Raw genomic sequence first — 60,948 nt, 5'->3', positions numbered from 1 at the left:
AGGCTTAGTTCACTCCTAAGACTTCCTCTAGAGTATTCTGATCAACCTGATCACTCTAGTTACAAACTGCTCAGCCAACTGCTAAGACTTCCTAGAGTATACTGATCACACGATCACTCTAGTTCCTTACAACTTAATGTAATTCTAAGAGTATTACAAATGCTTCTTAAAAGCGATAATCACAACTGTGATATTTCTCTTACAGTTTAAGCTTAATCTCACTAAGATATTACAACAGCAATGTAGTGAGCTTTGATGAAGATGAAGATTCTGAGTTGTGATTTGAACAGAGTTTCAGCAAGTTGATTTGAATTGTATTGGTGCGAAATCGTTAACCTTGCTTCTCATCAGAACTTCATATTTATAGGCGTTGAGAAGATGACCGTTGAGTGCATTTAATGCTTTGCGTGTTCCGTACAGCATTGCATTTAATGTTATACGCTTTTGTCAACTACCTCGAGCCTTGTTCACGCTGTGTCTACTGACGTTGCCTTTAGTAGCTTTAACGTTCCTTTTGTCAGTCAGCGTAGTCTGCCACGTGTACTTCCTTCTGATCTGATGTTTGTGAATACGACGTTTGAATATCATCAGAGTCAAACAGCTTGGTGCATAGCATCTTCTGATCTTCTGACCTTGAAGTGCTTCTGAGCGTGATACCATCTTCTGATCTTCAGTGCTTCTGATCTCATGTTCTTCTGATGCTTCCATAGACCCATGTTCTGATTCTGCTTCGACCATCTTCTGATGTCTTGCCAGACCATGTTCTGATGTTGCATGCTGAACCATTTGAGACACATCTTCTGAGCGCTGAATTATGCGTACTCTTTATATATTTCCTGAAAGGGAAATTGCATTGGATTAGAGTACCATATTATCTTAAGCAAAATTCATATTATTGTTATCATCAAAACTAAGATAATTGATAAGAACAAATCTTGTTCTAACAACAAGAACATCAAAACCCACCACACAAATATGGGGAAACAAGAGGCAATCACACTCAATCGGGAATTTGTCATCCCCACCACTCACCATCACTTCACTCTCAAAGAGATGAAAGGTACAATGTCAAAGCGTACGCTCTCTAGCAAAAGAGGAACCCATTCCCAAGGCATATCCTCGATAGTATTGATCCCAATATCTCTCAATAAACCTCCTAAATTTGACAACTAGGATGACACATAAGATCCATATGAGCATATATTTTTTTTGGAAATCTTGGTATCCGGCCTTGCGACCGACTAATCCAAGAGGGACCAATCCCACCGTCCACTAGCGGGGGCCCCATTTAAAGCCAGAACAAAGTTCTGTATGGACTGGCCCAATTGATATCACCTAGCAGGATTCGAACTCAGGACCTTGAGAGGAGCACACTCTCAAGACCCAAGCCTCCACCACTCCATATGAGCATATTAAGAGCATAAACACAAAACTTGATTGTTATCACACGTGACGTTGTGAAATACAAACTATTCATGTTAATCTTCAAATAAGACACAATGATGTGGTTCAAGACCTTTCCCAATGAGAGAAAAAAACATGAAAGGAATTATGTGATTATTTTTCCACTCAAACTAGTACTCAAAAGCGACAACATGCTATAATAGTCGTGCTCACTAGATCCAACAAATGAATAAGGACAAGAGTAAATTGATCGATTGCCAAAGTAATAATTGAAGTGGGGGGAAAGAACGTCAGATTAAAAAGGAATTGAGGTTGTGTTGTATGTTTCACGAGAAACTATGGCTAGAAGGATCTGAAAGCTTAAACGATTGCTTAAATAATGCTTAACCCTACATCAATTACGAAGAAGAACTTCTGGCCGAATAGGTAGAGAAAGTCTAGGGAACAGGGACCCCATAAATTGTCAGGTACCAAAGAGAGAACAACCTCAGTCAGGACAATGGACCTCAAATCAGGTTCTCATCCTACACCCCCCGAACCTTTCAAGGGAAAAACGACTTATAGGAAGTCAAAATAAGAAGCCCCTATCCGACAAAGGAGACATTCAAGACCAACAAAATGAGATTTTGCCATTACTATAAGAGTCATGGCCACAAGACTGGTGAACATGTCCATTTGAAGGACATGATCGAAAAGTTAATAAAAAAAGGTATACTCACCTGATACATTTGGTCAGACGGTAGAAAAAATTATTAGGAGAGAAAGAACATAAGAGGAAATATGAATGACCAAAGAAGAAATGGAGTTGCATAAGAAAACCATAGAGGAAGTGAGCGAAATCAAATGGAAGAAGGATAGGAGTGGAAACTACCCTTTCTTAAGAGACATAACAATAAAATACCCCGTAGAAGAATTTCCGTCAACCGCATGTGATGGGAATGTAAGACTCCATATGCCATAAATTTATTGGGAGAACCACATACCACCGTTTAATCCAAGATAGAAGGGCTAGAAAGAGACATAGTAGAAGGGGATCTTGTGGTTGGAACTCCTCATGTAGTCGGCATATGAATGGCTTCTGCAAGTGAAAGGATTGCCATATACGTCTTTTTCATTTTAAGCATCATCCCGTGACATTTCAACTTATCTACAGAAAAAATATCAAGTGTATCAGAGAAACAATCACAAGGAAATTATTAAAAAAAATAAAAATTCTCCTACATTACTCACCAAAGGTTACACATTTGGTTGGACATGTGACTACGTACACGAGAGGGGGTGGAGTGAATTGTGTGGTTTAGGAAAAATATGGTTTTGAAAAACTATTGGAATTAAAATCAAAGTTTAAAATCATTTTGAAAATTATTTTAATATTAAGGAGAGGAAAAATAAATTAGTAGAATATAAAGTGAGGAAAGTAAAAATCAAGAAAAAAGATAGTACATTGAGAGTTATAGAGGTTCATTCAAACAAAGAAAAATACCCATTCCTCTCCCCAATAATTGATCTTGAGAGTATCCAATAAATTTGAGAGCTTTTAGAAGGTTATACTCGCGAGCCCTCTTATACATGAAAAAATGAAGTTTACGGCTAACTTCCAACCAAACAATAAATTTAGGATTGGAGTTCTAAATCCTCATTCCAAATGGTGGATTGGGGTTGTTAGTCCTTCTTCCACAAACGAAGAATCTTGGAGCTGTTAGCCTTCAAGATTATTAAATAACGAATTTACCACAGGCTAATCTTGAACCTTGTTGATCTTTTAATACCGGGCTTTGCTCACAAACCTTAAACCTTGATTTTATACCTGGTGTCATACCCAAAATTTACCCGTCTTATTTTTCTTACAGTCGAGATAATTCAAAACAATTTCTTTAAATTTATTTCATTATACTAACATTAGCCTTTTTAAATAGCTTGTTTAAAATATTTGTTTAGTTTAAAATAAGTTTATCTTTACTAATCTAAGTTCATTTATATAATTGTTTTAAATTATTTGTTTTTTTTTTAGAAAAAAATATGTCACTTTCATATACTTTTTAATTCTATTTAAATTCGAATTAATAATATAGCATAGTTTATAAAGAGACATTTATAAGGGGTTTAAGTATAAGGTTATGAGTCCAAGTCCCATTTCACTACTTTTAGTATTTATTTTCTTTTTTTTTGAGTTTTTTTCAAAAAAAAAAAAAAAATCATTTGTTGATTATTTTATTATTATTTTTGTTTTTTATTTTAGGTGTATTTTAAATATTAAAATTTTTACTTTTTGCATTTTCATCATAAAAAAAATAATAATTTAAAAATTATTATTATAATATAAAAAAATTTAAAAGAAAAAGAAATTAGTTTTCTTATTTATTACCTTTTATTTAATTATTATTTATGTTTTTTATTTATTTGATATTTAAGTTTAGTAATAATTAGTTTGATAATATTTTTACTTCTTATTTTTATAATTATTATTTATACTTTTACTTAAAATAGATTTACGTTATTTTTATTGTTCCTTTTCATACTATTTTTAGATTCATATTATCATCATATACTATTATTATTATTATGCTATATTTTTTATTATTATTATTTTGTCCATTATAATTATGTTTAGTCATTAGGAATATCAAGAGTTTTTATTGTCATTAAATCAAAATGAAAGAGAGACAAATGGTAACGACCAATTGACACGTGAAAAGGATCAAGAAACATCCAAACATGCCAAAATCAAAACCTGCATCTTCAACTTCTTCAAATTCAATCATTCTAAAAATGCAACAAATCTCAATTAGCATTAACAAGGAGTACCTAAATGGCAAGTTCATTAAAAAAATCCCAAAATCATTCCAAATTAGAACAATGAGCAGTAAATTCTTCACCATAAATTATCGCTATAAAAAGAAGAAGAACGGTAACATCCAAGGAGCCCAATTCACAAACCCACGTATAAAATAAACATGCCAATTCTATTCCACAAAAAAATCACTCGTACACCTTTTCATACACACTCACAAAATTCCAGATCCCTATCACATGTGTTGACCGAAACACAGTCTCCAAACATCAATACGCTGCGAAATTCACAGCAATCTAACCAAGCTTCTAAACATCATCAACTTACCTAGAAACTCTTAACTAGGTTTTATCCCATATTTACCTTTATCCGTAGAATAGAATAAATATAGGTGGCGACTCTGTAGTTTAAGTTTAAAAGCTTAAAATTTAAAGCCGGTCGTAACACCTGGCTAATCAATAAATTATGAGGTTTTAATATTGGGCTAATCTCGAACCTAATCAAGCTTTTAATATCAGACTAAGCTTTAACCTAAATTTGGGTTTACCACGGGCTAACCAAAAAATTGTGAGATTTTAATACCGGACTAATCACGAACTTAATAAAGCTTTTAATATCGGGCCAAACTTTAACCTAAACTTGATTTTACAATGAGATAACCAAGAACCTATGAAAGCTTTTATCATGAGTTGAGCTTTCGAACCTAAACATGGGTTTGATCATACAATCCCCAAACCAAAGCTTTTTATGGATTTAGCTTCTAACCCAAACAAATAATCCCTAATAGAATAATATGTTCAACCAATGTATAAACAAAAGTTCTTTGGTGAACTTACAAATCTACCCTTCCAAAATTACATCCTCTCACTTGCAAAAAGGACTTTCTCTAAAAGCACTTTGGCTAAAATCTTAGTGAGAGAAATAAAAAGTTAGAAAGAGAATGAGAAATATGAAATGAAACTCGACTCTGAAATGGAACTCTATTTATATGCTAGAGGTTAGCTTAAAAAAGAATTTTGTTTTTAATGCATTTTAAGACTTTCTAATATATTAGAACATATTGCTAATCGATTAAATACTCCAAAATAATTGATGATTATTAAGCTCAAAAAGAGAATAAAATATATTTAGCCGTTGCACATCATTAAAATATTTTCCTAACCGCTTATGGCTCAATTTTGAACTGAGTCAATCGATTAGGTTAAAATATCAATCGATCGATAAATACAAAATGTTGTCCAAAGTTATTATAACAACTCTTAACAAATTTGGTATGACTTCAAAGCATTTTTAAAATGATTTCTTGAGGACAAACAGTTGAAAAAGTGTTTTTTTTTGTGTGATTTAGCCATGTACTTTTATGAGAATGTCATTACGCTTTAAAAAGTATTAACTTAAACTAATCAATGCATGACTTTCCTGTACTTCAAGACTTTGTCATATGGTTTCTTTCTTGTATACACTTGCTTGAGTTCACTTGAGAAAAAGCTTGAGTTTATATTCCATTTGATTGCCATCATCAGATAATTAAGTCCATCAAACCCTAATTCTTAGGTTTGCATCTTTACCCCGTTTAACTATTTATACTTCACTTGTTAGAGGATATTAGTTGTCATCATCAAAAGTTGTTGTCCTTATTAAAAACATATCACATGTAAAACAAGGTTCCACACATCTCTCATCTCTAGTCGCGACTTCCAAGAGTAAATGTAATTGTATATATTACTTCTTTTATTTCTTAAACGCTTCCCTATGTGGCATGACGCCATTTACAAAACACAAAATTTCCTATAAGGCTACTAATATCCTCTTCATATAGATCTCCTCTAGAGGTATGTCACCCAAAAGGTACACATGGGACCTAGCCTCATCCAGGAAATGACTTTGGAACCAAAATTTTGGATACATATCCAAACATTTGTATGGCTCCTCAAAATTGAACTTCACACATACCCACACGAGCCACCTCACTAAGGGAAGTAACTAGGTAGTACCGATATGTGAAATTCTTCACATTATCGAAGTAGACCTTAAACATCTTCTTTCCATGCCTAAGGGAAAACAAGCACTGACCTTGTGCTGAATCAGCTGAATGAGATGAGGAATTAAGAAGGTGAGAAAATAATGTCAAGGTCACCGTACTTCTATTATACTTACACCAACACTGGAAGACTTCGTGATAAACGTAGCTTACCAGATGCAATTATGATGAGGAAATTCCCATATTATTCATACGTCCACCTCAAAGTCATTGAAAGGAATGCAAAAGCCTATCAAAGAAAAAAATATTCATGAAAAGGTATGACACATCCTCAGACTTGCTACCCACCCTCTTGTCCCCTTCAAGGGGAAACACTCCCCATCCAAGGGGAACCCACCATGGTGAAAGCATGATCCAAACTATCCTTACTAGCAGACGAGTACAACATTTAACGTTTTTTTATTCATCCACACCATTGAATTGTCTTCCATTACATTTTGTGTTCTTGGGCGAGAGTTGTCCATCTTATAACTAGTGCCAACATACTGAATAAAAAAAGACCATAAGTATAAGAACAAGATTAGGATCTCAACCACCTCATTACTTCATTATATGTGGGGTCATAACTTAAAGCGTTGTGATGGACTCTGATATAAGGCTAGGCCTTGCGTTCATGCTTAAAATCATATATTATAATGGAATTCATAGAGGACAAAACATAAAAGTGAATCCACTAGTAACCTCCACAGAGGTGAGGCTACTAGCTACCCTTTCACTCTCGACCATAACTTATTCCTTGAAATCCTCCATCACCATTTTCCCAAGAAACCTCAGTGAAGGCAAAATAAATACAAAAAAGAAGGATACTTTGGGTCATTACCTTAAATGACATGAACTTGATGGTTCATGCAACATAAGGATTGCTATAAAAAATGGTACAAAAACATCAAAATAATGGTCGATTGAAAATTGTTAACAAAACGATAAGTACCTACATAAAATAGGGGAGGGATTTTTTAGTCATACAAATAATGAAAATAAGGATAGATACCATATAGCTCCTTATTTATTAATCAAACAACCACACGATCTACAACAATAGGCATTAGCAAGTGCGACCGTGTTACCAACGGCCGTGATTTCACATTGAACTATTCAAAGCACTCGAGTACTGATGAGACTATGTCATCGTATAATTTTTATAAGCATTTTGCATATGTTTATGATATTTTTTATAGTTTATGTTTAAGTTTTATCAAGAAGTAGGAAGAAAATAAATAAGGTAAGAAATAGAGCAGAAAGATGAAAAAGTCGAGAAATTGTGAAGAAAAGACCATTTTTCAACATAATTTACAACATGATATTTGTCAAGTAGTTTGATCATATCTAAGGTTTCGTAACTCCGATTGAGACGACACTTTTGTTCTTGGTTGAGTGAAAGAGCAAAAAAATGAATATGCAGTAAAATTAATTGGACACGTAATATATACGGTCCCCCTTTCCAACTAAGGCTACACTAATCCCCCCGCACCATGTGAGAGATTTTAATATGTTAGAACCGTTACAGCCAATCCACACGACTCTCTTAACTTTGTAACATAATCACCAATGCACCCCACATTTTGATACTACAAATACAAAGAGAAAGAACGCTACTTTCTCTCTAACAATCTCGTTACCAATAACTTGGTACAGAAGTTACAGGAAACTGATATAATTGTTACAACAAATTTGAATTTGTAAAGTGAATACAATAGAATTTTAATTATACAACAAAAGTACAACACAATTATTATTCCCTTTCAAACATGACAAATCAAGTATCCGCTAAAAAATGCTCATGAACTTAATATGACGAATATGAAAATTATGCAGCAAGCTCTTTGAAAATTGTGCAGTAAAAGTGAGTAGAAACATTCAAAAAAATATTTGAACGAGGTGATTTGAAGTAATAAAAATTATTCATTTTATAGTAACAAGAAACCTCTTGTAAATCATGGTAATTATTTAGAAAATAACTTGAATGATTTATGCATTGGTTTGGAACAAATACATTGAAAGTGTGCCATGAAACAATATAAAGAATGTTAACAAAATTTCAATGGTTTACTAGTGTCAATCTATTGATAAAACCATTCAATCGACTGCACCTTAAAAACTTTGCCTATTTTAATCAATTGAAGGGACCATTCAATCAATTTCACTTTAAATTTGTTGCTTATTCAATCGATTGAAGAGAACATTCAATAAATTGAAGCTTGAAAAACTTCAATGGTAATCAATTGACTGACATGCCCATTCAATCCATTAAAGCTCCCATTCAATCCATCTAAGCTTAAAAACATCTTTGAATTTTTCTATGGTAAAATTCAATTTTGAATACCTTATGCTTATTTTAGAAAATGACGTGAGATGAAGAGAATCTTGAGCATTTAGTCTAAGGATTAAAGAATAACATATTTATACCTAAAAACAAGTGATCTTGATCTTTATCTCAATTAAATTATCCATTAAAATTTTAAGATTTAGTAAACTTGTATTGAACATAAACATCTTGATCTTCTCTCGATCTTCTTAGTACTCATTTGTCTTTATCAAAACATCTAACTATATGGAAGCTTAAGCTTGTCTTCACAATCTCCCTCTTTTGATGATGAAAAATTCGTATAAGATGTTTGTGAAAAAATGGACAACTCCCCCTAATATGATTAAATCCCCCTTAATTCAAGAGGCCTTGAGTTCGACAAATTTACGTACCTTTATATAATAGGGAAACCATAAACACTAACATGTATATGCATCTTCTCCCCCATTTGACATGATCAAAAATAGTGAAAGGCGGGTGAGAGTATCAAGTTTAAATTGATTTTTAAGACATACTTATGAATAAAGAAATCAAGCATAACAAAACTTCATAAAATTTTACAACCAAGCAGGTAACACAATATACTTAAATAAAAAACTAACAAACAAAGTACTGGAAAAAATAACATGATTAAGAGAAAATACAAACAAAACAAATTTCAATTTTAGTCTTTGTTCATATCATCATATCTCTCTCTTATACGGAAAGCTTCAAATTCATTCATCCTTGTAAAACCTTGATCCATTCTTGCATAACCATCATTCACCCGAGCAAATCCTGCATCCATTCTTACAAAACCTTAACCCATAAAATTAATAACATCTTAGTATGAAGGACCATTAGCTACAAGTTGCTGAGATTGTAGAAGAGGATGAAAGCAAAGGTTCCTCTGGATTATTCGACAACATGTGCTATCTTCTCGCACAAATGATCATACTTCACACCCACCTTGCCGTTGCGAATAAATTTGGAGATCATATATTCACCAGTTTGCATTTGAACAAATTTCTCATTTGACACATTGACATTAAATTTCTAAAAAATGTTGGTTAAGAACCAAGCATATTGAAGTGCAACTGAACCCTCACTTTTATTTTCCATGTGATGTACAATGTAAAAAGGTATATAAAAAAGCTTATTCCTCAATCAGTTATCCATTCAAAATTAGTCTTTTTCCTCAACAGTATGTAAAAAGGCAGGACGTGTTGTGTAGATTTTAAAATGAATATGTTAAAGGCATCCAACATACCTTTCAACTTCTGAACTTCCTTTTTCGACATCGGCAAGCTCATTTGCATTACGACCTCACAGTTATCAGAGTTTGCCTCGATTCCTCGTCATGTCAAATAGAAGCCTAGGAATTTCCCAGCCCTTACCCCCGAAAGTGCGCTTCTCTGGATTGAGTCACTTATCATATTGCCAAATCTTCTTGAATATCTGTTGAAGGTGTTGACTATGAAGCTTCCCCCGATTAGATTTTATGATCACATCGTCCATATATACTTCTAGTGCCCACCTTATTTCTTCTTATAAGATGCTGTTCATTATTCTCTAATAGGTCTACCCAACATTCTTTAGCTCGAAGGGCGTGATATTTTACTGATAATTGGTCTGCTCGGTCACGAAGGCTGCCTCTACCCGGTCGGGTCTGAACATAGGTATTTAATCATACCCAAAGTAAACGTCCATAAATAAAAGCAATTGATATCTGAATGAGTATTCTACGAGCTTGGAAAAGTTTGAGAGCATAAGCATAAAAGAATCCTTCAGACACGCTTTGTTAAGATCAATGTAGTCGACACACATCCTCCACTTTCCCGAGGGCTTATTTACTAAAATGACGTTGGACAAACACTATATATACTTGGTTTTAAAAATGAACTTGGCGTCTAATAGGCCGTTAACTGTACTAGTGGTGGCTTCATCCTTTTTTAGGGGATTGCCTTCTCCGACACTGAGAGATGTAGCGAGTGTTGACGTCCACATTTAACCGATGGCACGCTACACTAAGATCAATGTCAAACATCTCATGTAGGGTTATAGAAAAAAAAACAATGTTATCCTATAAGCATTCAACCATGGCCGTTCTTACTTCCAAAGGAAATCCAACGTCTATTTTTACTATCCTGGCAGGATTTTCCCCGAGCTGGACGAACTCAAAATCATCATATGCCATCGGCCAAACCTCATATTCGCGTGCGCCTAGGTCCAATGCACAAGGAACCAATGGATCTCCTTCCATTTCTACTTTTGAGGCAATGACCGATGTCAAAAGTCCTTCTGGATGATTTTCTTGATCTATTTCAACTCATCCACGTTGGTGATAAGTTACCTTCAGGTGGATTGGGGATGCCACTGCATATAGTCTCGCTAGGAAGGATCTCCCTAGGATACCTGTGAAGGCGCTCCCACACGATATTATCAAAAAGTTAAGGATTACCTCTCTTTCATACACTTCTTCTCTATTAGTCATTGTCAAATATCTAGCTCTTTGAGGACAAGTTATAGAATCATTGAATGCTAGCAGATCTTATTCGCCATACAAACTCATTTCCACGTGTTTGATACCTAACATATCCATTGTATATGTGTAAAGGTCGTTGCAAGAGCTTTTGTCATCTAAAAGGAATCCGGTTAGGTTGCGATCAACGACCGTGACCACGAGATTCAGAGGCTGATCGAAGTTTGGAATTACATTAATTTTCTCGCAATCCAGAAATCCTAATTCAAATCGATATTTACTTTGTCGAATGCCAACGTTAGCTACGAGTATAAAACAATCTGACAAAAGACATGTGCTAGGTAGCACAATATCATGGAATTTGTCAATAAGTGATATATGATGACCATTTGATTCTGGAGACGTGTTGAAGATCTTGAACATGACTACCAAAATTATTGTATATTTTTTCCGTTGCTGTTATAGATTTGTTTTTAGATCAATATTAATTTAAAGATGCAAATTAGTGACAATCAGAAGTCGATTCCCACATACGACGATACTGTTCTGTCTAGGAACTAGAAATGGGTGCAATTGGAAAATTGATGATCATGAAAGGTGGTGCTGATCTCTCTCACGGGGATGCGTGGTGGACCTGCATGGTTAACACTCCAACGTCCAAGTCAGTTCAAAATTCAAGATAAATGTAATGAAAAACAAAGATCATAGAATATACCTTGTTCTTTGGGTGTGAATTGATTTTATACCTTATGTCCAATAAAATAGATTTGAGATAACTTGAGTCTTAACCATTTAAACTTTTGACCGGGCTAAAAGAGGTCCAAATCATCCATTTTACTCTTAAAAATGATATATTTAATTTAATAGCAAATTATGTCTATAATAACTGTCCATGATATATTTATTTAATAGCAAATTAAGTCTAGAGTAATTTGTCCATGAAAAATTCACATAATTGACTTGTACATGCAGAAATGGACTTGCACTAGCATATCACAATTTTATATATACATATTGTTAGTAAGTTTAGTCAAAGAAACTTTATAATAAAAAAAATGGTAACAACAGCTTTTATATAGATTTACAAATTTTGGTATGATATTTCTGTTACTTTTTATATTTTGAACCTTCCCACCCTCACAGTGATAGATTAATTTGAACATAAGCAAGCATTATCATTACTGAGGGACACCCACAGATCGTGAAAGCGCCTCTTTACTTTCTTCTTCATTGGGATTGGGGTTCGCTCTCTTTTACCGACAGATCCTCTGCCAAATACTCCGCCGCTGTTGGATTCATACCACCACCGTCAGAGGAGGACGGAACTCAAACCTCGCCGCCATTGTTACCGTCACGCTTCGCTGCTCTAAATCTTGTAATACTTAACAACGCCACACACTTTGCTGTGTACTGCACGAAATCTGCAACAAGAGTTGGGAAAAGTGAATACGTTTCTTGCTTATATAGGCTGAACTCTGAAGCTTTAGCTTTACCGTAAATAAAACTTTTACAGGTTAGGTTTCTCTTTGTTTTTTTTGTTTTCTTTTCATTTTCAGTTTCGCTCTTGTTTATTCATTTTAATCCCAACTATACAGTTGGAAATTTGTCAGGATCAACTCACATTGGTTGGATCTGGGAATTTTAGATCTGTGGAATCAAATGTCACAAACGAGCTTGTTTATCTGTCGCAACTGGAATTTGAATTTCTAGGGTTTTTGGTTTCTGTACTGCTTACTACGGATGACTACCAAACGCGCCTACAAACTCCGTATCCTTTATTTCCTACATTTTGTTGTTCTAGTTTACGCTCTTCGATTTTTATCTCAATTATTGCTGGCCTTGACGTGTTATGTTTAGAGGAGTTTGTAGCACATGCTTCTGCTGTTAATTGCCTCAAGATTGGAAGAAAAACATCTAGGGTTCTTGTTACTGGAGGGGAAGACCACAAGGTTAATCTTTGGGCTATTGGTAAACCGAATGCTATCCTGGTTCGTTTTCTTCTCCTTGGCTTTTTAAAGTTAAGTTGCATTCAAAATTGTTTGTTTTAGGTATTTTTCTTATAGAATGCGTGGTAAATGGTAACCGGTGGTTGAAACTATGTTGCTAGTACTGGATTTAAGGAGCCACCAACTTCAAAACTGAGATTGGAGGGTATAGAATGGCCATTATATGATTGTTTTGGATATACTACACAGTTAGTGTACTAATGAAGGCATAATTTCTGCAAAATGAAACACGTTACTCGAAATTCATGAAATATTCTCGGTTAAAATAAAAAGTCACAAGTTAAAAGCAAAACATACATGTATATACCATCAAAATTCAAGGAAACAAGCAAGTTAAACCTCTAAGGCTTAAAGGAACTAAACATCATAGCTCGAATAAAAATTCTCATCAATAACACTCAATCAAACATTCCTCCTGTACATCGACCACATGATTCACATGACACATGTAACCTTCTTCCTATCCTTGTACTTACTGAACCACTGGTTGCTGGTGGATGATAAGGGGTAGGAGTTGTCATGGCTGTTGGAAATGAAGAGGATGGGATGTTGGTGGTTGGAGACAGCGATGGCTCACAAAGGCGGGGCTGGGACCTCAACTGCTAAGGGGGTAAAGTGAAAGAGAAGGCAAAGAGTAAGTGAAGAAAAGTGAGGGAAAAATGCATATCTTGCCCACACTGAAGAGAAGAGGGATAACAGGTTTTCTCATCGTACTAGAAAACCCGAAAATGACCATGTAAACTAGTAGGGATTCAATTTATGAGAGTTGTTTTCAAACACTAACAGTATCAAACTCCTTAGCAGTGGCACCATCTCAAAACACAATTTTAGTTTGGCATTCTTTTTAGAATAAATAGGTATCTAGGAATAGGATTCGCATTATACCTAGGAATGTTATTCTTGGGAGTGGATTTACAAAACTTGAAAGTTGAAACAAATGCCAGAGTGTCCTCTTGGGATTTACAAACGATTAGTTTCTTACATATATGCATTTAGGTTTGTTTCTTGTGATAATAAGGGATGGTACTATAGTCATCTTCTTACATACTTTTGTTGGTTTAGTGGCTAGAGAGAATATATTTTTATGTATTTATTTTCAGTAGAGTGTTTCACCTTTTGCAGAGTCTCTCAGGACACTCAAGTGGAATAGACTCTGTGAACTTTGATTCCTCTGAAGTGTTGGTAGCTGCTGGAGCTGCAAGTGGTACTATTAAACTCTGGGACTTAGAGGAGGCAAAGAGTAAGTTGTTACTTGCCATTTAGATTTGATTCCTTAAAACTTATTCAGTATTTTTACCATAACTTTTTTTGTTTGCACTAATATGTTGAGCCTAAGACTTGTTATGTTTCCTTGGTAGTTGTTCGAACTCTTACCGGTCATAGGTCCAATTGTACATCAGTAGACTTTCATCCTTTTGGAGAGTTCTTTGCATCTGGTTCTCTAGACACTAATCTTAAGATATGGGACATCAGAAAGAAGGGTTGTATTCATACATACAAGGGCCATACTCGAGGGGTAAATGCAATTAGGTTTACTCCAGATGGACGCTGGGTTGTGTCAGGTGGGGAAGACAATACTGTGAAGGTTAGAATTACTTTCTCCTAACATAATATTAACGGAGTCAGGTTCTATAACAACTTTGTTGCAATCAATTGACATAAATATATCTGTACTTCTCTGTTATCTGGTTGCTGAAATCCACATGCTTACTGAGTCACCGAATCAATACTGTGTAAGTTTCTAAGAAATACTGAAATAGTATTTATTATTGTATATTGTATAGTAACTATCAAAGAAAAAGTAATCAATGCTGTCTCAAATAATCATAATTAAGAACTGTTGGATGTTCTGTTGGGGGGATGTGATGAAGATAGCTGAGCGAGACAAAAATGCGCATCAAGATTTATTCACTTATCACAACGATAATGGATGCCCTCAAAGACAAAAAGTAAATAGCAAATTCTAAGACTACTATACTGATGATTATACCCGGAACATGAAATGTCGGTTCAGCAAGTAAAAACGGTGACCATAGTAACCGGAAGTAGGTGGCTAGGTGAGATAATGAGGAAAAGCGCTAGAAATATAAAAGGAGAAAATTGAAATAATTTGTATCAGTTTTTTTATTTCTGAATGTAAAAGATACAACTGAATACACATGTTTATGTATTTAGAGTTACTTTACAGATAAGCCGTATCATTACATTCTGTTGCTCATTTAGGTATTTAAGTTACAAATCAGTTTGGGCAGTTAGCCCCGCACAGTTACAATATAAGCTGTGAGCATTCATTTACAAATTCCTCACAAATACTTTTCTCTTGAATCTTCTCACCTATATTTTATATTATTCCTGAAACTCTATCAAGTCATTTTCTGTGTTTGGGGTCATTGTCTGTTATCTATGGTCGGCCACTTCTTCCTGGAGTGTGGATAGGAATCTGATCCTGGTACTTTAGGCAAGATGACTTTTCTGCTCATTTTTTTTCACCATAGTTGTGTTTGTTTTCTTGAATTGACTGCTCTCTAGGGGAGTAGAATGGTTTTGTTCCTATCACTTTGCCATTCATAGTCCAAACAAAAAAAAAACATTATCTTCTGAGTTTGGCCGAACCTTCTCCCTCAACATTGCACAGCTATTTATAAGAGGTTTGCCAATAATAAAGAGGCTTAAGACTGCGTGCTGTCTATATAATCAATCGTTTGATGCATTTGCTCGGAGGGGAATCCTCGCATTTATTTTGAATTCTTTGCCATGTACCTGCTTTAGGACAGGTTTCTATTTACTGGCCTCTCATTAGTCCAAACAAAAAAACACTATCTTTTGAGTTTCCATGGACCTTCTCCCTCAACATTGCTCAGCTCTTTATAAGTGGGTTGCCAAAAATAAAGAGGCTTAAAACTGCATGCTTTTTAAATAATCATTTGGTGCATTTGCTGGGAGGCGAATGCTCGCATTTATTTTGAATCCTTTGTCATGAACTTGCTTTAGGATAGCCTTCTCTTTACCAGCTTCTCACTGGTGTTCGAATTATGGCTGTTTCAAGGACTCTCTTCTCTTGGCATGTGGCGAGATTGAACAGCCTTGCTGCTTTTAAAGTCTGTTTATTACAACTATTTTTTGATGCCTTACCACCCTTATCGTGTTAGTTCTCTCTCCTTTACAATAATTTTTTTTTTTAATATTTTCTTTTTGTATAAACAAGACCCCTCCGCCACAAAGCACAATATTTTGAAATGACTTATTGAAATCCTGTGAAGTTCTTGGTTCATCAGTCATTCACTTGGTGCATAATTTGCAATATATTATCTTAATATTTTTATAGATTGTGATAGATTAGTGCAAGTAGGCTTATATGCTGGTACAATCACTTCACTTATAAACGAGTTTTTTCCCCCTTCAACTTGGCTAAATTATATGATCTATACAATTTGTAGTTGTGGGATCTAACCGCCGGAAAACTCTTGCACGATTTCAAGAGTCACGAGGGCCAGATCCAGTGTATAGATTTTCACCCCAGCGAGTTTCTCCTAGCAACAGGTTAGTCTTGCTTTTCTAATCAAATCAAAAGAGTTAATGCCTTGACAACAAGTAATGGTGTGTTTGATTAGTTTTTTATTTTCTTAATTGATATGGTTTTACTTTTACTATTAGTTATTAAAATGCTACCCTGTTTTCAATCTGTTTTTTTGTTAAAGTTACCACTTTTAAATAAAAAGGAGAATAAATAGTAAGAGCTTGTATGTATTCCCTCGAGCCCTATATTTATTAAAATCGAAAGACAAAAATTAAATAGACCAAGGAACACTTCAAATGAGTTAATGTTAATTTTTTTCTTCCAAAAATAAGGGGTATAGATGGAATTTCAATAATTAATACACTTAAAAAGTGTACTTTGTTTCTTATATTTAGAACCAACAAATAACCTGAGTGTCTTTAATAAAAAGGACCCGAGGGAATATTGTTTATTAGGCAGCTCAGAAAATGAAATTGAATCTGAGGGTAGTGTGCTCAAGTCTACAACCCTGGATAATTCATTATGGTAGGCTACTGGCTGGTATGAATTCCAATTAAGTTTATCACTGATTTAGGACAGCAGGGACTGATTTGAATTTGGCATTGCTTGGGTTAGACTGAATCTCAGATAGATAAGGCATTAAGGCCATAATGCATTTGGGATAGTCGGGGTCAAAGCATCAAGCTTTATGAAATAGCCAGAAAAATCCACTAAGGCACTAACAAAGAGAGGACTTGTGAGTGAAAGGGTTGCACCTCATTATTTTTTTGTAGCCTATCTTTGCCAAATTCTATTAGGAGGATTAAAATGTAACCACCAAATGCAATAACTAAATCTAACATAACTTGCAAAAACAAGCAACCCAATTTGGCTTACCTGGCAAGCAGACATATTTGTTTGTTGACAGTTTTAGGTTATTTTATTTACATGATTTCGTAACATTTAGTGCCAGATTCTTGTGTTGTTTTCTTTTGTAAGCTTCTATTCCTCCCCCCCCCATTTCTTTAAGAATGAAATCAATTGTAATTTTATTTCATTTATTTATTTATTTCCAATGTCTAGGCTCTGCTGATAGGACAGTAAAATTTTGGGACCTTGAAACTTTTGAGCTTATTGGTTCAGCTGGCCCTGAGGTACTCTCTTGGATGGAGTTTTAAGTTGACATTAGTAAAGTTAATTTTGGTTTATTCATCTTCAAGAATTTTGTATATTTGTTTTTTAGACAACTGGAGTACGTTCTCTTACTTTCAGTCCTGACGGGAGGGCCCTACTTTGTGGTTTGCATGAGAGTTTAAAGGTAAGCTCCTCTTTTAGTTGATTATATGAGATAACTATTTATCTAGGTAACTGTTCCATTTGATTTTGTTTAGGTTTTCTCTTGGGAACCTATAAGATGCCATGATATGGTAGATGTGGGTTGGTCTAGATTGTCAGATCTTAATGTTCATGAAGGAAAACTTCTTGGCTGCTCATACAATCAAAGTTGTGTTGGAGTTTGGGTCGTGGACATCTCGGTATGCAATTGTGTCTCAGGAATTATTTCTGCTTCTAGTAATGGTTGTATTTGACTTGACACTATTTGACGCTAATGTGCTATTTTTACATTTCTAACGTCTTGTCCAGCGTATAGAACCATATGCTCTTAATAGTATGAACCAACTAAACGGCCGTTCAGAATCTAAGTCCTCAAGTGGAAATACAACTGTATTGAATGAAATCACAGCTAAGGCTAGGATATCTGGCTCTCAAAATCCGGATCCATTACTAAAGGAAACAAGATCTCTTGGAAGGTTGTCAATTTCTCATGATTCAGACCCCTTGAAGGAAGGAAAATTTTTGGCATGTATATATCCTTTCTCCTTTTATAATTCTTCTATTTGCTTTTAGGCATTTGTTTGATTAAATGGCTTGTTTAGTCTGTGTCTTGTTTTGATCCGCCTGGATCCTACTGTTCATAATTATGCTTATGGCCATAACTTCTCATTACTTGATTTTTGATTGCATGAAGCCACAGGAAGTGCACCAAGTACTCCTCAAAGGATAAATTCTAATTCTGGTTCAAAAACAGTCTCCGTTGGTTCAACAGCAGTGCTTAATACAGCAGCTCAGAAAAGGAGTTCTTTGAAATCACATACGTCAAGTTTTCCACTCATCAATAAATCAGATATTATACCTGTTATTGTCCCCAGAACTAGCACGAGGTCAGAGCCTGTAGCTGATTCTAGAAAAGAAGTCGGTGTCGCCGGAACAACAATGCCAATTTCTTTGCAATCAAAATCAGCGGATATACGGAAATTTACAAACAGCAGAGATGATGTGGATAAGCCACCTTTCTCTTCTGTAACTGAATTTGCAGCTTCTAAGTGTAGCGAACTAAGTGGTTTTGCAGATAAAAATAATTTGCCTGCTTCTGTAAGCTCAACTCAAGGTAATAATCTACTTAATTGCATAGTTAGTGTAATAATTTTTCTCTAGTCCTTGCATGTTAGATTTCTAGAGTCTTATAAACAGAAGAAGAGAGAACAATCTAACGGTTAAGTCTTGTATGTCTACGCTGCCGAACCAGTATAAGTCTCATTGGCTGTCCAAAAAGCCTCAGGGGTACTCCCGTGAACCCACCAGAGATCCAAAGACCCTAATTACGGTGAATTATGAATAAAAAAAGTACAATTGTGAGCATGTGCTTTATCTACATTTAGCAAACTTTCACGTGTGGGGTATTACTTGCTTCATGAAACCATTTTAAGTACTTGCGACTTTAAACTTTTAAGTGAATTACTTTCTTCACAGTTCGTTGCTAGTATTTTTCTTCCTTTTCACAGAAATTGAAAGGCGTCTTCTCTTTTAATAGTAATATCTTTCACGTGTCTGAGTTAGAAAGCCTTCCCGGTGTTACTCACAAAAAGAAAGTAGTGGAAATCTGTCTGAGTTGGAAAATAATTTTGCTAAAGATAAACTCAGGTTACTCGACATGTCTGTGCAAATGAAAAATAATATCTTTTACATACAAGTAAACTCCATAGCAATGTTTAAAAACTCTAGAGTTTACACGGAAACGATATAAGATTGAAAAAACCTAACTCGAGAATCGTAGCACGGAACATAAGTTTCTACTACTGATAAAAAATATATTTATATATGCATAATTTTATACACATGTAAAAAATAATCATATATAAAGAAAATAAGTTCTATATCATAACCAAAAATTCATAAGTTCACCATCTATATTCATAAATTCATAACCAAAACAATAACAAAAAAACTTAGTTCAAAATAAAAACAATCCATGCAGGATCAGACTTATTTCCAGGGGCGGTTTTTGGAACATTTCTATTAGGTGCAAGAAGTATTGGTGCACTACCAGAAGTCATTTGAGAAAAAAAATGAAAAAAAGAAGAATGATAAGACAGAGAAGTAGATGAATAGGAAGAATATGAAGCTGTATATATTGTTTAGAGTTGAAATACAGAGGAACGATAAAATAAATAAGTAGAAGAATAGGAAGAATAGGAAATTGTATATATTGTTGAGGCTACGTTTTTGTTAGAGTTTTTAAGGAATACTTGAGGTGTCTTAATAATAATAATTAAGCGAGAGGCGTGAAGAAAAAGGAATTAGATAAGTATAGAGAATAATAATAATTATTATAGGCTAGGTTAGGTCTGAGACAATTATTATATTAATGATATACTGATACTAATATCAATAGTATTAATGGCCAAACGGTTACTTTTCGAGAATTGCAAACGGTGGTTATATTATACTACTGTCCAACACGTTTGCAAATTTTGATTTTTATTATTTTTTTAATACAACCCGACTCGGATCCATATCCACTTAAAAATTAGGTTTTTTTTTTAAACCCAAAAAATGAGAACGTTTTTGCTGGAATGAGAGTTTTACTCTTCCGTTGTAGGCTGAGGATTGTCCCCACTTATTAACACGACACATGCCATATCTCTAAGCAATGTATGACTAAATCCACCCTTTCAAAGTTAACACAATGAAGGTGTTAGGAGCTGCAATGAAGGTAAGCCAAAGAGCCGCAATTAAGGCGACTAGGGGTGGGACCGCAACTAAGGTGGAAAGTTCAACACACCCCCTCACGCTTGGGCCTCAATGAGCCCGAAGTGTGGACGATGCGGGAAGCCCAACAATAGATCTAGGATAGGCTATGATACCATCTCAGAAATCAGAATTTGGGTTGCGCCCAACTCATCCCTACAAAACCAGTTTGTAGGGTGAGGATAGCCCCCACTTATTAACACAACAAAAGCCATATCTCTAAGCAATGTGGGACTAAATCCACCCCTTCAAAACTAACGCAATGAAGGTGTTAGTGTCTGCAATGAAGACAAGCCAAAGAGCCGCAATTAAGGCGACTAGGGGCGGACCGCAATTAGGGCGGAAAGTCCAACATATACTTTTGGGACTGCGGGAATGTGATATGGTGCAAAAGAATGACTTGTTTTCTCAGTCATTCTAACATCCGATGATAATATGTTGTTTATAATTTAAGACACACTGTTACGGGAAGTGGTTGTGGCCAGTGTATGCAGAAACGAGAGTCTAGACGTAAAAACGTTCAATTTTACGTTCCATTCACATGCATCCGTGCTGCGAGTCTGTTGAAAACGGAAGAGTAAAACTCGGTAGAAACGTACGATTCATTCCAGCAAAAACGTTCCCATTTTTTTGGTTTTTTTATAAAAAAAACCTAATTTTTAAGTGGATATGGATCCGGGTCGGGTTGTATTAAAAAATAATTAAAATCAGAATTTGCAAATGTGTTGGACAGTAGTATAATATAACCACCGCTTGCAATTCTCAAAAAGTAACCGTTTGGCGTATATCATCAATATAATAATTGTCTCAGACCTAACCTAGCCTATAATAATAATTATTATTCTCTATACTTATCTAATTCCTTTTTCTTCACGCCTCTTGCGTTATTATTATTAAGACACCTCAAGTATTCCTTAAAAACTCTAACAAAAACGTAGCCTCAACAATATATACAATTTCCTATTCTTCTACTTATTTATTTTATCGTTCCTCTGTATTTCAACTCTAAACAATATATACAGCTTCATATTCATCCTATTCATCTACTTCTCTGTCTTATCATTCTTCTGTTTTTCATTTCTTTTCTCAAATGGCTTCTGGTAGTGCACCAATACTTCTTGCACCTAACAGAAATGTTCCAAAAAACGCCCCTGGAAATAAGTCTGATCCTGCATGGACTGTTTTTATTTTGAACTAAGTTTTTTTGTTATTGTTTTGGTTATGAATTTATGAATATAGATGGTGAACTTATGAATTTTTGGTTATGATATAGAACTTCTTTTCTTTATATATGATTATTTTTTACACGTGTATAAAATTATGCATATATAAATATATTTTTTATCAGTAGTAGAAACTTACGTTCCGTGCTACGATTCTCGAGTTACGTTTTTTCAATCTTATACCGTTTCCGTGTAAACTCTAGAGTTTTTAAACATTGGTTGTGGCTACAGCTTCTCTTTGTAGTTCTACATGTAGCTGTTTTAATCTTATGTGAATTGAGAAGGATGGGAAACACAAAGCTACAGTGAGACAGAACATAAACTTTATTTAAACAGCCATTCAATCTAATATCCAGCTGACCTTGTTATGTTACAATGAGTGATTGATGGATACTTGTTTGTGAAAATTTTTTGCTCTGTTGGATGGTGCATCAGCATTACTAATTTTTGAGTTCTTTCTTGTGACAGATGAAAGCGGGGGCCTGAAATTGAACAGAGATGGATGTTCTATTGAAGTACAGAAAAGAGGTATCTTTAAATTGTTAATGATTATATCATTATTCAAATATACATGGTTTCTTATTTATATGCTTTTTAAATTATATAGGGAGAATGCGCTCACTTCTAAATTTGGAAAAGAGGGATCGTTCTCTTAATTTTGAGGAACCTAGACACAGAATTTCTCATGGGAGGACATCATCAGTTCATGCGCTTCCTTTCTGTGGGGTATTATACTGTTTCTTAGTTTGTTCTATACTCATTTTATTTTATTTTCTGTCTACTTCTATTAGATGAGGTTGTTGGAAAATCTGACTTAGTTGCGGCCATCCCTTCTGTCTGTTATTTAGATACATTGTCTGTCCTCAATGCAATGGTTCAACGTCTTTATTGTGCTGGGTTGAGGAAATGGACTTACTCCTACGTTGCCTTGAAATGACCTTTGTAGTGCTTATAAGTCTTGAGCAGTCCATACCTTCCATTCTATTTCATGCCAGTTTTGTGGGATTCAGTTAGACCCAAGCCAAAAATCTTTTGATATTATCACAATCTATACTAGATCTATTGTTAAGCTTCATGCTCGCCCATGCAACACGGTTGGGTTTGAGGAGTATGTTGGACAAAACCACTTTAATTGTGACGACCTTTATGGTCTTTATCGGGCCACTTTGTCTACCTTCATTGTAGCGATTCAATACCTTTAGTGTGATGGGTTGAGTTGAGTTGAGGGTGTAGTCTAGTGCCACATTTCCTAGAAATGTGGCCTTTGTGTTGCTCATGAGGCTTTTTGGGGATGAGTTTGATCTAATACTTCCAAGCTTTGTTTACAACAAAAGTTCTAGCAATACATTCTCTCTTATTGGAATAATATATATTGGTCCCACAATTTTGAGAAGCCGTCTCACTGTTTACTTATCCCTGGATCTTAAACAGAGAACACATTCCATATCCACTGAGAAGGCCACATTTTCTGCTAGCGAGGAAGATTCTATTGCTGATGTGATGGAACAACATGATGAATTTATAAGTTCAATGCATAGCCGTTCATCTAAGTTGAAGGTATTGATGATTGAATTTGTGATTTTTTATGATTACTATTGTATTGGCTTTCTGTTACTTGTATAATGAGTTAGAGTCTTTGCATGATATTAAACCTCAAACAAGTTGGGGTTGTAGGATGACAACCTGGATGGACATGATTCACTTCAGCTTCAGCATCCTTTTTAATTATTTTTTCTTTTATGACAAAATGAGATGATTTATAGAGAAGTGGAGAAAAACAAGATTGGAGGACAGCATATCTTTTGAAATTTTATGGACTTAAGTGGAAGAAAAATAAATAAATCATAATGACATACGTTTTATTCAGTCATGTACTACGAACGACAACACAAATATTGGTATTTACCTATAAAGCACGGACACCTCTAAGAGTAGGCGTGTCGCGGTGTCTGATACGTGTCGATGTCCGACACTTGTATGACACCCGTACGATACGTGTCGGAAAAGTCTAACAAGTGCCGGAAAAGTGAGAGAAGTGACACTGAAAAAAATAGATTTTTTCATTGTTTAGACACTCTTTAAATTGATGCCGGATACTCGTATGACACTCATACAACACTTGTGAAACAATTCTGACTAGATTTTCCAAAAAAAAATAGTTCTCAACATATCTTACGCATCTTTTGGACATGTATTGAAACAATATTATCAATGAAAAATTAAAGACATTAATTTTCATTAGAATATTTTTAACTCTTTTAATAATAGATGAATAAATGAAGCTTAAATACTATCGCATATGTAGCATGCAGTGTCGCTGTCCTGTATTTTTTATATTATCATTGTCGGAGTGTCAGTGTCGGGTCCGGTCGCAATGTCCATGTCAGAGTCCGTGCTTCATAGATATTTACAGTAACTCTGGATGTTTAATCCTAATGGAATAAGAGAACGAATAATGATTAATGATGTATAGAAACCACACTTTTGAAATCATCCAAAATACTCTTGAAAATATTCTTGATATTCTATTTTGTACATTGTTTTCTTCCAGTCTATCACAAACAAACTGCTGTTCTCAAGCCTGAAACACGTCTTCAATGCAATATTTATCAATAAATGTTTATCAAATGAAAAAGCCCTTCTAAAATTTTTGTTATCCAAGTACCACAAATAAGGTTAAAAGATCATTTATAGCTTAAAAGAGGTATTAATAAATATTTGCCACTAAAAAAAAACTCTCTTCTTTAGACCAATTTGAATGAAATTTTGGTAATTGAGTGAAGTTTACTACCATTGATAGATTTGCTGAATTTCGAAACCATTGTATTTCAGGTGGTCTTCGGACGTTGGGAAAGAAATGATGTTACAGAAGTCATTAGCACAATGGCAAAGATGGGTGATCACGCTGTAAGCATTTTGAGTTGCTTGTTTTCGGTTACAACTTCTCAATTTTGTGTGTCTCTTTTATGGCATTAACAAACTTGATGCATAAATTATTTTTTAGCAAATATTGAGTTCTAACAATTCTTTGATTTAATTGTATATATTCCAGGTGATTGCTGATATTGTTAGCATTATAATGGAGAAAATTGATATGGTCACACTTGACTTGTGTACAGGTCTTCTGCCACTTCTAAGTGACCTTTTACAAAGTGAAATGGATAGGCAAGTGTTTTATCTTTTTCTGTTTCTTGTTTGGCATAATTTTTCATCCGCCTTTATTAATTCATTTGTCTCCTAGCAAAAGTCACCGCCTTCTGTATGTTTTGGCTTAACAATGTAGCAAGATATCTTGGGTTTCATGTTTTGGTTACTCGACTTTTATTTGCCCATAAAATTTTCCAGCTGCAGTTTTTTGGTGTTTGAGTATATTAAGTGAACTCCAATGTAGTCCTCCAAGTTCTATGCATTATAACAAAATTTTAAAATGATTTCTACAAGTGAAAATTCTCGATTATATTGTTCTAAAATTGTTCGGAAGTGATTGATAATTCTCGATATCATAGGTTATTTTGCAATTTTGTTAATTTTGAGGACCTAATTGCCTAACTCTGCAATACAATTTTGAGAATAAATTGATGATTACATTAGTAAATTATAAATTGACTAAATTGATTAGCAAGGGAAAATTCAATGCGTGTTTATTTAATTACGTTGTTAAATTATAAGTTTTATTCTATGTTGACAATTTCCGTATCATATATTATAGACATCTATCTATATCCGTGGAAATGTTATTGAACCTGGTCAGAGTATTTGGTTCAGTAATCTATTCAACGCTATCAGCTAAACCCTCTGTTGGTGTTGATATCGAAGCAGAGAACAGGTTCATAATTCTGACTTATTTTATTTTACTTTTTATATATTCCATTACACAATCTCATTTTTTATTGTTAATATGATCCAGGCTAGAGCGTTGCAACCTCTGCTTTGTAGAGCTCGAAAAAGTCAAACGTTTCCTTCCTTCTCTAATGAGGTACATATTCAAGTTTATCTGTTTGTCTTTTATTAAGAGAAGATTTTCCTTTTGTTATAGTCTATTCTGATGGTGCTAAGTTAGTAGTGCTAATTACTTTTTACTTTACAAAATGGTTTGTTTAATTCATTTTAATTTATACTGGTGTATTTGAGTGGCACTAATCTGCTTAACGTCGTGTTAATTTAAATAAATGTTAGAATTGAGAGAAAAAAAGCTACCCTAAAATTGGTTTCACCTTTATATATAATTACAGATTTTGGAAGCTAAAAAAGTAGAATTTTTATGCTAAAAGTAATCAGGAAAATCATGTATTGGGATGATTTAGAATTTCTCATGTTAATTTCCATATTATTTTTTGTCCCTTCATCTGTAGAAGAGGAGGATCAATTGCAAAATCTGCACACGAGTTGAATCTGGTACTTCAGGATGTGTCGTGATTCTAACTGGATTAGATTATTCTTGCTGCTTCATTACGCGGGTGCTTATAGAGAGGTTTTTTGTGCATCTCATAGATTTAAAATCTCTACCCAAGTCACCGTATAGTTTGATGGGATTTCTTTTGGCATTGAGCCATGTGTGTACGTTATTTATTGATGTTGAAACTCATGATGATGACAAATGGTGACGCTGATAGTCTGATACTGCTGATTCTTCAATGTATACACGAAAACCAGAGCTGAGCCGAAGAGATGTGCCACTATCTGCTGATGGATTAGTATTGCATGGTTCTGTCTATAAGCTTGAATCTCATGGTCTCTTCGTTCAACAACTAACCTAATCTGGCACAATGCTATTGTCGATACGGGTCTAATCTTCTCTGAAATTCTTTTCTTTTTTTAATTTTGTTGTAGTGCCTAAGGTTAGGGGCCATTTTATGTGACTGTGGCCCCACTCATATTTGTCTTTGTTGCAAATTCTTGTATGATTTCCTCACAATGCATTTGGTAACCAATACGATGGATTAGTGTTTATATAACTTAGGAAATGAAGTGACATCTCTGACTGTATCACCATGGGAAAACCGTTGCAATATCTTGTTTTATTTCATTAATTTTATTTATTATAATGACCAAAGGTTCATAATAAATAAGGAGCTCTCTTGTTCTAATTCTTACTCAGACCAACCTGAGAGTTTCCCAATATATATAAATAACGTATATTTTGCAAGAAAAAGGTTCATATAAGGAAAATAAGCAAAAAGTCACAAACAAATGGTGACTGCCGTTAGTTTTTGACAGTTGTAGATCTTGCCATAGTATGAATTTTTGAAGATTCAGGTTGCCTTTTCAAATTGCAATATTATGTATCCTTGTCAAATGTGCAATGCAGCATGGTTATATACGGATCATGTTTATAAGCACACAAATGACAATCTTATATGCATTGCATAACTGATCATGTCCCAAAATGAAAGTAAGATATCACCGACATTGAAAATGAGGTTAAATTAGATTACGTAACATTTTTTATATTCAAATATCAACACCCCTCAAGCTCAACCATATAAATAAAATACACCAAACTTTAACATATATAATTAGTTATAGGATCGGGGAGGAATAAAATGACATCTATCTAATATTGATCCTCTCTTAAAAAATTAAATTTTAAACCATATTCAATTCAACTTGATTATGACAAATAAGTGACATTGGTCTTGTTTTTTCAAATTAAAATTCTTCGAGTAATTACTGTTGATTAAGTGATTTTAAACACAAGAGAACAAAGTAAATGAGTGAACTGTATTATTATTTTTCTCTTAAAAATTTGATTAAAAATATTTTTGATTTAATTTTAAAAAGAAAGTGAAAGGAGAAGAAATTAATATAAAGAGATAAATGATAAGGAAAGAACACATTGATTTATCTTGCTTTGATAAAAAAATTAAGAAGCCTATACTCAGTCCCAAGGATGGTCAAATATTTTATTTTATAATCAATTACAAACATACCATAATTGATTATGCTAAGTTTAAAAAGATTTTTGGCTACTTCCAAAGAATCTTTAAGAAGATGATGAAAAGAAGTGAAGATTTGAAAAATATTTTGTGATTGTGTCTTTAATTTTTGTATTTAGAGACTTGCATATTTATTTTACATAAATGGTCCTAAAAAGATATTTATTTCGTTGCGAACCAGAAATGGATGGTAAATCGATGGTTGTGGAGGATTATGGTGGTTTGAGCTTTTTATGCAGTGGATAAGGGGTTGACCTGCAAGGGTTGTACTCCAACTCTCAAGTCAGTATGTAGAGAGTCGTTAGATGAATTTTGGATTTGGATTGTGTGCATTCTTCCATAGTAGTTGTCATACGTTGCGAATATTCTAGACGAATTGCCACACCTTTTAAGTGGTCGGTCGATGACTATTATGGTCAGCCCGAAATAGTTGTCTCTCAGGTTTTGTCTTATTTGACTCGCCTGCCGACCACTCTTTCAACTGCTCTGGAAAGTCAAGAGAAAGTGTTATGGTTTCTTGGCAATCTGTGCATTTAATGTGTCCCATGTTTCAAATGTCTTTTCAAAGGTACCCTCACTATGACCCTTAGGAACTAGAACACTTAAGTGTTGCGTGTAAGTGATTTGAAGCGCTTATAGGGTCTAGTATGTCATCACATGATTTTTGAAGAGTCTGTTTCTCATTCTTTTTGGGGTGTCTTTTATTTTTTGTCGTTATCTCATTTCCTTTGATACTTCCCTTTCTTGTGCCTAAAGAAAATGCATCTATTTGAAAGACTCATTTTTTAATACTTCCAAGAATGACCCACGTACGAACTATTTTAGAAATAAGGTCGAAATGCCAAATCTAGATCAACACTTGGCAAAGGGGGAAACTTGGATGGATAAAATTTGAAGGCAAACTCATATCTGTCTTTGTTTATTACGTATGAAGAGATTTTCAAATCAAGGAGTTTCTTCATAAATTTTTCCTTCAAAATAGTCGCTGCTATGCAGATGGTTTGACTAAGATCGTTCGACCTGTACACAATTTCGAAGTAGAATCGGAAGGCTTAAATCTCTTTAATGTATCTATCTTTACCTTTCTTGATTCGTTTCTGTATGTAAGGAAAACTATTCTTTATATGTTGTGTTAAAATAGATGCTTCAAAAAACTCGTCGGCATAGTAAGCCCTCCACCAAATATCAAATTATTGGGTGCAATAGAAAGAAGGTCGAAACAAAATAGGAGTAAGTTTTGCAACCTCTTCAGAATATCGACCCAGACGCTGAACATAATCGTCTTTAGAAAATTTGACACTGTTAAGATAAATATCATTTTTTCGAATGTAGAACGACTTAGGCAGTAATTGATTAAGGCCAAATTGTCGAGACACCAGATTAGGTTGGTAACTGAAGAGATTTACGTGTTCCTTAGAAATCCCAAGTCGGGTTGAGATCAATTTTGGGATAAGAAAAGTTTCCCATATCCCAAGGGATTCAACTTCTTGATCAATTTCAAAGGGAGGGAATTCTATGGTAAACCATCTAGGGCCATGAGTTCGATGTGCAAAAGAGACCACAGATGAAGAGAAGTTATGACGTTTGGCGAACATCATCATGTGTCTAGTAAAGGCATTCTGCATAGTACGTCTTGTGTGAGTAAGAGTCATCAAAGCCATGCGAGTGCCCTCAATACTTCAATTATTGATGATCTCATCATCATTGTTTGGGCTGTTATTAGAAGAGAAGGTTCAAACATAGCATTCAACCATAATAGAAGCAACCACTAATGGCTGACCAATAGAAAATTAGTTCTAGACTTGTAATCTTTTATGGAGTTGACGACGCCCCTAGAGTTTTTTAAAGGGATCCCAATATCAACTAACTTAGGAAGACGTTGTGACCTTTTTGTAGTTGATTCGCCAAAGTGAAAAACCCTTTTGCTACTTTCAGTGAGTTACAACAAAAAATCGATGCAACGCGATAGTCAAAGTGCCAAGAAAGCGATGTGCTCTTTGTCAGATACTTCGTCACTATCTTTGTCGTGATGGTCAACCATATAATGACCAAAATAGACTCGATCTGTGTTGAAGTTGTTGGTGTCTTTGTTCCTCCCATTAGGGTCAAAGATCTTCCAAGTTGGTTGAACACCAGTAATATTCGCAACGTCAAAGAGTGTAAGGGTAATCATTCCACATGGAGGCTGAAAATAATTGGCGGCGCTTTCCCATAAGTATAGAGATGTGGCCATCATGTTTTGGAAATACACTGGACCCACCTTCGACAGCTGAATCAAGAAAGATAATTCTCAGGGTCTTTGAAAAGGGGACAAGAGCGAAACACTCAATAAGTGTTGCTCATCTAGCTTAAGCTAATGAGGGGTTTTTAGTTTCAATTATAGACTTGTCCTTAGACTCTATTGCCTCTAGTTTTTTCGTCTCATCGACGAGTTTAGCCTTAGAGGCATTAGTTTGGATTACCGACTTTACACTAAGTTAATCAGCAATAGTCGTTGGCTTTATCAAGAAAACCAATGGTTTGGTACGATGATAAACGGGGAAAAATTCCCTGATTTTTTGGCATTTTCCATAGGGTCAGGCAAATGACCCATCAACACACGAGTCTCTCCAAAAATGAGAAAAAGGATAATTACCTAGGATTGGTAAATGCGAGCTTTTTCTTTTAAAAACGGAGGTTCAAGTACATACTCCTGATTTCCAAAGAGAAGAAGACCTTAGCTCTTGTTAGCAGAAGGTAACGTGACCGTTGAGCTCTTAGCATCCTTGGTGTTCTTGAATTTAGAGGCCACCATTGTTGAAATAGCAAGAGGTTATGAAGAAGAGAGGTGGTTTTTTGAGGAAAATATAAAGAAATACGAGGTAAGAGAAAGTTGGAAGAAGACAAGAGAGAAATGAAAGGGAATTGGGTTTTTATAGTGAGATAAAGAAACTGTTTGGTGTTCAAAATTGACATTTGGATTAGAAGCGTGGGACACGCGTAATCCGTGGATAGGATGATCGAACGTTTGATTTTTCCGTGGCCTACCTTCTCCATGGAAATAGGAGATCATGATTGCTCTTCTAAATCTTGCATGTCTCGATGAGTACAGTGTTGTATGGTGTTGCCACATCGAAAAAACTTAAAATATGCCACTTTCTTCCATTAATCGGATAGACATTTTTGGGGGCAATTTGTTAGCTGGAATTTTTGACGTATCTCAAATGTTCAATATGTTAATAGAAGTTCAAAGCGATTGAAGAAGTTCAGCCAAACTTATTAATATTATTTCAACAAGATGATTATTTACATGGTTCGCCAGAGTGGTCCAAAAGAACGTGTCGAAGATTCCACACACACATTAGTCTTGGGGACTTAGTGAATTTTTCTGATTGATTTGAAGGATCTTTCGAATGAGGGAGTTGAAACACGCATCAACGATGAGTAACTTTTTTTGGCCTTATCTAAACTTAAAGGACGCGTGGAAGTAAATTAAGTGCGAAAAGCATGCAAGTGAAGACGTGTCAGCATTTGAAAAACAAACATTCGCAACAGTTACGTAGTACCTAAAATAAGTACCTAAAATATTCACTAAACTTGAATAGACATGCATGTCCATTAAAAGACTAGTTTATTAGAATCTTATGAAATGTTGTGCAGACAATTGTGTCTGAACGATAATCCTTCAAAATATTTTATTAATTATAGTTAGACAAATTGAATACAATAAATAAAAATATTTTTTAAGAATTGATTAATCTTGTTGATATTATAATGAGAATTATTTAGGAAAAAGGAAGCAGTGTGAATTTTGCAGGGAAAAGAAAGAGTTATCCAAATCGAAAAATGATAGAATAGAAACTGGGAAAGGATGAGTAGCATGGCCCTGGCGTGTGGGTGTTGCCGCTACCACTTCCCTTCACAACACTCACTCTTCAATAATTCATCCTTGTCCTCCTCCTCACAGTTGAAGCGTCCTACTACTGTGTTGGTTTCTCTTTCCAAATCCAACAACAATGGCGAAATTGATAAATCCGATTCTATTAAAGGATCTGGAACCACCGCTAGAGGCCGAAGATTGCTGAAAGTTCGACAAGACAAACAACAACGCGAACACGACCGACTTCACAATTACCCTGCTTGGGCTAAGTAACTACACTACTAGTAATTCATTCTTCTACTTTCTTTCATTCTCATTATTTCATTTTAAATAATGCTGCTGCTTTCTAAATGTTCGTATAGAGTCCTTGAAGATGCGTGCAAAAATGACACTGAACTTCGTTCTGTACTTGGTGATAGTATCGGAAACCCTGAACTCATGAGGAAGAGGGTATGTTTCTTATTATTTATTATTTTTTTTGTTCAAATAGTCTACCCGCTGTAATTCACTCTTTAAAGGTGGATAAGTAACATATCGTGGATTCGAACGCGCGCCTTTGCATCTGATGTACCTGCACAGATGCCAATTGAGTTTGCTTAACGGGATATACTTCCTTTTTTTTTTTTTTCAATGAATGCTTTCCTTAATCCATTATTTTCAGATAGAAGATAGAATTCGAAGGAAGGGTAAAGACTTTAACAAGTCCAAAACTGGATCTGTTGTCGCAGCCAAAGTCACCTTTAGAGAGTACATACTACTATTCTAATTCTAGTTCTTATTCTATACCATCCTAACATTCGCACTACTTATTATCATACATGCCTTTTGCTTGCAGCTTCAATCCACTTGATTCGTTTATCTGGTTTGAATTGTACGGATCACCCACTGATCGCGACGTTAATCTTATTGGCAGTGTAACTCTTCCATTTTGCTTACTATGCCTTTTCAATAGATTATATTCTTATTTTCATTCAATCTTAGTCTTACCTTTTTATTCATCTCAATTAGGTTATTCAAGCATGGTATGTCATGGGTCGAATTGGTGCCTTCAATTCTTCAAACTTGCAGGTACTTAGTAGCCTTCGTGCTTCATGTACATGGGGACTATTACAATTAAGATTAGGTTTAGTTGTTATACATTGAGGCATCGACCTTTTCATGATGTCCCTCTTTTTGATGTGTAACTATATCATTGATAGTTCAAGATTTCCTATTTGCATATTTTCCTTTAAGATTGTTTTGTATAACAACGGTCAATGTTTAAGATTGTTTTTACCATATTGACCATTGTTATAGTACTTAGTCAGTACTATAACAACGGTCAATATGGTGAAAGCCTGTGAAAATATCCTTACAGTTCCAGGACTAAACATTGTATGTTCAAGTGATTTTTGTATGTAATAGTAGTATAGGACAGGCATGTTTTTGTATATGTTTTAGTTACATTTAACCATATGACAACACATGCTTACAGTTACACATTAGCAGTAACTTGCTAGAAAATATTTTACCTGTTTGACCTCTATTGGTGATAATATCCATGTCTCTTCAAATACAAGTTCCACGATCACTTTCTCTGCCTATCTGACTGTTATCTTACTGTCCATGTCTCTATTGCTGAGAATAGAAAGAACAGTAACAATGGAATACATTGCATAGTTTACTTGATTTTAATTTCTGGAAATATTGTCAATTAAAGCTTCTTGTAAACTGCTATAGCCATTATCTGAATCATCTGATTGCCTCAGCTATAAGTCATAGAACTATTAATTATTTCTAGTTTCCAACATGCGCGTTAAGAAAGAAGTGAAGTGACTTTAATTGATGACAGATATCAAATTCGTCAATGGAGAATGATCCTCTCTATGATTCAGATAAGGGTTTCAAAGTGATGCCATCATCTTTCCATGATATCAGTGACGTCGAATTCCAGGATAATTGGGGACGAGTATGGTATGTTATCTAGAACTCTGTTCTCAAAATTTTTTGAAATTTGTTTTATGACCTTGCAATGGATAGAGGTTGAAGACATTAAATGATGCAGATTGAATTTGTTTTATGACCTTGCAATGCAGATTTAAACCCAAAACATTTTTAATAGTCTAGGTTATAGTTTTTTGTGTTCTCATTCTTTCTCCAACTATGGGATGGGGTTATTCTCCATTTGATTTACTCTTAATAAGTCTTTTAGGCTATGTTTGGGAGTTTGGAGGGGAGGGGAGGGGAAGGCTTCCAAAAATGAAATTTTAAAAAAATATAAGAAAATATTTGACATTTTTTGAAAAAATGATTTTGTTTAGAATGATAAAAGAGTCATTATCATTACTAAATTTTTAATTTTCACAATACTATAACAACCTAAAAGATATTTGGAAAATTTATTTAAACCCTTCAAAACCCTCCAAAACCCTCCTTCAATACAATTTTTGAGTTCCCCCATTTTATGGGGTTTTTGGTGTTATTAATAAACTCAAACCCTCCAAAACCCTCCAACTCAAAATCCTTTTAACCTTTTCACCCAATTCTTCTTATTTTTCAAAGCCCTCCCCTCCCTTCCCCTCCAAACTCCCAAACATAGCCTTAGAGATCTTCTCCAAATACACACATGTCCAAAACAATTAAGGGTAGATTTGACAATCTTGTATGTATAGGTGCTACCCCAACTTTCTCTTTAAAGCAGCCATTCCTAATCATTTAATTTCCCATTTATTTCTTTTATTGGCTTTTCAATGACTATGCAATTAAAAAAAAAAATGTACGGGGCAGTGTCCTTTGGATATGTTTAGCAAGTACATGAAACAAAATCAAGCTCAGTGATGTAGAGATGAGAATATTACGATATGCGAGTGATTACTTGCTAAAAACAAGAAAGCATTTAGGGAGAAATCGCGACAGAAAAAATTTAGCGGCTCCCATAATAGAAAAGATGCTTACAGTTTTGTCTTAAATTATTTAGAGTGTGGAGAAAATTAGTGGAAACATGCTATGAAGGATAGATCAGATGGAGAGCAGTTCAATTGTTAGAAGTAGAGGAGGACCAGGAAAAATTATAGGTCAAATCACTAAAAAAGATTGACTTTGATTTAAAAGGACTATCAATTGACTTGATTGACAACACGACATTATGCGTTAGTTGATTCATAGAAATAGATTCTTTCTTGTGTCAAAAAAGGCCTTGGTGGTTGTTGTCATCAGCTAAATAGGTATTCAATAGTAGGAAAGTTTTCTTTATTCTTATTCTGATACAGTTTCTAGTATTTCGAACTAAAAATAACAGACTTAAATAACTTATCAGTGCAAATAATTAATAACAATGTCATTTAGTTATATACATGAGTGCTGTAGAATATGAAAGCACAGTACGGTATATTTTCAGTCAAAATTTTCCACTAATGGATATAATATTGAGTCGTCACCATATAATTTATAAGCTTTCATTAAAAAATAATTGTTTTATATATGTAGTATATAAATGTGAAATATGTGATTGATCAGAATTCCTGTTGGTTCAATATGTTTAAGCTTTAAACAAATCATACTTGCAGGGTGGACCTGGGTACGGCTGATTATTTTGCCATTGATGTGCTTCTCAACTGCCTAACTGGTTTAAGTTCAGAGTAAGTTTGAATTACCAATCTACATGTAATAAAAATGTAAAGAATATAAGCTACTCTACGCCCTAGATCGCTTTTATTCTGTTTGTTATGCGAAAATAATTATTGACCCTTCCCTGAATGGCAGATATCTTGGTATCCAACAAATTGTGTTTGGTGGTCGGAACATGGGTGATTGGGAAGAGGGGATGACGAACCCTGAGTATGGTTACAAGTCCTTCAAGATATAAACAGGGACTGGATGCTGTTTATCCTTGCACTCGGATTTTGGTTCAAAAAATGACAGTGCAGGGGACAGTGACGATATGCATTGACAAGAAACACGTCCTTGGGTGTGATGGTTAATTTTAACTCCCTAAGGAGTACTTGGTTGCCACTTGCCCAGTAGGGTTTCTTGCATTGACATCGGAAATGATAGATTTAGTGAGACAGTAGAATTAGAGCCGCTTGTGAAGCGTTTTTCATTTCATATCTCGTGTTAGAATGATGTATCAAAATATAGGTAGGTTTATCAGAAAATTAGTTTTGATAATTTGGTGATATGAAATGCAAAACAAGCATATTCAGTACTTAGTAATGTTTGTATTCTGGATTAAACTTTGTTATCATGTTGCTACAAATATGGTACACCATATTACCAAATCACACCAGCGCGCCAATACACTACAATATGTATCGGATGAATACTCAAATTTTTTTTTTAATTGAATTTCATAAAAGTGAGTTGTCACTACACAGCTATTAGAAATTCAATATAATAGGATGTAGTTTTTATCTAATGTGAAAAAAACATATTTAAAACCCTTTAATTCGTTTTTTTATGTCAACAATGTTAAATTATTAAATTTCAAAAACACAAAAATTGCAAATCGATAGATTTGCCGAATAATATCATTGTGGAACACAGACACAGTTACCCAGCTAATTATAATGTTTTAAATGCAAAAATGCATATTATTTTCATGAGAATCTCATTCGGAAATACTCAGCAATATTATAGAAAATACCAAAACCTGCTAATAGCTAAATCCTCTGTTATACTACAGACAAACAGCACAGAGTTTAATTTAATTAGAGCACAAAAGCTGGAACATAACATAGCCCTTCCTGCATCTAAGGCAGGCAAAAAACACATTGTGTTGCAGATCACTTCACAATGCAGATCTTTATGACAGAAGCAGCTCCAATACGATGAAGAGCAACAACTGCATCACCAGGTTTACAAAGCCCCTTTTGTGTTGCTGACTTAAGGGAGGCTTCCAGAATAGCATCTGTAGATTCTGCATCAGTAGCTCTGGCAGATCCTTCTGCCAATATAGGAATCAGCCCTCTGTATATCAAGCTGTGCCTTGCTGGTGACTCATCACTGCAGGACCAATCAAATGAGTCCGTTGTCAAAACTGGAACTACCACAGACAGGATTGGAACTGCTGGCCTATACTTAGCAACTAACTTGGCTGTGCTCCCACCTCGTGTCAGCACGACAATGAGTTTTGCTCTCGCCTTATTGGCTGTTCGTACAGCTGATGATGCAAGACTTTCCAATGGACTCATTGGCAATGGAGTAGACCTTATCATCTCTTTGAAGATAGTACCATAGTCTAGGGATGATTCCGCCTCAATACAAATGCGGGCCATGATTTTCACAGCAAGTTCAGGGTAAGATCCAGCAGCACTTTCACCACTAAGCATGACACAATCCGTTCCATCAAGAACTGCATTGGCTACATCTGTTGCTTCAGCTCGGGTTGGCCGAGGAGACTTGATCATGGATTCAAGCATCTGGGTGGCAGTTACCACAGGCTTGCCAGCAAGATTACACTTATATATCATCATTTTCTGTGCCAGAAATATCTTCTCAACTGGGATCTCCATTCCAAGGTCACCACGCGCCACCATGAATGCATCAGTTTCACGCAGGATTTCGTCAAAGTTCATGACACCCTCCTGATTCTCAACCTTGAAATAAAATTCCCCAAAATCATTATATACCACAAGTAGACAAGAATAAGCTATTCATGAATCATTTTCCACAACATCTTATATAGCACAAACACAAACAAATGAAAAATGATAATCACTTATATTCTCAAAGTTGTAGAAGAATGCAACAAAAAACACTACCTTTGACATCAACTTAATATGCTTAGCATGAGGCCCCAAAACTCTGCGAACATTAACAAGATCTGATCCTTTCCGAACAAATGAAAGAGCAATCATATCAATATGGTTAGGCACGCCCCATTCAAGAATATCTTCCTTATCCTTATCAGTAAGAGTGGGAAGATCCACCACAACACCAGGAAGATTAACATTTTTCCTCTCACCCAGCATTGCAGTGTTCTCACAGCGACATCTAACAGTACCAGCTTCTTGATCACAAGACAAAACAGTGAGAGTGATAGTTCCATCAGAGCATAGTATGGTATTTCCAGGCTTCAAATGGACAGGCAGTTTCTTGTAACTCATTGATATCGTCTCCGGATCTCCCTTAATATCATAATCAGTAGTTATGGTGATTTCTTGTCCTTCTTTTAGCTGAATAGGTTTTCCATCTACCAGAAAGCCAGTCCGAATCTCAGGCCCCTACAATAATACAGCACAGTAAAGAGCATTTGTACAGGAAAGTTAATAATTCCATTGGATTAACAAACAAACATATAAGAGAAGCAGAACACAAGAACCTTGGTGTCGAGCATGACGGCGCAGAGAATACCGGTGGATTGCATAGCAGACTTGAGATTGTTGAGGGTTTCTTGATGATATTCATGAGTTCCATGTGAGAAATTGAAACGAGCAACATTCATGCCAGCTTTAAGAAGCTTCTGGATCATTTCAACAGATCTGGAAGCAGGACCCAAAGTACATACGATTTTGGTCTTAGGAAGACGGGAATCATTGGGTACTTCGTTCATGATCCCTTCAATGTCTATGTTCGACATTTCTAATTTTTTTTCTTTTCTGTTCTACTTGAATATGCTTTCTTTTCTTTTCTGTTCTACTTGAATATGCTAACACAAATAAAAGAGAGAAGACAACTGATAAAGAGAATAAATAGATTATTAATGTATAGGTTAGAAGAATGACATAGACACATACATATATACCTACCTACCTTGCTTTTTGCGTTTTGAAAACAGCTTTGTTAGAATTGTTGTACTTTAATTACCAAACTTGCCACTGCCCATTGGTACTGGGATGGAATATTCTATTGTTTTTTTTACGTCTCGTGGGTTTTGAATTCCAAACAGCAATAGTCACGCTTTGGGTTTGGGTTACATACTTTTCTTTTCTTTATTTGGAGGTTGGTTTGAATCATGTCAAAATCTAATCAAAAAGTCACCCTAATTTCTTTCCCAAGCACTATTTTCATAATTAGTACAACTAAAATGCTACTTTCACAACCGAATATTACATTTTTTGTCCGATAAACCTTTCTTCTCCTTCTCTCCCACGTCATTTCTATTATGAGTCAAAAACCAAACACGTGTATTACTCGCTGTCTTTTTTCTTCGTATATTTTTTGAAACCGATTGTCCACATAAATAAACCCCAATGTACTAGACTTATCAGCTGTGTTACAGCAAAACCTAACAAGGCTTTTTATAAAAGAAAATTTCTCAACCAACTCAATAGATTTCTTACACAAGGAATTTTTATTTTTGTCTCCAGTTTAATTAATTAAACTTAATGATATTTACTTAATCGTTAAAACATAGTCAAAATGAGATTTTCTCAATTAATTAGAAAAATCATTAATGTGTAAGAAATCTATGAGATTGGTTGAGAAATTTTCTAAAAAATAATCTTTAATGTGGACTATAAATAGTTAATAGAATTATTTATATGTTTCTTACTAATTTTGAAAAAAACGATCTGTTTTCTATTTATATCATAAGAAAAACTATTTTATAAAAATATAGGTATTCAATATTAATTAAAAGTAGTTTTTAGATACTTTAAGATCATCTATTCAAAAGTTTGAATTTCTTTTTGTCAAATAGATAAATATAAGAGCTTTGTCATAATAAATTATTGTCTATAGACTATAGTTTAATTTTGTTTTTTTTATAAAAATCTAGATTTATTGAATGACTATTTTGTATCAAGCATAGATTTAAAAATGGAAAATGAATATTGTAAATTTGAATGGTGTTACCTATTTAACTATGAGTAAAAGTAAAAGTTATTGTGATGGTTTCAGTTTTCCAAGGGGACGTCCCACAGATTTGGACTCTTGACGCCCACGTCTTCTTCTTGTTCTTCTTCCGTGTGCTCCCCTTTGTTTTACACGTGACTCCAAACAAGCCTATTCATTTACTTTAACTAACACTATTATTGGTCATCATTTAAAACTAAGATTTAGGAATAGGTTTGTTTTAATTCAAAATATTAGAAGTTTTTTAAACTTCTAATATTATATATTAATATTATATTATATAACATAAATATATAATATTATAAATTAAAAAATTAATTTTAATATTATATAACATAAATAAATATTATTGAAGTTTAAAATATAGTTAAAATTATATTCTTTTCGAAAAAATGTTTTAAAAAATTATTTAAAAGTTTTAAATTTAAGTAATTTTTTAAAATTTTAATATTAAAAAATTTATATCAAAGAGAATAAAATACCTAAAATAACATTTTAAAAATAATTATTTAAAGCATTTTTATAAAAAAACAATAATTAAACTATAAAATCATTAAAAAAAATAAAACAAATGAACCTTTACTTTTATATATTTCTTTTGTGCTATAGATACTTGGTCAAACAAAATAGCCATACTTGCTCTTTTATTAGCAAATTACAACATTAATTTTTTCCAGAAATTATATTAATCTAATTATAATGATTTTTTTTAATAAACAATTTCACGCTTGTAATTTTAATTGTGATATTTGAATCAAATTTTAGAATTTGACAAGAAGAAACTTCATAGTTCGATAGAGGTTAAATATGTAGTTAAAGTCTGTTCACATGTTGATGTCGAAGTCTTGCATGTAGGTGTCGAAATATGTTAGGTTGTTAATGTAACATCCTTCTAAACTCTACATATAATTTACGAATAAATTAATTCGAATCACCACACAAGGGTGTCATACGTCATAATAAAAACAAGATAAAATCAGTCTTGCTCTGTAACACAAGTTACAACATATGATGGTAAATTTTCATAACATATACATTCATAGTATTCATGCAACTTCACTTAATTAAAAATATCACATCGGAGTCATCTTCGATTAAATATCCTCAACTTTCAAACTCATGACATTTTGTCTCATAAAAGAGTTGAAATAAAACTAATTCAACAATTCAAAAATCATTGTAAATACTTCAACATAATTGGACATAAAAATCCAAAACAATTCAAAAATCATTGTAAATACTTCAACATAATTGGACATAAAAATCCAAATCAAGCGTTCCCAACCCGAAGTTATATATCAGAGCAAGACACCCCTAAATAACAGAAAACTACTAAATACTCTAAGAGCTATCTTCACTACCTCTGCAAGCTACTCCTGGAGACCTCCGTGTTATCCACGTGGAGGCAATATTCAAACAGAAGGGGTGAGTAATCACAATCAATTATGAAAGATATAAGTAAAGAGAATTGCAATCATTATTATACAATCATATAACATAATCAACAAGTTATAACTCACACCCCACACGTCATAATTATCACCTATACAACTTTCATCATAGAAATCAACGTCACCTAACATCTCAATATTCAACACATCTCACATCATCAAAAGATTATGCAATGCCACATAAATGCTATGCAATGTTACTGACTCAATGCATGTGGTACTATAATATGATCCCTTAGATTCATTTCACTACATGATCCCCACCATAGGATCGATTTACTCTTGGAACCAGAATACACCAAATCGCTACCATCACCATAGGTACCACTTCACTAAATCTCCGAACAAATGATCTAGCTACTCACACTCGAACCATCACCATAGAAAATGAGGCCACAACATAATTTAGAACATAAGTTCCACAACATGGATGCATGATTCGCAACATACAACAACATTACTCATATGTTCGACCTCGACTAGTCTAGCGTGTCATCAACAATATAATCATCATAAAAAACATGTATATATTTGGACATGCAACATCATTAAGTCATCATCAATATCAACACCATAGCAACATCACCAACATCAACATCTTAGCAACACCATTGCAACAGCATCAACATAATAACATAATTAAACTTTGTCATAACATATGGTATTACTAATCCTTCACAATACTCATCAACCAACATCAATAGAAATAACGTTACATTTGCACAACTGTATACACTTAATCATGTTACTTCATTATACCATAGATATTTTATTATTTTAACTCAATGATTCACTAATCGATCATGCAAACTTTTATAAACACCCATATAATAGACACCTTAATATTAATCAAACTTTTCACCAATCATTTCATGTTATAGCACTGTGCATTAGCTTTCTAATGCTTCAAAAAACACCTAAATTGGACTTACGGATCAAAAGTTATGAGGTAAAACGTTAAGGCTTGTCATAGTTCAAAATAAATAATTTTCAAAAATGCAACTGATGCAATCGATTGCACCGAGACTGCAATTGACTGACATCAACATACGTCGCCTTTGTCAAAGCAAAAATTTTATTTTCTAGGCAATACAATCGATTGCACCCTTTTATTTTTCAAAATTTTAACTGATGTAATCGATTGCACTGGGACTGCAATCGATTACACAGGGACTGCAATCGATTGCACTAGGCAATTTTTCTAAAAATTTTAACTGATGGAATCGATTGCACTGGGATTGCAATCGATTTCACCGGACAATTTTTCCAAAAATCCTAGTTTCCTGTTACGAATGCAGCCACAATTCCAATACCCAAAAACCTATATTAGTCCAAAAATAGTCACCGAAAAACATCAAAAATCAACATTCATCAATGCCCAAAAGATCAAATATCATCAGATCAACTTGTATCACATATATTCTTCTTGATAACATCATTCAAACTCATGCCCTAAAGCATCCAAATTCAACCCAACTCAAGAACACAACACAACATTAATTACACGTCATTACATTTAATCATCAATCATAAAATTATAGCACAATCACATTCCACAATCATCATCATTCGAGACTTTTATGAAAACCATGGATCCACAACCCTAACAACATCAAATACCCAATCTTCCACCCTATCCTATATCAATCACCATTGAAATTCAATAACCCATCATTACCTCGTATTCCTAGCGATTGATTTCTATTCACGCTCTAACGAAGAATGTCCTCTTGGTTCCTATGTGCCCTAGCCGCTTTTCTCCCATTTTTCCAATTTTTTCACGAATGACACATAATATACCTTATTCCTTATTTTATTTGTTAACCTTAGACCATTTTTATCATCTTCCCCTTATACCCTCACTTACTCCCATACTCTTACTATTATACCCTTAGCATCTCTACTCATCCCAATATTTTATTTTATTATTAATACAAAACCACATAAAAGTATTATTTTATTAATTCTAAATGATTCTCACCCACACTAATATTCTACTTTATTATTTTAATTATAAACCATATAACTACCAATTATTTACTCTAAATAATTCTTAAATCAACACCTACATCCCACTAACAACCCAACAACAACCCAACAACATATCAACATAAAATTACATAATATTCACAATAATCACAAGAACACAAATTCTAGATTTTCGGAGTGTTACAACTATCCCCCACTTAAAGGATTTCTGTCCCTGAAAATTACCTGAAGAAAACAGAGTTGGATACGACTCTCTCATATGATCCTTACGCTCCCAAGTCATGCTTTCACCAGCTGGTCCTCCCCACTCCATCTTCACCAAGGCAATCTCTTTACCCGCAACTGCTTCACCTCTCTGTAGCGCTGAAATCTGTGAGACTAGAGCCATTGATTGACTTATCAGATATTTTAACAGAGTCATCACCATGCTTTATTGTTTCCAAAGAAAATGGGAGAAAGAGAGACATAAAACCAACATAAGTTTTTAAAATCAAAATTAATAAACTTATCAGAGATCTAGGTACGAGGGGTTAGTTATGCAAGGGGAAGGTGTTAGCACCCCTCACATCTATGGTACTCTGTAGGAACCTTTTTAAAATGTATATTATTGTTGTTATTGTTATAAAACTGTTTTTTTGTCTTTTTATGTTTTTGTTTAAATAAAGTTGGAGGATGACAAAAGAAGATTTTAAACTGAGCTCGATAAGACATCGCATCTTAGGCCTACATACCCCTTAAATGCAATAGGGAAGTCAAAGCTTTTGTAGTTCCCCTTAAAAGGAAAATAAAAGAGCCAAGTGGCAAAATTTTTTTGGTGTTGAGCTTTAACAATATTCTACGAGTTTTAAAAATGTTAAGCTTTAACAATACTTAACAAGTTTTAAAAGGTGCCAAGCTTTAACAATACAATGCAAGGGTTTAATAAAAGAGCTTGTTGAACTTTAACAATACAAAACCAATGGTTGATTCAAAAAGGTTGAGCTTTAACAATTTAAAACCAATGGTTGTATTTTCGAAGAAAAAATTCCATTTTTTTAAAACACTCAATTTTCAAAAAAATTTGATTTTGTTTATTTCGATAAAATACGATTTTTCGTAATTATTTGAAAAACTCAATTTTTCGATTCCCTTTCGTATTTCGGAAATAACTCTATTTTTTAAGAGTTTAGAAATAAAATTGAATTTTTTCGTATTTCCAAAAAACATCAACTTTTTGTATTTATGAAAAATATTTTTTCGTATTTAAAAAAACTCATTTTTTTTTGTATTTTCGAAAAAATTGACTTTAAATATTTCCAAAAAAACATCGATTAAAATCGATTTTTACTATTTAAAAAAAAAACTCAATTTTTTGTTTTTTCGGAAAAAACTCAATTTTCCGTATTTTTGAAAAAAACTCGATTTTCTTATTTTTTAAAAAACTGTTTTTTTTTATATTTTTAGAAATAAAATCAATTTTTTGTATTTTCGAAAAAAAAACAACTTTATCGTTTTTTTTTTAAAATTAATCGTATTTTTGAAAAAAATAGATTTTCAGAAAATATTTTAATTTAGTTTTTATTTTGGATATGGATGTCCAAAATATGGATTTGGTTAAAACCATATTTATAAAATATTCAAAATGTGGATTTGGTTAAAAACCATATTAAAATTAACTGGTTTTTTATAATCGGATTTGGATATGGATAATTTATATTACCGGTTAATTTGAGGGCTTAAGAATTCCATATATGTATCAATCAAACATTTATTCAACCTGTAGCTTAAGAATATCAGAAAAATCTGTATGAGCCATAACTTTTAAAAATCAAATTAAATGACATATACAATGAATAAATGACAATGAATTGAGGGCTTTTACTCCTCACATGATGTTGAACATACTGGTATTAAGATATATCAAAATAGGTACTGGAATAAAAAAGTTAAAGTTTGAAACTTACCTCTTGAAGCTGGAAATCGAAAGATGCTTTAGAGCACTTCCAAAACTGGTTTGATGATTTGGATAGCTTCCTTAGACCTCAGGGGTTCTAACTGAATGCTCACAACCTTTTGAAATGGTCTGAATCCTCCTACCTGAGTCCAACTGCAAATGCTTCAAGCAACAATGGTGGATGATGATTCTGTGGTTACAGATGCTATTTTATGGTTTGGATAGCTTCTATAGGTGATATATGAGGCGTCCAGATGCTTAATTTGATTCATAGTAGCATGTATTATTCTACTCAAACTAAGATGCAAAGCTTTGAAGTGAAAATAGAGGGTAGTGATTATGTGGTTACAGGCTCAATGAAAATAGAGGGAAGTGATTATGCATAACTTCATAATAAATTCATGCATGACATACAAAATTTCTCATTTATTTTGAGAGACTCATTACATAACACATGCATCATAACATGAGAAAACTAACCTCTACTTTTCAGGATACCACTATCTCCATTTACAAGAGTTAAGTCGACACCTCTGACGGTTCCTTAACAATCTATTTTCAAGTATTAAGTCGATACCTTTGACGGTTCCTTAATATATCAGGAGTTAAGTCGACACCTTTGACGGTTCCTTAACGACACACTTCAGATATAAGTCGACACCTTTGACGGTTCCTTATATAATCTATCTACATATCTGAGTCGATACCTTTGACGGTGCCTCAATGATATGCTTCAGAGTTAAGTCGACACCTTTGACGGTTCCTTAACAACCCACATCAAGAGTTAAGTCGACACCTTGGACGGTTCCTTAACGACGTATTTCAAATTTAAGTCGATACCTTTGACGGTTCCTTAAATAACCCAACACAGACTTGAGTCGACACCTTTGACGGTTCCTCAACATTCAAACAAAAAAGAGAAGACGGCAAAAGCAGAAATTTCGCAACAATCCATACTCCAACAACTACCAGATGGCATCTACAAGCCCATCTCCGACAAAAAGTCCCTACTACAAATAGGGCAAATTTCTTGGTATTCTAGTGTTCAATCATCTGCCACCTTCAGATACCGACTGGCACACAGACCACTCTACATCTTCAGGTTTAAGATAATTGAACAGGGGCAGCTGTCATACCCCAAAATTTGCCCATGCTATTTTCCATACACAAAATCAAATCAAAACACAAAGTTCCAAAACACACTCTCCTATGCAAAGGCTCTAAACTAGGGTTTGTTTCTTTCAAAGGAAAATCAGTTAATCAATGGCTCCAAAGCTCTTCATATGGCTCAATACATCTCACAATATCTCTATGACAAGTATCAAGGCTCATTTCAAAGAATTGGTCACTCATTTGTCCAGAAAGTCAACAGTCGACTAAATTAACCTAAAAGTCAACTGTGGTCAAAGCAAAGTCAAAACTTCTGATTTTTTGTCAGCTTCCTCATTATGAAGTGTCATTCACCATTCGATCAAGAATTGATCATGGTTCATCAAGGAGATTTAATCTCAAGGCCACAAATTTATAGTGATTAGTTGATTTTATATTGAATTTTTATAATATAAATCAAGTAATTAAGATAATAATCAAATAGTTGAATGGGAGAGATATCTAACCAAATTCAAGCACCTCTAGGCCCAATCATATGTTTCATTTTTATTTATTTTATTTATTTTGGATTTAATTAATTTAAATTCAATCTTAATTGAAATAAATAATGAAAATATCAATAATATTGGACTAAAGCTTATTTTGTGATAAAATAGTTAGAAAATATGCAGAATATTTGATTGACAATGCATGGCAAAAGAATTGGAGAAAATTTTGGCAAGATTTGTTTCAAATTTGGCAACTTTCAATCAAATTCCAAATCAAAGATTTCATAGACATTTGGATCAAATCTCTTGCCCTAATTGGTTTTACTATAAAACCAGAATGCAGTATAATGACAAAGGGAGAGGGATAAGGATTTCCGGCCACACGTAGAACCGAGTCGAACTCGTGAAAAAGTGGAAAAAAGCCAAGACCGTTTTCTGAATTGCAGCGGTATCAAAGCTCAAAAAAGCATCCTAACATGTTTATCGATGTCCTCTGATCACTCCTGGATGCTTACAAAAGATCAAGACTCCCGGAAGCGCGACATGGACGTTCTCGGTTTCGACCCTTCGTCAATTCACGTTTACACGCATCCAGGCTTTATTAATTGAATTCGATTGTGTTTTTTTGTTCATAATCTTGTTCCTGTGCTTTCTGGATGGTTTAATTGTACATTAGATGCAGGTTTTGATCGACACCATGGCTAGGGTTTCAAAGCTTCAAATTGGGGTTTCCCAAAATTGGTAAAATTAGGCGAAACCAATGGTACGGTTGCGTTCCAGGGGCCAATCTCGATCGATTCATGGTCTCATAACATATTTTTGTTGTTCTGTTTTTTAGTTTCGAGATCTGCAGGTCCAGGTCCAAACGAACAAGATGATGAACAGTGGAGGCGCGGGTTTCTTTGGTTTGAATTCTGTTTTTTTTTCGTTTTTTTTATATATTATTTAATAGCTTTGTATGCATAACAAAGCACGCGTTTGGTTGGAATGGTAAACGTGAATGATCGTATTCCCCAAGGGCCTTGGTTCGATCCCCAGGTTTCAACACTATTTTTATGAATTTGTTTGCCTCAAGATCCGGTGCACTACAACAACAAAGCCTCGCGGTGCACCCTCAAAGATTAGCCATCAGATTGTTCTCTCCCCAAATCTAATGGATGAAGAAACGCTGGAACACCATGAATGTCCTCAGCCAACCCGTACCTGATCAAAAGCTGAGTCATTCCATTTTCTTTTAATTTTAATTATATAATTTGTTTTTTCTTTTTGATAGTTGTTTATATACAATTTCTTTCTAATTTTACTTCTTCATAAAAAACATAAAAAATAAAAAATATTTAATTTAATTGTTAATGATAATTTTATTTAATTAAACTTCTAAATTAATTTAATTACTTAATTACGTTAGTATTCCTTTTAATATTTATTAGGATTAGGAAATTTAATGGAAACCTTATTTTCACCAATTTAATTAAATTGGGTTGAAAACCAACAATTAATTAATTTTTATTCTATTAACTATGACTAACTTGTGCCCTAATCAGGGTTTATGGGACCATTTATACACTAAGAAATATTTCTTTTCTGTATCTTTTCAGGTTTATCTTCAGATACTCTTCCGACTACGCGCCGCCAAATCAAAAGCTAAGTTCCTATTTCCTTTTTTTCTTTAAAAATGATTTAACTTTTATTTTTTGCCTTCCGCCCGAAATAAGGTTTGCTTTGAATTAGCCATACACTCACCACATCCTTTTTCTTTATGTCCAACTTTTCAGGGTTATCGTCAAAAACCTCTGCCCATCAACCTTCATCAATCGAAGCTAAAGGTTTGTCAAGTCGCTAAAGCTACGAGTTTGGTAACCCTAAACCCTAAACCTTCTTTGTTCATTATTACTTATGTCAAACCCTTTTAAGGGATCCGCTGGTTTCATTGTCCCCTTCCCCTATTATTATGTAACTGTTTACTGGTTGTATTGATTGGCCTTGAGGGCACTTAAATTGTGATATTATTTTTTACTGCGTGGTTAGTAATTTAGGGAGTGCAAACCATGAACTGAACCTAGATCACCTAACTACAAGATAAATATTATCTGAACATAACCACGTGATTGTTGCACCCACACACCTTTAGGGTAATCCCTCTGGTTGCCTTTGTTGCCTGTTGCCTTGTTGCCTTTAATTATACTAAATAGTCAAAGTCCCTCGATTCCGAGGATACCTAAAAGCAAACAAATGTTGCCCTAAGTTCATTATTATCATCAACATTGTCCCTCGAAGTTGCCTCGGTAAAACATGATGATTGTCCCTATTGCTAAGGTATCCTCGCATGATGCCTAAAAAGATTAATGACTATTATATCCTTCCCTTAGACTACCTGCCCTTTATGGCATGGGACAGTCTTATGGCGAACGATTACTCGATGACCCTTAAACATCCAATTGAAAGACTTCCTACCCTTTATGGTATGGATAGATCCTTTCACCTGAAAAGCTAAAAGAACACATTTTTAAACTTAGGGTAGTTGCTACTAATTGCTTGCTCTAAATTCAAAAACTATTTTTCCATTCTTTTCAAATCAAGTTCAAAAAGACTACGCTTACTTACAAGCTAAAGTTCTTCTTCGAAAATCATTTCAAATTCAAAATACTTTTCACACCTCCTTTCAGAACAATTTCAAAACAAGGCTACGCTTATTTACAAGCTAAAGTCCTTAACGAGTTTTTTACTATTCGCACACTGCTTTTCAAACAATTCAAACAAATCAAATATTTTCAAAGTGAGCTAAGCAATTAAGAGCCCATGGATAACCATGGATGCAAAGGGTGCCTTACACCTTCCCTTTGTATAACTTACCCCCCGAACTCAAAATCTTTTAAAAGGTCTTTTCCTGTTCTTTTAGCCTTTCCTAAAATTGGATAAAATAAAAGTCGGTGGCGACTCATGCTTAACCGCGACATTTCGATCGATAAAAAGTCAGTTCACCGTATTACACATGGTTTCAATGTCTTTGCGACGCTTTAATTAGAACTTAGGGAGACTCCTCTGCATCTTATGAGGTTTCTTGTTGGCTTTGGATTGATTTTGGTGCAGACCAAACAAGTTAGAGGCTCAATGCAAGAATTGTTTGTGATTAAATTAGCTTTTTAAGAATGGAAGTCATCACTTTATGCTTGAAATGGAATGATTCAATGGGCAATGATCAAAACACCTTGATAATGGCTCAAAAGAGTGTGTAATCCTCTGATTAGGGCAAGATTTACAAGCAAGAGGGTCTCCAAACAAGGATTATGTAGATTTGATTCAAATCTCATAGCTTGATTCTTCATGAAATGGCTTGAAATTCAAGAATGGATCCCTAACTCCATCCATTTTAAACTACTAGCTCACAAATGCTATGGAGGTGTTCTAGTACTTTTTAGAAATCCCTAAACTTAATCTATAACTTTCATGTTTGGTGTTTCTTCAAATTCATCTTGAATATTAGTGTAAAATGCCCATAAAGTTGGAAGAACATTAGGTTAAAAGCACCTTGAAAGTGTTTTTTTATAAAAAGTAGCTAACTTCCAAGCTCCATAAGTTAAAAACCATTCATCTTTTGAGAATTTGTAAACAATGATAAAGTTGTAGATCTTAACTTTTTATTCAAAATGAGCTTTGGAACAAAAAATTTGGCCAAGGGATGAGAAAGTTATGGCCCTTCAAAGTTGAGTAAAAACATTTATTTCTTCATGAAAAAGTCAAAACCTTATTATCGACTTTTTGATTCTTGATTTATTTTCTTGATAAAATAAGTTAAATAAACATATATTCATGATTTTGATCTTCAAAAGTCTGTGGTTGACCAAATTCCTCAAAAGTCAAAGGTGATCTTGAACAGTTGACTTTTTCTAGATGAATTACATTCTTCTAAGTATCAATTGAATTAGGCTCTTCCAATCAAATGAATGATGTAAGTGGATTATAATGAGGCATTGGAGTTCCTTGAATCATGATTTGAGCCATGGAACCATGCTTTGACTAAAAGTTAACTCCCCAAATGAATTAGGTCAAAATCCCTAATTGTGGACCAGATGAAGTTGAAAGTTGTTGACTTTGAATTGAGCCACACTTGGGCTTAGATTTTGATGCGGGGAATCACTTGAGCATATGAGAATTATTTATCCACCTTGTGAGCCATAAAACCCTAATTTTCCTGAGTCTTTTGATCAGTCACCTACCTTGAGAAATAAGCAACAAGCAAGCATAATCTTTTTGTATATTTTTGGTTAGCAAATAATGTATAAATAATGATGATGATCACACTCTTCTCAAAATGATGTGGGATCTCAGGGACAAAAATTGGGGTACAACACTCTCGATCCTCTATCCACATAGGTGATGTCTCAACAGTCTGGTTATCTCTCGCCTGTACATTATCCACTTGGATCACATGAGACAGATCCAGAATGTATCTCCTCAACTGAGACACGTGAAACACATTGTGAAGATTAGCAAGTGGCGTCGGCAAAGCAATCCAATAGGCTACTTCTTGTTACAACAAACTGGTGCAGTGAACATGGAGAAGAAGTCATCAACAAAGTATGAGATTGAGAGATTCACTTGAGTGAATGACTTCATCCTATGGCGCTTGGAGATACAAGTCTGCATCACCATCATATTGAGCCTTGCTGATAAGGTTTTTTGGCAGTTTTCCAAGAAGAAGACGGCAACAAGTGTGTGGACGAAACTCGAAATTTTGTACATGACCAAATTGTTGGGCAATCGCCTCTACTTGAAGCAAGATTTGTATTCATTCAAGATGAGTGAAGACAAAGTCTTGAGTGAACAAAATATATGTTCAATAAATTGATTCTTAATCTGGAGAACATTGAGGTTACCATCAGTGGTGAAGATTAAGCATTGTTGTTGTTGTGTACTTAACCAAGATCTCATGCTCACTTCAAAGAAACTGCCTTGTACGGAAGGGAGTAGGGTGTAAGTACAAGCCTACACTCACCAAGGAGTTTTCAATTCATGACAAACATCATAAGTGAACAAATACAAAAGCACAAGTGAATTACTCAAGGAAAAGCAGGTTTTGGCTATCTAAGACACTTTAGGTCGACCTACCACATGCCTAGGTCAACCTGTAAAGCTTCAGTTACTCAGCATATGGATTTGCATCAGTTAGGTCGACCCAGCTAATCCTTAGGTCAACTCAAACTAAAGCAAACAAAGAAGATTCACTTCTGTCCCATTTAGGTTGACTCAACCAAGCCCCTAGGTCGACCTAAACTGAAGAAAAATCCCAAGAACCTGTTTCAACTGATCTTTGGTCGACCCAAAGCCCCAACAGGTCGACCCAACTAGCAACAATCATAACTTGGTTGAATCTGCTCCATTTAGGTCGACCTAATCAATGAAGTAGGTCAACCTATCTCCTCAAAACTTGCCAAATTATGTGTTTGCTCTGCATCAACGTACCAGCACCTATACATATCTTTTTCTGTTAATTATTCACTTTCAACACCAACAACTGAAAGATACACAAAGGCTTCTCATCTTCGTTCTTCTTCTCAACTCCAACACAATTACACACAATCATTCTTGCGTTGAGAGTTTGCGATCAAGATCGATAACGTCCATGGAAAGGAATTGAAGGTTCCCAGTGGGTGAAGATTTGTGGGGTTTTTGGTGAATAAAATCTGCGGATTTTGTCCTCAAAGATTGGTGAATTTTGGGGGTTTTTATCAAGAGACTTCATCAAAGATTCAGCTGAGTGTGAAGATTGAAGAACAAGGGTTCGAGCAATTCAAAACATTGCAGAAAGGGAATCAAAGTGAAGCTCTTGGAAGACACTTGATCTGGCTCAAGATTAAGGGGAAGAAGATTCAAAGGATCAACATATTCGATTTATCGTTATCGCTTTGTTATCTTCTTTGTATAAACTGTTTTCAATCATAATGAAAGACATCCCAATTCCCGTTTGGAATTGGGGGCAGATGTAGTCGTAGCAAGGACGATCGACGAACTGCCTGAACAAATATCGTGTTCTTATCGCTTTTATCTTTTCGTTTACGTTTCGCTTATTTCTGGTCATAATTGCAAATTGATCAAAGCTTCAAGTGTTAAACTTGTGTGATAAGATTCTGCATAAACATCACAAGTCACCACACCTTGAATCATAATCAATTTGGACATTATCACCAAGTGTTTGATATATTGCTTCAACTATTATCAAGTCATTGCAAACAAAGTTAATCAAGCAAGTAGTTAAACGATCTATATTAGCTTAACCGATTGATTCTCTAAGCGGTCTTTCATCGTTAATCCTTAACTGTTTTGTGGTTTAATCACATATCCGATTCTTTCAATAGTGGTTCGCAATAGACGCGAGTCGATCCCGAAACGCTTTCGCCTAAGTTTAAGATAAATCCGAAAAATTCTGAGGCATCTATTCACCCTCCCTCTAGATCCTTAAGCCTAGCGTCTAACATAGGGGTGTTCGCAGTGCAGTTTGGGCAGTTTGTACGATAAAAATCATCCGAACCACAAGAGAAAAAACATGCGGTTCGGCTTGGTTCAGATGGCTTTTAGAAATAAAACTGAACTAAATCAATGCGGTTTGGGTTGGTTTGGTTGGTTTAGCTTTTTACAAAAAAAAAGAGAGTCATATATACACATATATAGGACAACATAATTTTGTGTTTAATCATTCATACATTATCATAAAATAAGTTTATTGTCTAAATAAGTTGATCAGTGCATTTTAATGCACATTCCTCTATGTTTGTACTTTGGAATTTTCATGGTTTGCTTTGTTTATTTTTATGTTTTATAATGTTTTGCTAATTTAGTTTATTTTTACCTTTAATTGATTTTCGTACTTTATTTTCAGCATTAGCAGCTTTCAATAAAATGATCATAACTGGAGCTTCGAGAATCGGATCAACATGTTCTACTAATCGCCGGAAAGATGAGAGAAAGAGCTACAACTTTTATGTTGCGGCCAAAAGCTAATTCGAAGTGTAGCAGGCTTGAATAATTCGTTGAAGTTGCAGCATTAGAAATATTTAGTTTTGGTCGATTTTTAGGCCGGGTTTTCTTTATGTTTTTGACCCGGTTGGGTTGTGGCCCGAATTCCTTGTTTCTTTTCCTATACATAGGCAGCCGCCACAGTGTTTCGGGTTACCTTATATTTTCCAAAGAAATATTTTTTGCTTTGTACGCTTGAATGGATAACTAATCCGAAGACAAATCCTGCTGCTTACGGGTTCTATTGCTCCGAGGTTATTCTAATACTAATTTAAATTCGATTCAATTCATTTCTATGAAATCATTTGCTTAATTTGATTGCAATTGTTTGCTTAATTCAATTGTGTTCATAGGATAGAATTGATTAAATTCGATAGTATGCATGTTCCTAAATTTAATTGGGTGTTATCGTGTGCTTAATTCGTTAACTCGTCATATTCTTAACCGTTTGCTTAATTCGGTAAACAGGAACATAATACGTATGATTTTGATAAGCGCTTGTTTGATTGATCTTATAATCGAATAGGATCGAAGCCGCTTAGGGGTCAGTGTTATTATAGTTGATGATAACTCGGAACCAGAATCAGTAGGATTAGCCGTTTAGCTTATTTTAATAACCACTTAATTTAATCTGCTTATTAAATCGAACCTTGAACCAACCCCCGTTAATCGTTACTATTAGTTAATATAATACAAGAATCCTTGTGATACGATATTCGAGTTGTATAAAAAATATTTGGATCATAAATAAAATTTTTCGTATAATAAATATTTTCCGGTATACATAGTTTATTTTTTGTTTAGGTATCATTTACAAAAATATTTGGATCAATAGTAAATTTCGTATATAAAAATATTTAGATCAATAGTAGATTTTTTTCCCACATACCATTTTTGAATATAAAATATTTGGATCATAAATACTATTTTTCCTAAATAATAGATTTTTTTTTCATATACAAATATTATTTTTGTTTAGGCATCGTTTACAAAAATATTTGTATCAATATTAAATTTTCGTATATAAAAATATTTAAATCAATAATAGATTCTTTGGCCTATGTCAATTTTGAATAAAAAATATTTGGATCATAAATAACATTTTTCGTATATAAAATATATAAATCTATATTTAATTTTTTTCCCTTATAAAGACTTCATTTTTGTTTAGGTATCATTTACAAAAAAATATTTGGATTAATAGTAAGTTCGTACATAAAAATATTTAGATCAATAGTAGATTTTTTCCCGTATATCATTTTTGAATAAAAAAAATTTGGATCATAAATACCACTTTTCATAAATAATAGATTTTTTTCCGTATACAAATATTATTTTTGTTTAGATATCATTTACAAAAATATTTTGATCAATAGTAAATTTCGTATATAAAAATATTTAGATCAATAGTAGATTTTTTCCCGTATACTATTTTTGAATAAAAAATATGTGAATCATAAATACTATTTTTCGTAAATAATAGATTTTTTCCCTAATTGTGATAAAATTAAAAATTTTATTATGCAAAAATCAAATTAAGACAATTTTAATGTGGTGGCAAAAAATCGAATAAGAGTGTTGTAGACTTTTTCACAATCATTAACTTTCTTACATCGTATCGTAGATTTATTAACTTTTATTAAAATAGAGACTATTTTACAAATTGCATGAACTTTTTAAGACTTAAGGATCCATTTAAAATTTGTTTGGCATTAAAAATATATTTAATCTTTATTTAATTTATATTTTATATTAATTTATAAATAATATAAAGAGAATTTTTGAGTTGTGTGTGCGGAACTAGGGTTTGGTTGTGCGGAGTAGAAGATGGCGAAGTTCAACGTGGTTCAGAAAAGAAGAAGAGCTCTTGTTGCAGAGAGAAAGAGACAAATTCACGGCGACCCAACCACCGGAAAGCTTAAGATCAGGAAGCAGAACGTTTCTCTTTCCGGCAAACGCAAGCGCAAGCTCTTCAAACAATGGCGTCGGGAACAAAAGGAGGCCTTAGAGAGTGGCATAGTAAGCATGGAAGACGTGCAAATGGCTGTTGCAAAAGGTAATCCCGATTCGCTCTCTGGTTAAAAGCATGTTTGATGGATTTGTGTAAGCCTTATGTATTGTTTGGTTTTGTGAACAGGGGAAAGCAAGGATAGCACTGCTTCATCTTCAGGAAAATTTCACTTGAAAAAGGGTTTGAAACTTAAACAGCTTAAGGGTAAAGGTAAACATTTCAATTATTTCATGCGTTTATTTTCTTATTCTGTTTTGAATTAGCTTCTGTATGAGTTTTCATGTCTATGGGAGCACACTGACATGTACACAATTAATCTAGGAATTTTTGGATATAGGGCAAGGATAATTGTCAATGATTATTTAGATGATAGCCTGCTAACTAATAACAGTTTAATACAACGCGCAAATTGAAAAGAAATCTTTGTTTTAATTGTCAACCATTGATGTATCATTAGTCTTCTAGATTGATCATTGGTTTCTTGTTTGAGGCAATTATAAGCAACCTCCTTTGTTGGTTTGTTATAATGTTTGTTTGTGGGTAAGGCTGCACAGGAGGAGCGATTTGTATTAACGAAGGTTTAGTATATTATTGCTAAGAAAGCAAAAGAAAATACAGAAACTAAAAGCTAAGGCTAACTGCAAATGCAAAACTCGTATTACCCCAAGCTATAAGCGGAAAGCAGACATGGAAAACACATCTGACCCCAACCTGCTCTCTTCCCCCCAGCCCTCAATTAGCCTCTGTAACAGATTTGTTTTTTTTATCTTTGCATTATATGTCGATGCATTGATAACATATAGAATGCTACCAACTGATTGGTAGACCAGAGCATTCTCGCAGCTTTGTTTTCCCCATACAGCATGGTTGCATATAGCAGTTAGTGGATTTCTGCTTCTTACTGGATAGGGAGATTGGAACCCTCCTAGATCTTTGAGTCATTTTAAACTAAGCTTTCAATACTAAACAAATATTCACTTCTAACTTAAATCCTAAATCGAATCCTTTTTTTTGTCTTTGACTCCGAGTCTTAACAAGTTTGATCATACCATGTAAACTGTTGATATTAAATAATTTGGACTATATTTTTTAGTAGGCAATGCCTATATATCCTTTAAGAAATTTAGTGCTGATTGTAGTAGCTTTTACATACAGAACCACAACATGGTAGAACTAGGAGACATATATGTACTCATATATTTAGGTTTACATGCATTTGTCCCTTTTTTTTTTGGATTTAGGCACATTGGGTAATTCACTAACTAAACGTCCCATTTTTTAAATGTTTTGTCGTGGAATGTTGTTTTATGAAGAACCATGGAATTGTTTTCAAAACATCATGTAGTAAACTTTTAATTGGTGTTTGTTGTGGCATTCAGGGAAGAACAAAAGAAAATCTGATGTACCAGCAGCCGAAATATCAGCTGATGCAAATGCAATGATGGAATAATTTTTGTGGTCTGCTTGGTAGGTAGGAGAATAGAAAAGACAAAAATGTGATGGCATTATGTTGTAAACTTGAACTGAGGGATTTGCAGGCCATCTCAATATTTTCCTTTTTTACTTTTGTATGGTAAAAGAATGGAAGTTTTGATTTAATAGTTTGAGTTGTTAAATTGCTGTCATGTTCCTAGAAGGAAGGTCACTTATTCGAGCCACCAACCTCTGCAAATTATCTTTGTTCTTTAACTTATATTACTGCAAGGAAATAGACATTTTGATACCAAACTAACATTAATCCAACACTTTTACCAATTTATCAGTATAACTGTTTTCTGCTTAACGCATCAATCACAGCTATGTGTGTTTTTTGTTTGTGTTCCAAACTAAAGCTGCTGATGCATGAGTGAATGATTTGTCCCATAGCAGAATTGTATTAAAAGTTATGGTAAAAAAGGCAGCAATGAATGCAAAGAATATAAATTTCCGCCACTATATTTTGCTGAACACCCGATACCACTTATTCTCCGAATAAAATGCAAGGATTGATGTTGTTCTTAAAGAACTTGATTTTGTAGCTATTCTAGACGCACACAATGCAATAGTGTACGTGACGAAGCAAATGAAATAATTCCAGCCTTTCATAAAAAATGGGAATAAATTAATAATTTTTGTAATTGTGTAATTTTTTATTCAACTACATACAGGAAAGATCATTGATTTTTTAGGTAATTTTATGAATATAAATTTAGATAAAATGCAAAATACATTAAGTTGAACTGGAGAAAGAACTGTTAAAATATACGGGTCATAGTTTAATCGATTCGACTGTATAATAATTTTTTTTTAAAAAAATTATTAAATATTCTAATAAATTAATTTATATCATATTTTGTAAAATAAAATTCTTAAATAAATACGATAATAATAAACAAGTTTACAAAATAAGAAGAATGCATTGTAAGATCCAATAACAAATCATAAAATTAGTTAAGGACTAATATTACATTATTTCTTCTCTTTCTACTTACATTTACATTGTCACGTATCTTTTAATTTTATTCTTTATTTTTCATCTATACAATTTTAAATATTTGCTATAATTAATTTTTTAATTTAAACAAAGAAATAAAGTGTCTTTCAATTTTATTCTTTATTTTTCATCTATACAATTTTAAGTATTTGCTATAATTAATTTTTTAGATTTAAACAAAGAAATAAAATGAAGTAAAACATAAAAAATTATTTTTGATTTTTTGAACCGTCCAGTTCACCAAAATCGGTCCCGATTTTATGATTATTTTAATTTTTTTTGTGCTTGAAGCAATTTTATCTCAATTTTATAAACCTAATCGTCTATTGGTCGAAATCGAACCAGATTAGACAACGGTTCAAGGTTCAACCGGAAGGCAATCCGGATTTTAAAACTGGTAAAACTAAATTTAAATGGAAATGTCAATGTTTGTAGCGTCATAATTTGAAGTTTACATGTTTAACAAAATGGTTATATCAACTAGAAATTTGTATGAAATTAAACATGTCAAAAAACATTACTATAACATATCATTTTGATGTTATAGTAGGCTTTGTCTTGAAGCATACGTACACATGGGATGACCTACAATAATGGTAAATGAAAGAGTCAATAGTGATATTATGTGATGACCTACATCAAATAAAAGAGTCAATAGTGATATTATGTGATGACCTACAATAATGGTAAACGAAAGAGTCAATAGTGATATTATGTGATCACCTACAATAATGTCAAATGAAAGAGTCAATAATGATATTTGATTTTTTCTTTACCCACCTCCGTATGGGGTCACCCCCAGCGAAAACCCTACTTTACCCCCTGCTTCGGAAATGCATTTCCGAAATATTTTTTTTTCTAAATTTTTCCAGTGATATTATGTGATGACCTACAATAATGTCAAATGAAAGAGTCAATAATGATATTTGATTTTTTCTTTACCCACCTCCGTATGGGGTCACCCCCAGCGAAAACCCTACTTTACCCCTGCTTCGGAAATGCATTTCCGAAATATTTTTTTTCTAAATTTTTCCAGACTTCGGAAGTGCATTTCCGAAAGAATCCCAAAAATTGAGATTTTGATTAATTCGGAGATGATCTCCGAAAAAACAAAAAAAAAATCTAAAAATCCCAAAAATTAATTTTAGGATATTAATTAATTCATATATCATAAATTTGATATAATTTATGAGTAATAAATAATAATAATTATATATTTTGATATAATTTATGAGTTATGAATAATAATTATTATATATTTCTATTCTAATTCATATTTTAAAATTTAAAATAATTTTAATTAAAAAAACTAAAATAATTCCACTTACAAAATGAGTTATAATTTTTTATTTATATATTTATGTATTTAAAATAATTATTATGTATTTATAAAAAAAATTAAAAAAATGAGTGTTTTAATTTATATATTTATATAATAATTATTATATATTTATAAAAATTATTATATATTTATATAATAATTATTATATATTAATTATAAATATATTTATATATTTATATAATAATTATAAAAATTAAAAAAATGAGTGTTTTAATTTATAATAATTATTATATATTTATATATTATATATTTATATATTTCACTTACAAAATTAATAATTATTATTATATATTTATATATTTCTATTCTGATTCATAATTAAAAATTAGTTATAATTTTTTATTTAGTTTAAAAAAATTAAAAAAAGATTTTGTCTTGATTTTATTTAATGAACAAATTTTATATTTAATTCTATATAATTCAAAATTTACTTATGGAATTAAAATGTTTTTGATTTATATAAGTTAGTAAAATAATTTTTAACTTTAAAATTGTTTAGGAAATTTTGATTCACCTTTATTTTATTGATTCACCTTTTTATACCTATTAATTGTATTGATTCACTTTGATTTTAATTTTTTAATAATTATTGAATTCTTTCGGAAGTGTATATTCGAAACATTCCAAGACCAATTTGGTCTTGGAATATTTCGGATATGCATCTCCGAAGACACCCCCTCCCAAAAAAGTGTTTTCGGAAATGCATCTCCGAAAACCCAAAAAAGGGGGTGTTTTCGGAAATGCATCTCCGAAAACACCTTTTTTTCGTGTTTTCGGAAGTGCATTTTCGAAATAAGACAAATTTTGAAAAAAAAAAAGCGTTTCGGAAATGCATTTCCGAAGTAAGGGTATTTTGGGTTTTTCGCCAGAGGTGATCAAGAAGATAGGGAGATGGGTAAAGAAATTTTCTAATATTTTGCAATGGTGATATTCAGGGCCGGCCCAATCAACGCAGAGGCCCCGTTTTAATTTTGAAAATGGGCCCAAATTTAAAATATAAATACAATTATAATAATTAAAAAAGATACATAAAAATTATATTAATGTATTAATTAATAATATATTTAATTGAAATTATTTTGAATTTTGATCTATCTCAATTTTTGTATGTATTGAGTTTTTAATATAGCATTTTTTAATTTATTAAATTTTTATTATAACATTTTATTTATTTCAATTAATATTTATAGAAAAAAATTGGACCTTTTAAAATTTTGGGGCCTCCAAAATTTAGGGCCATGTTAGCACTTCCTGGCACATGCACAAGACCGACCCTGGTTATATTATGTGATGACCTACAGTGAAATAATAGGCAACAAAAATGGAAGTAGGTAATAATAGGTATCATGTAAATAATTTAGTGTTATAAAAAGATAAATAAGAAAATAACATAAAAGAAAATATTACTCGGACAATATGGAATGTTTGAGTTAAGATTTCCATATTTTTCGCGAATTAAGATTTTCAATTCAGTTTTACTCTTGACTCGTAAAATTATTGCCATATATAGTTGTTTGCGATTGGATTTTTTTTGACAAGTATAAATCAACAAGGTCTAATGAGTGATCTTGACATTTATTGATTGTCATAGTAAATAAGACAATAATAAAAAAAATTACATTCTGATAAAGTTTGAACGACCAAAACGACATACATTTTTAGAATATAAATGGCATTTCTAATATTTTTTACATGAAGTGATCTTTGTCTCAATCACATGGTTACCTAATCTAGTAAATATCAATCTAGTACC

The 60,948-nt window shown here is 33.5% G+C and overlaps 4 protein-coding genes across 7 annotated transcripts; 3 read left to right on the top strand and 1 right to left on the bottom strand.

The window, feature by feature from the left end:
• The first annotated feature begins 12,094 nt into the window (after window positions 1-12,094).
• On the top strand, window positions 12,095-26,802 carry LOC131652679 (katanin p80 WD40 repeat-containing subunit B1 homolog KTN80.3-like). 4 transcript variants are annotated; one of them, XM_058922621.1, is made up of 19 exons: window positions 12,095-12,515; window positions 12,613-12,770; window positions 12,860-12,990; window positions 14,131-14,248; window positions 14,367-14,593; window positions 16,446-16,548; window positions 17,588-17,658; window positions 17,748-17,822; window positions 17,896-18,039; window positions 18,149-18,368; window positions 18,534-18,953; window positions 22,285-22,344; window positions 22,424-22,542; window positions 23,248-23,373; window positions 24,649-24,723; window positions 24,869-24,981; window positions 25,526-25,642; window positions 25,724-25,792; window positions 26,172-26,802. In XM_058922621.1, exons 2-19 carry the CDS (start codon window positions 12,743-12,745, stop codon window positions 26,230-26,232), a joined length of 2,277 nt encoding a protein of 758 aa, XP_058778604.1. In that variant the 5' UTR covers window positions 12,095-12,515; window positions 12,613-12,742; the 3' UTR covers window positions 26,233-26,802. The 4 variants fall into 4 exon arrangements, with proteins under 4 accessions (XP_058778604.1, XP_058778603.1, XP_058778601.1 ...); XM_058922620.1 differs by having other exon boundaries at window positions 12,096-12,515; window positions 12,648-12,770; window positions 26,169-26,802; XM_058922618.1 differs by having other exon boundaries at window positions 12,096-12,515; window positions 26,169-26,802.
• A 4,710-nt stretch (window positions 26,803-31,512) lies between these two features.
• On the top strand, window positions 31,513-35,927 carry LOC131652678 (uncharacterized). The gene is made up of 8 exons (XM_058922617.1): window positions 31,513-31,880; window positions 31,974-32,061; window positions 32,273-32,358; window positions 32,447-32,525; window positions 32,620-32,679; window positions 33,443-33,564; window positions 35,157-35,228; window positions 35,353-35,927. The coding sequence occupies exons 1-8, from the start codon at window positions 31,603-31,605 to the stop codon at window positions 35,453-35,455; spliced, it is 888 nt and encodes a 295-aa protein (XP_058778600.1). The 5' UTR covers window positions 31,513-31,602; the 3' UTR covers window positions 35,456-35,927.
• A 223-nt stretch (window positions 35,928-36,150) lies between these two features.
• LOC131652677 (pyruvate kinase, cytosolic isozyme) lies at window positions 36,151-38,283 on the bottom strand. Its single transcript, XM_058922616.1, has 3 exons — window positions 37,910-38,283; window positions 37,350-37,811; window positions 36,151-37,184 (listed from the first exon to the last, which is right to left on the bottom strand). Exons 1-3 carry the CDS (start codon window positions 38,165-38,167, stop codon window positions 36,372-36,374), a joined length of 1,533 nt encoding a protein of 510 aa, XP_058778599.1. The 5' UTR covers window positions 38,168-38,283; the 3' UTR covers window positions 36,151-36,371.
• Window positions 38,284-55,150: 16,867 nt separating this feature from the next.
• Window positions 55,151-57,016, top strand: LOC131647191 (uncharacterized). Its single transcript, XM_058917104.1, has 3 exons — window positions 55,151-55,425; window positions 55,507-55,590; window positions 56,760-57,016. The coding sequence occupies exons 1-3, from the start codon at window positions 55,197-55,199 to the stop codon at window positions 56,828-56,830; spliced, it is 384 nt and encodes a 127-aa protein (XP_058773087.1). The 5' UTR covers window positions 55,151-55,196; the 3' UTR covers window positions 56,831-57,016.
• Window positions 57,017-60,948: the final 3,932 nt, after the last annotated feature.

The sequence above is a fragment of the Vicia villosa genome, linkage group LG2 (assembly GCF_029867415.1).
Source record: "Vicia villosa cultivar HV-30 ecotype Madison, WI linkage group LG2, Vvil1.0, whole genome shotgun sequence".
NCBI classification, from domain to species: Eukaryota; Viridiplantae; Streptophyta; class Magnoliopsida; order Fabales; family Fabaceae; genus Vicia; species Vicia villosa.
This window is presented reverse-complemented; position numbering and strand designations above follow the sequence as displayed.

Excerpts from the sequence above, each read along its gene's own strand:
- LOC131647191 (XM_058917104.1), top strand. The coding sequence starts at position 55,197 with ATGGCGAAGTTCAACGTGGTTCAGAAAAGAAGAAGAGCTCTTGTTGCA. Across the intron at positions 55,426-55,506 it reads GCAAATGGCTGTTGCAAAAG|GGGAAAGCAAGGATAGCACT; the intron begins GTAATCCCGATT and ends TTTTGTGAACAG. Across the intron at positions 55,591-56,759 it reads TAAACAGCTTAAGGGTAAAG|GGAAGAACAAAAGAAAATCT; the intron begins GTAAACATTTCA and ends TGTGGCATTCAG.
- LOC131652678 (XM_058922617.1), top strand. The coding sequence starts at position 31,603 with ATGAGTAGCATGGCCCTGGCGTGTGGGTGTTGCCGCTACCACTTCCCT. Across the intron at positions 32,062-32,272 it reads CTGAACTCATGAGGAAGAGG|ATAGAAGATAGAATTCGAAG; the intron begins GTATGTTTCTTA and ends CATTATTTTCAG. Across the intron at positions 32,680-33,442 it reads TCAATTCTTCAAACTTGCAG|ATATCAAATTCGTCAATGGA; the intron begins GTACTTAGTAGC and ends AATTGATGACAG.
- LOC131652679 (XM_058922620.1), top strand. The coding sequence starts at position 12,743 with ATGACTACCAAACGCGCCTACAAACTCC. Across the intron at positions 22,543-23,247 it reads ATGCGCTTCCTTTCTGTGGG|AGAACACATTCCATATCCAC; the intron begins GTATTATACTGT and ends GATCTTAAACAG. Across the intron at positions 25,793-26,168 it reads TTCCTTCCTTCTCTAATGAG|AAGAGGAGGATCAATTGCAA; the intron begins GTACATATTCAA and ends CTTCATCTGTAG.
- LOC131652677 (XM_058922616.1), bottom strand. The coding sequence starts at position 38,167 with ATGTCGAACATAGACATTGAAGGGATCATGAACGAAGTACCCAATGAT. Across the intron at positions 37,812-37,909 it reads CCGTCATGCTCGACACCAAG|GGGCCTGAGATTCGGACTGG; the intron begins GTTCTTGTGTTC and ends GTATTATTGTAG. Across the intron at positions 37,185-37,349 it reads ATATTAAGTTGATGTCAAAG|GTTGAGAATCAGGAGGGTGT; the intron begins GTAGTGTTTTTT and ends TTTTATTTCAAG.